The 72089-nt window shown below is 44.4% G+C and overlaps 1 protein-coding gene across 2 annotated transcripts; it reads right to left on the bottom strand.

Annotated features, from left to right (window-relative positions):
• Positions 1–23719: 23719 nt before the first annotated feature.
• Positions 23720–68233, bottom strand: LOC142563911 (uncharacterized). Of its 2 annotated transcripts, none has more exons than XM_075674616.1 (8): positions 67982–68233; positions 57803–57939; positions 57121–57183; positions 51859–51989; positions 44942–45006; positions 37792–37897; positions 27581–27646; positions 23720–23994 (listed from the first exon to the last, which is right to left on the bottom strand). In XM_075674616.1, exons 1-8 carry the CDS (start codon positions 68043–68045, stop codon positions 23949–23951), a joined length of 678 nt encoding a protein of 225 aa, XP_075530731.1. In that variant the 5' UTR covers positions 68046–68233; the 3' UTR covers positions 23720–23948. The 2 variants fall into 2 exon arrangements, with proteins under 2 accessions (XP_075530731.1, XP_075530730.1); XM_075674615.1 differs by having other exon boundaries at positions 67986–68225.
• Between the last annotated feature and the right edge of the window lie 3856 nt (positions 68234–72089).

Here is a 72089-nt window from a genome sequence, read left to right as displayed (position 1 = left end):
TCGCTTGGTTCCTTCACCTATCAAAAGGCAAATTATCAGCAAGCAGATTAGGTGTTACAAAAGAGCTAACTTTGATCGTATTAACAATGAACTATCGCTTTTGTCTATCGACTTTCTGAGAGATTACTTGTCGCGGACAGTAGAAGAAAACTGGTTACTACTTAAAAACGCACTCACTAATCTCATAGATAAATACATCCCGGTCATTTCCATAAAATCCTATAACACTGCTCCTTGGTTTTCGCTGAACCTTCGTCGCCTAAATAACAAGAAAAAAAGATTATTCAGGCAAGCTGACAGAAATCGATTATCTAAATCCTGGCGTCGGTACAAAGCATGTGACGAAGAATACCAAAGTTTACTCAAAGCCACGCGCAGACAATTCTATAAACGGGACCTGTCATCGATGTTAACAACTAACCCTCGGCGCTTTTGGCGTGTCATTAATCCCAAGCATAATTCTGACATCGTCCTGAGTGGGCATGGAAGCACAAGCAGGATGACAGCCTCATACCGTATCTTCCTATTTGTGCAGTTTCTGGCGATGCTCACCGAATCCGGTAGGAATCCTGCAGCCCCCGACGTTGTCTTCAGCAGCATTTCTTCGATGAATACAGTTTCCAGGCGCGTCAACGGGGTGCAATCGCACCCACCTATCCGTCAGCATCTTGGCTTTGACACTTGGAGCGCGCCTGATGCCCTTCCCGGACACTACCAGCACTGCCACCTAGGCAGAGTGACGTCAACCCTGATATCGCCAAGCATAAAAGCCGACAGCTCCCGTGTCGTCACCAGTGGGCATGGAAGTACAAGCAGGATGACAGCCTCATACCGTATCTTCCTATTTGTGCAGGTCGGTCATTTTTCTATGCTGCCTACTAAATGTTTCAGGTCTGAAGACCGCTTTATAATTGTGCTTCCATGCCCAGAAGCAGTGTGTGGTTCTTTTTGCAAATTACTGTTGTTGTTGAGTGGCGACATAGAGCAAAACCCTGGTCCCAATGATAACGTTATGGCTGAATTGCTTAAAACTGTAAAAGAAACAAACACGCGTTGTATTCGCATTGAAACAAACCAAACCAGTATGTCACAGGCGATAGAAGAGCTTAAACTCTCACACCAGTCCATCACACTTAGCATCATCGATATGAATGAACGCCTACAAGCTCTAGAATGTGTGACTACTCGCTTTGAGACGTTGCAACAAGAAATGAGTGACACGTGTCAAAATATAAAACACGTGCAGCGAGAAACCGCCACACTTCGTGGGCGACTTAACGATGCCGAAGACAGGTCACGACGAGAAAATCTTATATTCTTCGGGATACCCGATGGCCCGTCTGAGAATGCGCGTCAATGCGAAGAAACAATTATCTCCATCGCCTCAGACAAACTGGATATACGTTTACCACCTGATAGTATAGAGCGTTCACATCGAATCGGGAAATTTGCCAGCGGCAAGAATAGGCCTCTAGTGGTGAAGTTTACCACATTCAAGACAAAAGAGCTGGTGTTTTCCAAACGGTCGTCTTTCGCGGGAACAGGTATCAGCGTAAGCGAAGACTTTTGCGAAGCCACACGTCACGCCCGGAAGAAACTTTTGGAATTCGGTAGAGGCTTGAACACTAACTTCAAATTAAACTACAAAAGACTATTTTCGGAAGGAAAGTGCTACATGTTCAATGCCGACGAAAATTCCGTCATTGAAGTGAACACTGGCAGTCAAACGAAGAATGCTGTGGCCATCTCCCCAGGAGCAACGCGTTCTGGACGTGTCTATGCGGGAAATAAATAGGCTCACGCGAGGGGTGGAGGCCCATCGGCAACAGCATCCGTAATCTTTACTAATATTCGGAGCGTTTTTCCTAAAAGAGATGGTTTGAACAGTTTAATTAACGATACTGGAGCTGATGTTGTTGTAATAACGGAAACCTGGCTCTCTGACAAAATAGAGACACGCGAGCTCTTTCAATGCAACAAGAAATTTACTGTATATCGGCTAGACCGCACCGATAGAATAGGCGGTGGTGTTTTAATTGCTATTAACTCTAGTTTTGAATCATTCCTTTTGAATGTAACCACTAATTTGGAATTACTCTGGTGCTGCCTATCTATTAATTTCAAAAAAATAATCATAGGGGTGTGTTATCGTCCCCCTAATCCCGATAGTGCTTTTGCAGACAAAATTCATGACACCCTAAGCGAAATATCCGTTCGATTTCCTGGATCACCTATGTTTCTTTTAGGAGACTTTAATTTCCCCACTATCGACTGGTCGCGTTCCTGCCCCTTTTCTAATCCAACATCTGCAGGGGCTACAGGATTTCTTAACGTTTGTGCAGATTTTAACCTTGCACAGCTCGTTATCAAACCAACACGTGTCACATCTACTACAAGTTCGTTGCTCGACTTGATTCTGACCACTCATGCTGATAAGGTTTCACCAGTAACCCACGTGCCTGGCTTAAGCGACCATGACATCTTACACTTTAACATTTCCATCCCGCCTACAAAAGCAAAGAAACACACCAAGTATATTAGGGATTACAAAAAGGCTAACTTTAACGCTATAAACTCTGAGCTATCATCCTTTCTTGACTACTTCCTTCTAACACATGTAGACCTATCAGTTCAAGAAATGTGGTTGTCTTTTAAAACTACAGTAATGCATCTTATCTACAAATATATTCCACTTAGAATAATTCATCAATCTTCTAACGCCCCCTGGTACAATAACCATCTGAAAAGATTATCCAACAAAAAATCCAGACTTTTTCGTTCCGCCAAAAGGTCATTAAACGCTGATCGATGGCTAGCATATACATCCGCTGCGAAAACCTACACAAGCGCTTTAAAGATGTCTAAATTTAACTTCTTTAACTCAACCCTACCGTCTCTGTTAAAAACTAACCCAAAACGTTTTTGGAACGTTATGAAATGTACCAAAGATAGCGCTATAAGTCTCGTAAACGATTCAGGCGATCAAGTTCCGAATCATCTTTGCGCTTCTGTACTAAACAACACGTTTGCCCAATCATTCTGCACAGAAAATTTAAGTAACTATCCCCCTTTTACATCCCCTAACTTTCCGGCGATGGATCCCATTACCCTGGACCCAGCAGGTATCCGAGCCAGAATTTTCACGATAAAGCGGTCATCATCATGTGGTATTGACGGTATTAATTCCAAGTTTCTCCAAAACACTGCAGAATACAGCTCCATCATACTTACCTTTATTTTTACTAGATCACTTAACGACAGTGCCCTACCCATTGATTGGAAAACCGGTAAGGTTACCCCACTTTTTAAATCGGGAAACCCACATCACCCTTTGAATTACAGACCCATCTCATTAACTTCGGTACCCTGCAAAATTTTTGAGCACATCATTTTCACTCACCTTGTAAACTTTCTTGAATCAAACAATTTTTTTAGCCCTTATCAGCACGGTTTCAGAAAATCTTTTTCTTGTGAAACACAACTAATAACATTCACTAAAGACTTGCATGCGTTCTTGGACTCAGGTTTTGCGACGGACTGTATTTTTTTAGACTTTTCTAAAGCCTTCGATAAAGTTAATCACGAATTACTTATCTATAAGCTAAGCCTTCTAAATATTGACCCTTTAATATTCAAATGGATTTGCAGCTTTCTTTCTAATCGTACCCAATATGTAACCATCAATGACAATGACTCACCAGAGGTGCCAGTAGAATCGGGTGTACCCCAAGGCTCTGTGTTGGCGCCTTTACTTTTCCTCATTTATATTAACGACCTGCCTAACCAAATCACTAGCTCTATTTGTTTGTTTGCCGACGATTGCGTAATTTACCGAAAAATAACTAATGATTCTGATATGGTTACATTACAATCAGACCTTGATAACGTTACAACCTGGTGCTCCCGCTGGCACATGAATCTTAACACTTCAAAATGCAAATTCATGAGAATCTCACGCAGCCAAGTATCTTTTTATAACTACCATCTTAACAACATCCCACTTGAATCAGTATCTTGTTATAAATATCTCGGAGTGCACATTACAAATAATCTCTCAAGGAAACGACATATTCACAAACGAAATTTTTCACTCGCACCTTCTTCCCTGAAAAAACAGCTATATGTCACCTACATTCGGCCTAATCTAGAGTATGCATCCTCAATATGGGACCCTCATCAATTAACCTTAATTAACAGCTTAGAAGCTGTGCAGAATCGGTCCGTTCGTTTTATTCTCAACAATTACCAGCGCACAGCAAGCGTAACTAGCATCAGACTTGCCCTCAACATACCTCTCCTTTCCAAACGCAGAAAAATCGCTCGCCTTTGTCTGTTTCATAAAATATACCACTTAATTCCTACACTCAAATCACGCTTTATCGAACCAGCCCATTTTACTTCCGCACGCTTGGACCATCGTCATAAGGTGAACATCCCATTCCACAAAACGTCTACCTATGGTAATTCATTTCTTCCAAAATCATGCCAGGAATGGAATCACCTACCGGATCCACTAGTCTGTATAACTAACACAGATAACTTCCGTAAGGCACTTACTAATATTATCTAGTATGCCTTGATGTGAATGTATAAGGAAGCAATTCCGCTTTCTCCTGAATATTATTGTTGATAAGCTTTCTTTTTTATTATCTACCTAATCTGCAAACATTGTGTATTGTATTATGCTTTATTTTCTATCATTCTGTGCTTATTGTCTCACTCTAACCTGTCCTATATACCATGTATTTATATTTAATCTGTATTACTGAAGTTCCGTTTTTCTTTGTATAATTATATTTTTACCGCATTATGCTTTTTTGTTTTTTGTGTCGCCCTCGAGTTATTTTTACGTTGTACCATGCATTGTCATCTAATTAGTATTCGTGTTTCCTTTCTCCTTTCTTGCATACTTATCTGTATTTATTAGCCCCTCCCCTCTATAATGCTTCATTGTAAGCCCTGAGGGTACTATAAATAAATACTGATCATGACGGCGCAGCGTGAACTGACACTGATTGTTCCGAACTACTGAACGAAACCTTTTCATCGTTATTCACGCGCGAATGTTTGGAACCGTTAGCCACCATGACTCGCACTGATTCGTTTATGCCGGAAATAATAATTACCGATTCTGGAATTTATTCTCTCCTCACTAATCTTAATATTTCGTCTTCCGCTGATAATACTGGCTTAAATAAGACAATTCTAAAAATATTGCCCCAAGCATCTTTCCAGTACTGTCCGCCTTATTTTCACAATCACTATCAACAGGCGTTATCCCTCATGAATGGAAGGTGGCTAAGGTGGTGCCATTTTTCAAGTCTGGGGATCGTTCTTCACCGCTTAACTATGGACCAATTTCTTTAACAAGTAACATTTGTAAATTAATCGAACATATCATACATTCCCAGGTCATTAACTACCTTGAAGAACAGAACCTCATATTTAAGCAACAGCACGGTTTTCGCAGAGGCTAGTCATGTGACACTCAGCTCGCTGGTTTTATTCACGACATACATTCATCAATAGACACCGGAATTCAAGTAGATGCCGTATTCCTAGATTATTCAAAAGCATTCGGCCGTGTCCCTCATCGTCGACTTATTCACAAACTTACACAGCTGTTGTAACATGGATAAAAGACTTTCTTTCTAACAGGATGCAATTTACATCGGTTAACAATCACAACTCATCTCTAGTCCCCGTAACATCTGGTGTACCACAGGGAAGTGTGCTTGGGCCCCTACTTTTTCTAATTTATATTAATGGTACCAGACGGCATCAAATCCAATATCAGACTATTTGCTGATGATTGCGTCATATATCGTAATATTCACTCTATGATCACGACATTCTTCAATCTGACCTAAGCGCAATAAACGTATGGAGTTCAACTTGGCTATTGCCTCTAAATCTTACTAAAACTAAATTCATGTGTTTTACTAATCAGGCGCCCCGAACATCAACATCTTACATCTTAAACAACAGCCTTGTTGAACAAGTTTCCAGCTACAAATATCTTGGCGTACACTTAACCCCTAACTTGACGTGGAATAATCACATTAACCATATCCTCGCTTCTGCAAACCGTTCGCTTGGTTTCCTTAAACATAACCTCAAACAAGCTCCCGTACACTTACGCAAATTGGCATACACAACACTAATACGCCCTAAAATAGAGTACGCGTCAGCCATATGGTATCCCCATCAAGCATACCTAATAGCTGACTTAGAAGCCCTGCAGAACCGTGCTGTACGCTTTATCTTTTCAGATTATTCACGAGAAACAAGTATAACAGCATTAAAAATCGCGCCGAACTTGAAGCCGTGTCACTTCGCCGTAATATATCTCGTTTAACACTATTCCATAAGCTCTACTATCACGTATCCCTTCATAACGAGTTCATGCGTAAACCCTCAGTCACTTTTCCGCGTCGGGATCATTCTTGCAAAGTTAAATGCATAATGTGTCATTCCCTCGCATTTGGTCAGTCATTCATACCTCGCACCTCGAAAGAATGGAATATTCTGCCATCGCACATTGTCACCAAAACAAATGCCTTAAAATTTACAGACGCTCTACGCAGTACTATGAATACCTAATATATCACGTCTGACTGATTTGTAAACATTTTTTTTTCTTTTTTTGTTTGTTAATGCGCCGTTAACCAAGCTTCCACGACAGTGTCACATTTTGTACAAACCATTTAGAGTTCCTGTACTGATAACTATCATTATTTTTTGTGTTTGTACGTTGATGCACTGTAATTAATCTTTTCCCAGTTTTGTTTTTCCATTGTATTTACATTACGCACTGTTCACCTCACCTATGTAGCATTTACCCTATGTAATACCCTCCCTAGAGGGCCTTTAGGGTTATTGTGAAATAAAAATAAAAAATAAATATATTTATACATGCATTCATTTATTACTTGAAAATGTGCCATCTTTGCTACAGTCACGGTTACTTTATTTCAAAGACCCTCTAAGAGCCTGTTCATGAAGCTGTTCCAGACTATCTCGCATTTGTAGGCGCGTCGAATTTCTGCCTACAGTAATTACAGTTTTCTGAACACAACCTTGTAAAGCATCAGCTGAAAAAAAATTACCGACGATTACGTTACTTCCTAATGCGAAGTTTGAGCGCAGCAAATAAGCTGTTTCACCTTTTCGATAGATTGAGGCAAAGAAATCGAGCAACACATGTATGCGCTATCACAGAATTTTTTTTTATTTTTCACACGTATTCCTTTAACAAAGACTCCACTAACAGTTCTTGACAGTCATGAAGGAAGCTTTGTGGTCGGAGAAATAGACTGATATATGTTCGACTTGGTACACCAATGCTTGATTCTCAAAGACGAGATGTATACAAGTGCCTCGCGAGGTTGTCACAGCCGTGGGACGCGTTACGAGCGAGAGGAACGGGATGTTCTCCCGCATAAGTGTTAGGAAATTGCTGTTTGTCTTTAAGTCAAGCCGCCACCGATCTGGCTCTCTGATTGCCACCGCACAGGGCGAACGGCAGCGGCAATTTCGGCTCGGGCGGTGCACATATACAGATCCGCCGCCACCGATCTGGCTCTCTGATTGCCACCGCACAGGGGTTGCATTGGAGGAGGAGCGAAGAAAGGAATTAAGTTCGAGCCGGCGCTTTGACAACCGGAGACTCGCAGGAAGAGGGGGGAGGGGGGCGGCGTGTACACCCAGCGGCAAACGATGGGGGCAGAAGCGCGCGCAGCAAGCGGACAACACGATAAAGGGAGGAGGGAAGAGATAGCAGCGACTGACTGATGCCGCTGACGCCGATAGTGAGTCAACCCCAGCTGCGGAGTTGGTTTCAGGGACAACGAATAACCGGCGCGTCGGCAACTGAAGAGCACCCTATCCGCCACACAAGAACAGGGGGGGGGGACCCTTTCCTCCTCTTTCTGCATGGCGGCGACGGTGTTCTATGCAGTCACGTTATCTGGACTCTCTAGCGGCGTCAGCGGCATCCAGCGGTATCAGTCGGTCGCTGCTAGCGCTGGGGGGATGAATGGGGGGCGGAGCTGGTTACGAGGCCGACGACGACGACGACGACGCGAAACCCAGGAACGAACGCCAAAGAGCTGCGCTCTAAAAACAAAATACTAAGAGCTGACAGGTATAATGTAACACAAAAGAGGATGTCATGTGCCTTCATTCCAGGCGTAAAATGCAGCAGCTCAAGCTTATGCTGCCATGTCTGCTAGAGGATGTAAATTGGTGGTTGAGAAGAGCGAACTCAGCATGTTGTCGTAATTTTGAATATTATTACTAATTTCAACCAACAACATGGCTGCGGTCATACAATGGTATCATAAGCGAAAGCGTTTCAATATATAGAGGATGAAATTTGATGAAGACCTATGAAAAAACAAAGCGCTGTATCGGCTGCGGCACTTTTGTAGTTATCGGAAGAAAGAAATGCCATAATTCTACTCGCCCATAATGCTATCTGGCTTGTTTATGCAATGGCATAAGAGCTACATAACAACGACAAGCAGTAGACTCACATAGTGGGCAAAGCAAGACTTGGCGAAAATTCATGCATTAAAGAAAGTAAAAAAAAATTTGAAGGTGTATTTCCATAAGCTGAAAGTTGAGCCAGAGTGCCTGCATTCTCGAGCTGAAAGGGTCATCGCTGCATTACTTTTTAAGTATAACGTGTAAACTGTCTTCTTGGTATCTATTGCCTCGTTCGCGGGTCATCTTGGTGGAAGTGCGGAGTAATTGCATTTTTCGGCAATTCGGTTTAGATGACGATAATCTATGCGATAACCTCTTTAACAAACACGACGGGCGACGCCCAAGGGCTCTACGATGGTTCGGAAACGCTTTTGGTGAGCATCTTAATATATAATTTCTCACTCTTTATTGAACAAACTTACACTTTGTGCTGCAGCCAAAAGGGCCCGAAGAAGCAGCTTCTCACGTAATGACATGTAGAAGTTGCGCTCAGAGGGCCAGCGTTAGGAATGTCGTGTAGCGACTGCAACACTGTGAGTCGGAAGTGGCTTAGGACGGCTTAAGAGGGGTTTGGGACCTTAACGCTGGAAGCTATGGCGATATGACCTCTGATCGCGCAGTATGAACATCCAGAGAGGAGGATTCACTGGCCGCGGAGCTTAGGCGATCCATCACGGCACGAAGGACATGATCGCGGAGTTGTTTTTTCCCGGCATGGAGTAAGTGGAAGATGGACAGAATGGAGAAGTCTGAGTAAAGGTCTGCGACGGCCAGTGGGTCAACAGGACGGCGGGACAGGCGTTCAGCGCCTTCATGCAGACATCCTCATGTGTACACGATGGAGACGGTGTATTCTTGCAGACGTAATTCTGCTGGCTCCTCCAAAAAGGCCAGCAAGCAAAGGGCGTGATTATTAGTTAAAGACTAAATTTTGATTGCGACCAAAGGCACAGTCAAAATTTCACGGGGCCAATACGAGCTCAAGACATTAACGTTGAATGATGGAGTAATTTCGTTCAGGAGCAGTAAGAAGGCGGCTGGCGTAAGTGGTGACGCAGTGTTGACCCCGTTTACGCTGGACGAGAAGGCCGCCGATGCCATGAACACTCCGGTCTGTGGTTAGCTTAATGGGAGCTGAGGGTTGAAAATGAGACAGAATGGGCGAAGCTGTAAGCCGCTCAATAAACGTAGACAAAGCTTTGGCTTGCAGTGGTCCCCAACGCGAAGGGTTATAACGGTATGTATTTTAACAAAGCAGAATCCAATAAAATTTTGGCCATATTTTCCTAATGATAGAATAGCAAAATATCGCACACCGTGCTTCTTCTCTGGGTAAGGTTGTATTTCCGCCACGTGTATTTGGGGTCGGAGCACAGTAACTTTGCGGCGGCCGAAACGGCACTTAGATGAGTTCTGCTAAATGCCAACACCACGAAAGACGGACAAGATGGTGACGATGTGCTAAAGGTGATTCTTAAAGTCGGCACAGACACGATGCATCGTCAAGCTAAACACACACTGACTCCTTCAAGCTGCGCAAAACAAAGTTCCTCGTGCGCTCGAATGTAGCTGGCGCATTTCATAAACCAAAAGGCGTGAGTTTGATTTGGTAAAGACCGTCTGGTGTTATTAGGGCGGTCTTCTCACAGTACTTCTGATCTACCCCGAGCTGCCGACAGCCCGAACGGAGGTCAGTTGACGAAAAATGCTGTGATCCATGAAGCCCACCAAGCATCACTATGCCAGGCAGCGTGTACACTTTTTTTTTCGTTACACTGTTCAGCTGACTGTAGTCAACGGATAAGCGACAAAAGCTGTCCTTTTTCTTTACCACGAAAACCGGGGATGACCACGGACTACTCGAAGGCTCAATTATGCACTTGTCTATCATCTTGTCGAGGTGTTTTGTCAAGCGCATGATGAATTTGCATGCCAGGGAGAAGATTATTTATCCTTTCGTACTTAACTTTATCAGCATCTGAAGCAGATGTTTCGCAGTTAAAAGATGTGAACTCGGGCACAATAAAAGGATAGTTTTATGGTTCATTTCCACGGACGGCATGTTGAGTTCAGTGCCTTGCTTCTTCTTTTTGTTTGTGAAATCATTCAACATTTATAACTGTGCTAGACACCCGCTCAAAACGACATCCAAAAACGTTGACTTGGCTTTCAGGTTACAAATTTATAAGAATTTGCGTACACCATTTACTTTTGCCAGCTGTTTCTTCTAGGAAGACGTCATTATCGCCTTCCTTGTGACTTTATTTATTTAATGTTCATAAGATATTAAAGACGGTACTAGAGCACCTTCCCCACCGATCGTCGGCTCAGAAGGCCGTGAAGGCCCTTTTATGCTTTCTGAGAACGTCTGGCTTGCACGAGGGGCTTTGACTCCTTGAATGTCTGCGCACGTCCCTATGCCCTCTCTCTCTCCCTTCGTTCTCTTCCCCTTCTTCCTTCCCCCAGCGTAGGGTAGCCAACCACACTTTGCACTGCTTAACATTACTGCCTTCCTCACATCCCCGCCTCTCTCTCTCTTATACGGTATTCTGTCATTTAGTATGAATGTAGCGAATCCCAAGCTCCCTTTCTTTTTCTTGCGGGCATTCCTACATTTCTTTTTCCATCATGGCATGCACCTTGATTTTTATCGCCCTTTCTTTGCGGAATGCAATTTAATGCGCATCACGAATAAGATCACTAAAATAGATGATGTCAGCCCTTGCTATTAAAATGCTAAGACCGTCTTAGCCCCACGGGTAACTCGATGAAATGCTACAGAATCGGCAGATGCCGCTTTCTATTGGGGCACGTATAGGACAAAATAATATGGTTCTTACGGTTTGAGAAGGACAGGAAAAGGTTACTACCGTACGTTCGTTTATTTCTTCCAATTCCAGGCTTCACCAAAGCGTAACAACGACGATATCTAATGCTCCCATTATAATGACATAGCAAATATTCGCCTAATCGCAGACTATGGATTATGTGCTGTGCTATAAAATGCAGGCTCTTTTTCTTATTCAATAGGTATGTACCAGGGCTCCAGTAGAATTGCTCTGTCCTATGAACCTCACATTGTAGAACGAGTCACACCACATCGAATTCTCTGCATTACACAGCACGTATAATACGAATGGCTGCGGCAGCTGGTTTACCTAAATATTAGAAATTCAGCCTGATGAGCCTATAATCAGGAGGACTATATAAGGAGCAGATACTTACAAGCGTGGTAATATATATTGGTGCGAGTCGTCAGTGACCCGAGAGGAGTTTCAAGTTTGAGCTCTTAGCTTGCGATAAAGTTCCCTGCGATAATTGAAACGAAACCTGCTGAAGCTAGGTTGTCAGGGTACCTTTAACAAAATGTGACAATAAAGTTGACTATTATTTGACTTTAGACATCTCTTCTCGATATACGGTATTTTATGAAGAAATTTACTTTTCATTTCCCTCTCGCCTAGGCTACGCAGAGTACTTCTTACATTTGACTAGAGTGTGCGCATCACCTTAATAAAATCGAGGCGAAGCGTGCTCTTTAAACTCGAAGTCGAACGTTTCTGTCATATTTTCTTTTCCGGGACCTGTTATTTCTTTAAGTTTCGTGGTACGCTCAATGAAGCTGTGCCATTTTCTTGACACTGATAGTGCCAAAGTGCCTCGTGTTCTCTCGATCGCCTCCTGGCAGGCACTGGCAGGCACTGCATGAGTGCTCTGGGCGCGGAAGCACGTTTGTGTGAAGCATTCCCTCAGGAGAATATAGATTTAGAGCCAAGAAGACATGGCTGCTGGCTATATAATAGTGGCGTAGGGGCACGGGGTGCGTTCGCCGTGGGCTCTAGTACCATAGCCGACGGTCCACTATAGGAGGTCCGAGCGATCTCCGCGGATAGTTCTAGCAATGCCTCCTTATGCGTCACTTCGGTGGAAGTAGTGCATTGTATGATTGCGATGCGCTTTCTTAGTTATTTGAAAGAAATATTTTCGTTGACTTTTAGTGCTATAAGCTCCTTTTCGCCGCGAGGCTAGACCGAGTATATGATCGGTGCTCACCGTCACAGTTTCCACTGCGAGGTGTTTTGTTAGTCATCTGCGGGATAGTCATTTTCAATCAAACTTTGCAAAGGTTGACCCTCTTGGGTATCCCTGAGACACGTGGCCTTGCATCTAGCAGTTAAGCACGGCCGAGCTTTGGTACGTAAGGTCTGACACGGATTTAAATGAAGGCTGTTTCAATTCCCTCCGCCTGTCTGCCAATCCCAAAAATGAGGATGAGTTGTATTGCAGGTATCTCCTCATCAATACGCCGTAACATATTCGTTTGTAAATATATGCAATTGTGCTCGCTCCCCTATTTGAAGGATTCTCTTTGAATAAAGCTTACGAAATTCTCATCAGAAACAACCTCATATCCTATGCTGAGGAGAAGTTTACTCAATTATCGTGATCGGAATGTGTCCAAGTGCCTGAAGGCTGATGAGGTTATTATGCTAATTATTGTGGCAGACGTTCGTGGCCGAGAAGGAAGTCGCCATTTGGTATTTTGGTCAGTTTATACTCTGGTCTAAGCTTTTCTCTAAGGCACTTTCCTAAGTGAAAGAGCAAGGTTACTCTGGCCGGTTTCTCTTAGTGCTGACCATCTGGTATTTGGATAGGAAATACATTTTCCTCTCTACCGTGTCAGATACAGTAGTAAGAAGAAATATCTACTTTTGGTTAGAAAATCGAAGTTCGCGTCAGTGCAAGCCCTCCTGAGAGGGCGATCAGGTAGAGGAGGAAAGGAGAGCCCACAGCGTCTTGTATTGTTACGCAGCTGCGCTTGTAGCCACGAAGCACCGAACCGAACCAGTGGACGCTACAAGACTGTAGCACAGGTATACATCTCCGTTGTACCGTAATATAGTATATCAATAGCTAGATATAATATAGAAGGTTATGCAAGCCCACAGGAAAAGCTAAAGAAGACCACAAGCTGACAGAACAATATGAATGAAAACGTGAAAGAGTACGATACGTAAAGTCGACCGGCGATTTCCCGTAGGTGGGTCAGTCTCTGAGTACGGTAAACGTGAAGTGGCGCGAAAGTGCTTTGATCCTTGAAATGAAATACGCTAGAGACCTTAGCACACAACGTTGTCTCAAGTACTAAGTTTGCTTTTTATCCTAAAATCCTCCAATACAAAAATAACAACTATAGGATTAGTTAAACGTTAGGTTGGTGTAAAATCTGACGTAATAGGCATGGTAGCTAACCAGGGTAACACCGCGAATAACTTTGAAAAATGTTTTATTTCACCTTAAGTTCTTCGCAATTATATCTAGAACCTAATTCAATTGTTGCAGTAATTTCAAGTGATAAACAGCATACTGCGCAATGCTGGAAAGCATAAAAAAGTGGTTTATTGGGATACCTAGAGGACATTAGAGGCCGGTCAAATCAGAAATACGTAAGGGCCCATATTCACAAAACATTTGCGCTTGAAGGGTTCATAGGAGACACTTTCGCCCACTGCTGATTTCGGATATTGTATTAGCAAACGTGGTGGAACAGCATGGAAGATCACTTACGAACAAAAAGCTTCGTGATTTCGGCCCCTGATTTCTAGTAATATGGCTGATTTGAATATACTGGACTTATATATGCTACGAAGAATTAGTCTTCATCGCAGCTTTAATAGGTTAGAGAAAAATATATGCAACTCCTGAAATTCCATCAAGTGCACGTAAAAAGACGCCCCAGCTTCAGATTGGTGATGTGTTTGATAAGGGTTGATTTTAGGAGCGTTATGAAAAAGTGCTGTTACAAATAAAGGGCACCGTCCACTTCACGGACTGATCAGCGCCTACTGAGGGAAGCTTCTAGGATGAATTCTAAGTTTCAGGAGCCAACAAAGCATTTTTTTACCCTTTAGAAGCACCATTATAGGCCACCTAGTCAAAATGTTGAATAAGGAATGGTATTAAAGCGCATCAGTAGCCAATAGAGTGTGAAATTGTTGCTTGATATGATGATACACAACAAAAATTTTAAATAAATTATTAGATATTACATGCGAAAACCATAATCTAACTATAAGGCACGCCCTAGTGGCGGACTCTGGTACAGTTTTGATGACCTGCCGGGCCTCGATCACGTGCATCTAAATCTACGCACACGAGCGTACTTTTTTTTCAATTCGTCCTGATAGTATTTCGGGCACCAAACTCCGGAATAAAAGCCCGTCCACGTGCTCAGCAGTCCAGTGTCCTAACCCCTGGGCTACCGCGACAGAGCTAGAGGGAATAAGGTAGATAAGCTAAAAAGAATATTTTTTTTCATTGTCCAGCAGATCACCATAAATGGGAAGGTCATCGGGGTCTCCAGGGAACAGCAGTGGTCTAGTTAGAGAAATCACGAACTCGTTTTGCGAGCAGTGTGCCCGGCACGTTGACGCTGAACCTTCGTTGTCCGACCTCGTGGTACGGGCACCGGCTGTAGACCCAGCCCGCTTCTCCGCACTGATAGTACAGCGCGAGTTGGTCGGTGGCACTCCAAACGTCCGTCTTTCTTGGGGCCGTTACGTGGCTTCCCAGATGTGTAGCGTCCCAGATGTGTGGCGGAATAATGGCAGAATTGCGTTGCCGCTGCGAGGGAACGTGAGTGCGGGCGACAGCAGCGTCGGCCATTGGTTCCCGCTTGGGCTGCGGCGATTCTTGCTGCACCTCAGAACCTCCCAATAAAAGTTCACGTACGAAGGCTGCGGGCAGTGCTGCATCTGTGATCGTGGCTGCTGACTTGGTCTTGGTCTTTCTAGTCGTCTCGAGTAGACGTCTGTGCTCAGAGTGGCAAGTTCTGGAGCCTGCTGCTAGCGCTACGATGCGCGGCGACATGGGCACTGTTTTCACGCTTTGGACTTGATCTCCGGCTTAACGTAGGTGTCCCGCACATGAACGAAGAAGCACCCGCACTATATGTCACGTCATGGGGACAGTCACCGGGTAAGATAAATAAGTACGCTTAGCAATATAGGATTTTTTCAACTTTTGTTACTTTTTCGGAAGATTTATGGTAAACACACGTAGCCAAAGTACACGAAGGCAGACGCGATGAAAGAACAGTAAGAGTGCTTTGTGCTGTTCCCAACTTATCTTACTGGACATTATTTCAACTTGGCTCGCCTCGAGGCTGCGCTTCTTGTCTCAATCACATTCATCAGCACAGCTTAACGTGCGCTCCTGGACGATAAAACGCGCCAAATTAACGACGAGAGTCTCACATGACACATGAACGTGCTTCCAAAATAGCAGTCTATGAAATCATTGTCTCTTCAGAGAATATTATGCTGTCTCTAGCGTCGGCTTTGACGCCAAGACGCTAGCGCATTTTCATACTTTCAAGGCAAGATAAATCTGTTGGCGAAGTCGCAGCGTTTTATTTTGACTTTTGTGGCCACGAAAGACTTAAAATGCCAAGGACCTAGAGTGTAACTCGTGTAGGTTCTGTACTTGACGTCATTATTCTAGCATTTCAAGCATATTTCTTTTTCGTTTCTGGTGAAACCGCCCCCTATTGCAGGAGTACATTACTGCCATATGCGCCCGTGCCTCGGCGCCATTACATGCGTCAAACGAAGGTATACCTTCTCAATATAACATTATAGGTCAAATTTACTAACTATCATTCTCACCGTAGTCAAAATGACTCACTAAAGCGTTTTGCGGGAACAATTTTTAAGATTGTGGTGCCTGCGGGTATCAGCTTTCGATGCAATGAAAACAGAATCATTGCATCTCTTCCGCATAATATTTCAATTACTCCTTTGCGACCGCCCGTCTTTTGGCACCCAAATAATCTCACAGCTACACGCTAAGCCCCGTCGTCCCAGCCGATGTCAGCTGGAGCGTCAGAGAAAGTGCTAGCGAGTCATTTATGCCTAGAGATTGAATGAAAATTTATTGTCCTTGTCAAGTGCTTTGTTCATTTGTGCACACACCATATTATTAGCTATTCTCTTTTTTGTTGCCATTACTTCCATCGTTTCTCCAGTCGAGAAGAGCGAAACAGACAGTTCTTCAAGCTAAACTCATTGCCACTCCCTTTTAGTCATGTCCACCTCTCAGCCATTATGTCGGCCTTCTTATTTCAACCTAAATGCTATGCTAAAATGATTTACCCATAAAAGTTATCTCCATAACCCAACAAAATAATAAATTATTCCGTCAATCAATAAATCAAACAATTATTCACAAGACTTGGGGGAAGAAATCAGAAGTCTTTAAAAATGCTGAATGCATAACAAATAGTACTTCAATTAATATTTTTAACGGTCTTTGGCATGCAGTCCCCCGCGTCACAATTAAAAGTTGGGTAGCATTGTTCCATTAGGCAAGAAAGGCTTCCCTAACTACCACTCAACTTGCCAAACTAGAGGCTGTTCGAAAATAGTGGAACATGCGATTTGCACCAATACGATAAATTTCCCTAATTGCCTTACCTCTTTTTTATACGACCAACATGGGTTCAAGAAGTTTTCTAGTGAAACTAAACTTACTCTCACTTTATTGCGATTATTATTCTTGAGGTACTTCTCTGCTTTCGCAGGGCTATCTATCTATCTATCTATCTATCTATCTATCTATCTATCTATCTATCTATCTATCTATCTATCTATCTATCTATCTATCTATCTATCTATCTATCTATCTATCTATCTATCTATCTATCTATCTATCTGTCTGTCTATCACATGTGCCTCCAACGGTTTTCCTTCCAACACGAGCCGTTGAGAGGTCCATGGATGAATGGGCAGAACATTGCGCTGTTGTGCTCGTAGAACCCAGTTCTAAATCCAACACCGCATCATATTTAGTCCATGTGTATGTGGCACTGGGTATGTGCTGCTCATCAATTAAACCATTTCACGCCAACTTGTATTACCAAGTACGTACCGCCTGCTTATCCCGCTCGTCACTGAACCTCCTTGACACCAAGTTGGTTCACTGGGTATGTGCCACTCTTTGACACCGGCTTTGGTCACTTGGTGTGTGCCAACTATATGTGCTGCATTTCAATCTACCTATCTGATGCCAAGTTAAGTAACTGTGGGCCTCTTATTAGGTCTTATTATTCTGCTCTTACTATTATGCTCTCCAATTGCGAAAAATTGGCAGTGGCTTAGCTCGGCCGTGCGAGGATATACGTAGCGAAAAATAAGGCATAGTATGGTTAGCCTTGGTTAATCTTGATAGCTAGTCCAGGTTAGTCTGGTTGTCTAGCTATGTTGCGGCGTTTAGTCAGTCGTTTCGCGCGCTGTTCGTCTGTTTTCTGGACGATTAGTTTCCTCTTTATCTCGTTCCGATGCCGATACTAGGCCTCCTCCTGCTTATCAGAATTGTCGTCGTCTATACTGCCACCTCAGGTGTGGTTGTGGCGCACGCGAGCTCTCCTTTTCCATCCTCCGACATGTTATGAGGCATACGATACAGCTAGCAAAGCGAGAGGAGGCGAGCGCAACGACGAGGAACGCAGTGCGACGTCATAGCAAACGGCGGGGCTGGAAGGCGCGGCGCCGCGCAGCGGCGCAACACCTGTGGCACCATACCTGTGGCTCAGTGCTACTACTGGCGCATGCGCAGTAGTAACTAGAGAGCGAGAGAGAGAGAAATATCCGCGATGAGGCGCGCGTTGTGGTGTCATTTGCCTCCTCGGAGCCCCGCCACGGTGAAATCGCAAGTTCAAGGCCCCAGTAAAGCTTTCGCTTAAAAAAATTTAAAGTTCTCTGCGGCACTTTGTCGGAATTGAGACAAATATCTATGTATGTATATTCTCGCAAGCGCCTTGCAAGGACTTCGTGAGGGTGCCGCTGAATGACCCAGTGTGGCCAGAGAGAAGGAGAGTAGTCCGGATGCATACACGCCTCACACATGACGCGCTCCTATGGTGGCAATACAGTGCGCCGCTACTTTGCTTCAGTGCTATTCACAATTATTTCGATGTTCATCGAAAGATGGCTACCACCCTTTTTTATTGTGCGTTACGATTCGTATGGCGCATCACGGTCTTTTGCTGACTATATATATATAGTTGATCTGTTTATGTTTACATTAGCTTGTCTGGCACCGAGGGGTCGCTGGTTTAGGGTAGTTGGTGTTGGAATGTTATAGACAGCCTCAAAGCACTGATTGCGCTTCGGTAGTAGACATTAATAGCCAGGACGTTCCTTCGAGTATTTCTGTTATCTTTGATTTCTCCTGGGACAAAAGCCTCCAGAGAAACGAAAATCAATTGCCGGTTAAGGCGGTTGAGGTTGTAGGCCGGTGTGTCCGGTACAAAAAGAATTGTGTGTGCCGATGGCCTTCGCTGTAGCATGACGGTAGACTTACTTGACGAAGACCGTCCGCTTATGTTTCTTCTCTTGGTCTTCCGGTGTGCCACTCTTTCAAAGCCTTCGTCATCAGAGGCGTCATCGCTAGAACAGGAGAACAACACAGTGTCCTCGCAGTCAGTTGGACTAGGAGGGCAATTTCTCTTCAGGCCGGTTCCTGCTGAAGCATTCACGTCGCGTCGGCATTCTACCGACTTCACTTCCATTGCAGTGGCAATGGGAGTGGTGTCTGTCAGTGAAACACGGGAAAAAGCCGAAAATACTACAGCGCCAAGAAACAGTGGTCTCTACAAGAATCCCTTCGTCTTACACATTGCTGAAACCAGTTAGGAACGTCCTACTATGCTTGAAAATAGGACAAATGCGACATCTCAGTAATTATGTGCAACGCCTCTACCTTAACCAGGGATGCAAGCATTTTGTCACAGAAGGGATTTCCTATGAGCTCCCTGCCCTACGAAATACAGACCTGCTATAACCTACAGCTATGTCGGAACACTGGCAAACATAGCTGATAGCTGCCATATCACGTGCTTTAGCACTTGAATAGGAATTTTTACTAAGGCTTTGTTTAATGCAAACGAATTTCACTTCGCACAGTTCCCAAAGCGTTCGACAAATTTTCGCTAAATTTGGTCTTTGTGGCTGATGTAGTCCTGCCAGAGCAGCAGCCTTTATTCTTCCCCGCTCGTTAAACACGCTCATAATACTCTAAAATGCCTGCATACGTATTCTATTGCGAAAGCACCATCATCATCATCATTATCATCAGCTGGTTACGCCCACTGCAGGGCAAAGGCCTCTCCCATACTTCTCCAACAACCCCTGTCATGTACTAATTGTGGCCTTGTTGTCCTTGCAAACCTCTTAATCTCATCCGTCCCCTTAACTCTCTGCCGCCCCCTGCTAAGCTTCCTTTCCCTTGGAACCCAGTCCATAACTCTTAATGACCATTGGTTATCTTCCCTCCTCATTACGTGTCCTGCCCATGCCCACTTCTTTTTCTTGATTTCAACTAAGATGTCATTAACTCGTGTTTGTTCCCTCACCCAATCTGCTCTTTTCTTATCCCTTAACGTTACACCTATCATTCTTCTTTCCATAGCTCGTTGCGTCGTCCTCAATTTAAGTAGAACCCTTTTCGTAAGCCTCCAGGTTTCTGCCCCGTACGTGAGCACTGGTAAGACACAGCTGTTATAAACTTTTCGCTTGAGCGATAATGGCAACCTGCTGTTGATGATCTGAGAATGCCTGCCAAACGCACCCCAGCCCATTCTTATTCTTCTGATTATTTCAGTCTTATGATCCGGATCCGCAGTTACTACCTGTCCTAAGTAGATGTATTCCCTTACCACTTCCAGTGCCTCACTACCTATTGTAAACTGGTGTTCTCTTCCGAGACTGTTAAACATTATTTTAGTTTTCTGCAGATTAATTTTTAGACCCACCCTTCGGCTTTGCCTCTCCAGGTCAGTGAGCATGCATTGCAGTTGGTCCCCTGAGTTACTTAGCAAGGCAATATCATCAGCGAATCGCAAGTTACTAAGGTATTCTCCATTAACTCTTATCCCCAATTCTTCCCAATCCAGGTCTCTGAATACCTCCTGTAAACACGCTGTGAATAGCATTGGAGAGATCGAAAGCACCAATTGTCATCTATGTTACTCTTACACATCACCCATTACCTTTTCCTTACAGTCACCAAACATAATGAAACTGCCTCTTTTAGTTCATGGAGAACACCAGGAGAACCTAATATATCACTCGTGATAAGGTAAAAATTTAAACAGAAAGGTGAGAGTTCAATAAATAATCATAACAACACTAAACAAACCAGAAACGTCAACACTACGAGTCACATTGCAAATAAAAGACTGCCTATTCCTTCAAAGTACAAAATATCTGAAGCGCGGAGTTCTCTTGGAACATAGGGAAACCCAGCTAACGACATCAGCATGACACTTTCGAATGCTTGCTTAGTCATTTAATGCCAAATCAATAGATGTCCCAATACACGGAAATATATAAATCAGGGACTTCTGCATCGTTGGCGTAACCACCGAGCTACGGTACCTTTATGGCCGATTGCGTAAAGAGTGAAAACGCGTCAGAAATTATCGGATTGACGTCAACTTTCTCAGGGAGAATGCTTTAAACTAAGCGAATTAATGGCTTTGAACTTAAATTTCGAAAATTTCAGTACGGGTGCGAAATTGGCTTCGGGGAAATTGGCCTCCGGGGCGCGAGACGAGGACGCTTTCTCGACGCCACGACGGCTGCGCTCCCACCACCGCGGTACTCCCCCCCCCCCACCCCCCTCGCCCCGTAAGTACGCCTCGGATTGTCCGTACGTTATTTCGTTTTCATAACAGCTCTTCGCATGATCGTTTGCTTATTGGCCGGTCTACCGCTTGTGAAAAAGGTGATCACACAAGCAGTGGTCAACATTTCCGAATTTGTCGAAATAAATCTATCACACTCACATTTGCTGACGAGTTTCAACAGCGAAGCCTGGAGAATGAACTTATGCAATATAGCAATGAAAACAACATCGCCAGTCCTTACTGTTCAGTCATATCTGTAGAACCTGATCTTGTTCTTACAGTGCAAAATTTGAGTATTGGGAACTCTACTAACTAGGCAAGTTTCTGTTAGCACCACTATGCCAGCTCACAACTCGTCAAATAATGCAGATAATCTGTTGTATTTATTGACTACACTTCTAAGATTTGTGAAAAGGAAAGAAACTAGTTTTAGCTCGGTGATGAGCCCCGTAGGAGAGGATATTTTTTATGTTGATATAACGTTGTTTAGTGTCTCGGAAGCTGCTGCCCTATCTGAAGCCTCGACTTCTTGTTTAATCTGGTAAACACAATAAGTCTGATGGCAGAAGACAACACATTTTTGTTAACGTATATTGGGACGCAAGCTATATTATTCCTTATCATTATCCGTAATGCTTTCCCTTATCTTAATCGAAAAAAAAGTCGCAGAACGGTTCGTGTTAACAGCGCAGTAACCAAGCCTACGTCCACGTTAAATGCTTCCAGCCAACTATCGAACCCCAAGAAATCACACAATTGAGCACACCTCAATTTCCGAGTGAGCAAAATTCGCAGTTTCTTAGTCAGATACACCAAAGAACAGAAGGCTCCCGCACCTAGATCTGTCCTCGAAATCATTTTGACGTGAAGACAGTTTCGCAGTTTCTTCTGCATAGCCTCACTTATTACTTGTCATTTTGCTTGATTTTATTAGGTCCAAAGATAAATACTAAGTTCAAAACCAAGCATCCTTGAGCAGACATCAAAGGCCCTTTGATCCAACATCGCCTGACTCGATTACGTCTCGCCAAGCAACCGGCATAATTCGTTTTGCTGCGTGTCTGCCTCTGCGTAAATTGCCTTAAACACTTTGGCCAGCTTATCAATAAGGCAAGCAAAATCATTGCGACGCGACTTAAATTCCACGCGTCCGCTCATAAGTAACAAATTTTCAATGTGATAGCATTCACAAATAGAAACAAAAACACGCTAGTTGCTTTTCCAATTTGAGAGGACTTATAATCGCCAACCTGTATAAAAATTACACGCTAGTTTACAGTAGACAGCATTTCTGCTGCTCGATTACGTCCACTGATATCAGTACGGTTTAAAACAGTTGCTTAAAAAGTTGTTCCGCCATGATGACGTTGTTGATGCGGAGTCAAACAACAAGGAAGCCAGTACTCGCAGACTGAACGCTGTATCCGAGACTAGATACTGCCAAGTATAAGCTGCAGCGGTAGCCAGTGATGACTGCCGATACCTTGGTGCGCAGCCCAGCTCGTCTGCTGGCTCCAGCAAAGTAGTGAAGCACGGGGATGATGTCGTTCCACATTTCCCAAAGTTAAGCTCAGCTGCAGGTTGTGCTTCTCGGCAACGAGTGAGCGGACGAAGTACTGGCCTGAACTGGATAAGAAAGCAAACTAGTTTACAGTCGACTGCGTTGCTGCTGCTGAGACATTCCGACACAACCGTAAATATTTATTGCATCGGTAACTAGGCAAAGCTTTCAATTGGACTGGAACAACCTGGTTATGATATGACACTTGTTTCATTTTCTGTTCACTTTTCTGCCTCAATTTTTGTGGTCTCTTATCCTTAGTATTCTTTTGCAACGTTCGAATAGAATCCTCCAAAGGTCCAGTATCTTTACTATTGGGATTTTGCTAGATAATACTTCTTTTGAGTACAAAGAATAACAAATACTAAATTATGTGGACCGTCAACTACAGCCATGTCGCCCTGCAGATACAGTTGATTCTTTGGTTATCCTACAGTGTAGTGACAGACAAAATTGTTATGGTCTTACTCCCACTGACAAGCGAAGTGGCTATCCCCGTAGAGTGGCATCATGTATCAGCTAAACATTCCAGTCAGCGCTGCCACGGTAGCTACCTTGGTTGATTTGTTATTTTTTCTTTAAGGAAAGGATTACCACATCTGAAACTGTTTAGCATGCCTCTGCAGTTAAGTAAAATTAGACGGAGTTTTGTTTTGACGAAAAAGTGAACATTAAGTGCATATGTGTCACAATTTTCCAACACCCCACTTTGCCTTTCTCTACTCTCGTCTATGAAGTATTGTTAACGCAGCACTGCCCTTGTTGACAAGCTCAAAAATTTCTAGAATGGATGTAATTATCTTAGTGCTCATCCACGCTCAATTTTATAATCAACGTTATGCCTTTATGCTATTCAACAAAGCGACAACAACAAGTGTATGTCCACATTTCCATTTTCCACCACTATACATATTCCATTCCTCTATACCATACTGGTGGCACTTCCTCTCCTCGAGCATAAGAACGACACGTCTGACTTTTCAACTTTTTATTACGCCGACAACAGGGTTATTTATGCATTTTATTTATGTACAATTAGGTAAACAAGAGTGTCTATGCTTCCTACGCCGGCAAAACGTGGTAAAAGATGTGTCATTGTTTTTTTAATAGGGTGGTCCGGTCATCTGTCACAATATTGTTCTCGCTTTTTTGTTATGTCCATGGATTTTCCTTAGTCTTTAGTAAAATGCAGCCACCAGGGAGACATTTTTATACTTGTCCTTGAGTGCTTGTCATGGTGTGCGTTCCGCATCGACTGAAATGTCCAAGAAATATCATACAACCATGTACATTCAGCAACAACCGTATTCCGTGGTAATTGCATTTCGCTAGATATACCGTCTTGTGCGAAGTCGTTGAATTTGCTAAATTAGTGCCGCAAAAGAATTAGCCACAAAACAAACTTGGAACTTCGCTTCCTTATACACTCACGCGTTTTGCAATTGTACGCAATTACGGGTCTGAGCCCAAAGTTGCTTGTTTAAACAGTGAGGAGGTGACTTGACACATTATAGTTCGTTCATTTGGGTCAGTTACACGCAGTCAGTTCTTTATGCTTGCTCTAAATGAAGCAGCATTCTTTTTATGTCTTTACATGAGTGAACGTTTTTTGAAGCTGATCTTCTGCCTAAAAGAGCCCTAAACAACGTACTCTTTCAAAAGCATTACTTTATTATGTCAAAATACAAACGGAAAATTCCATAGCTAAAACTTCTACCCGTTACAGCAAATGTTAAACAAATCAAAGTGGCACGACATAAAGTTAGCCGAATAGCAAGAGTATGCCTACATGTCAATTTCGCAGTGTACAATTTTCTTCTACATTGGGTTCAAAGGATAACAAAGATAAACATTAAGTCATACTAGGATGATAACCTAGTGCTGGAAAGCTCCAAATTTAGAAATTTTCGGAAAGCGATTGACTAAGAGAACAGATAGTAAAAGTCAGAGTTGCAACACAAGAGCAGGCACGACAATGTGGCGTCACGGTTTTTAAGGTTATTTTTCTGTATTGGGGCCATGGTGTGTAAGGAAAATATTTTTAAAATTTGCTCATTACTGGCGCTGACTCAATTAGAAATACAATGTAGTCAAATATTGCCAAAGAAAAGCTAACTAGGCCGAAGCAGATACCGTCCGATTCGAGGAAATTATTGCGAGCTGCTGCGAGAATTTCAAAGTGTACTGGATTTGGTTTTGGCGTATTTTCACGGTCACCACGGGTCTTCTTATGGTAAGAGTAGTTCATGTGTCTTTGTATTGTAGAAAGGCAATTTACCAATAAGGCTCAAATATATTGTTTCTGTTTGGAGCGTGTTTATAGTAATGCATTTGGGAAGGGACACAAATGTTTGTAAGCTTACTGTGTTATAAAATCGCTAATTCTTGACTCGTCTGTTTTCTCTTGATAACACTAATGCAAAGTGTACGTACATACTATAAGGAAACTAGGCACCAAGCTAACAGAGAGCACGATGGTCTACTTAACCATTTGGCGGCTTGCAACTACCGCAGATTGAATGAACAGAGCTCAAGTGTCAAATATTTTATGTCAAATGTCAAATATCTTATAACAAATGTGCTACGGGCTCCTACGCACTGGTGTGTAAAACCATGCGGTGCGGACATGAGCATTTTTTCGATACTACAAAAATGGTGAGTAACGCAATATATTAAAACATCTGAAGCACGGCTACTGCACCGTAATTCTAGCTGAGCACGCCAGTTTCACGGGTGCACTCGAGAAAAGAAATCCGTACAAGATACTACAGACTTACTGAGTACATCCCGTGATTCATCGAAGCATTGAGTAGACAGTGAATGAGGGAAGCATATACGCCTAATGTTTTGTACTAAACAGGTTATATAGCTGCTGTTATTTTTGACTAGCAAAGTCTCAAAAATGTGATCAGCAATGGTGTCATGGTAGGAGACACTACCACCTGCGTTTTATTGACTGCAGTCTTGCAGGAACAATAGACGGTGGCATAAAGGGACGGCAGGGTGTAATGAATGGCGAGATGTATCCAATAAACCTGATGTTTGCGGATGACAATAAAAAACGGCCCTAAAGAATGTCTTGCGCTTAGTGTTACACTGAAGATGATAAGGAACAAGATGCGGACGTACATGGCGCAAACTACCGACTTGTTTAATGCGGTTAAAGAGCACGTTTATATAAAAGGTTATATATAAAAAGATATCACAAGGTGAGGACATGTGATGGTGCGTTGGGCCGTAAGAACGTCGTTGGCTTGCACACGTTCCTCCTGGAAAACTCGACCTCAGCTTCGATAAGCATGATGGAAGGAGTGCTAACGCTCTTCTCTTTGTATTTTGCTATCGCATGTGCTTCCCATATTTCTCGCTCGGTTTTTGTTTTGATGTACCAATGACTGTGGTGCTTTCTAGTAGCGGGGAGCATCTGCACTGCTTAGAATGCGCAGCCAAGTATCTCTGGCGCAGAAGGGCAGCGGATTGGGCGAGTTGGTGTTGCATGGTAACAATAAAATTCAAACAGCGCTAAACGACAGGACCAGAATGAGGAGGAGCGCCGTGTTTGTCTCCTCCTCATTCTGGTCCTGTCGTTTAGCGCTGTTTGAAATTTTACTGTTACCATCTCTGGCGCGTGTATTTGTGCTCCCGTAACGTGTCGTTTAGACAGCGTCCGGTTTGCCCAATCTACACTTTCCCGCGATGTAGTGCGAATTGGTAAACCACTGCACTAGCGCATTCCACGTACTTTTTCACGTGCTTAGGCTGACAGAAGGTAGCACTTGGCTTTCCTTCTTTGGATCCTGCGTTCACTCTCTTGCACATGCCTTTTAGCTTTTGCGGAGTGGAGAACAGTACTTGAACATCATGGCGTTGGGCTATATTTTTTTTATTTTATGAGACGATCCATGCATGTAACGACACACCGCGCGTTTTTTCCATCTGTCTTTTTCTGATGTTTTTTGCCTTTTTCTGTTCGCTATGATTTCCGGCAGCATGTTTACACAGATCCGAGTTTGCCAGGTAAACGGATGCAATTCAACGATGTTTTTCCGGCCCAACGCATTATCACATGTCGTCACCTTGTGTTATCTTTTTTATATCTCCCCCGCCCCCCCACATCAGCTTATATATGAGTGTTTATTTCACCACTAATAAACAAGTTGGTAGTTTGGGTCATTAAGTTCACGACTTGTTCCTAATGTTCGTCAGCGTAACACTAAGCGAAATACAATCATGAACGTCCACCAACTAGCCCCGTTCATTGCTTCTCTAAAGATGATATAACAAATGACCACTTTCCATAAAAACGAAAGCCTAAACCTGCGCTTGAGAGAAAATTAGTTTATTAATGAACAAAAATAGGGAGCACTAAGTCCCGTTCTGCTAAGCGATCTCTACACAGACTTAAGCTTTTCCTCTCTGTTTCTTTCGCAATTTTTGAAAGAAACATTATTCCCTTCTACAGCATTCCTTCCGTGTGGAACATTTCTAATCTTTTTTTTTCGTCGTTCCCAGTAAACACAACAATAACTGGCCGGCAAAAAATGCGCGAATTTGAACTACATCGACTTCTTAATTGTCATCGCTTGGCATATAGTTGTTTTACTGCTTTCCGTACACTCTATTTCTTGTGGTTCTGTTGAGCCGTAACATCGCGAGTAAATATTAAACTTATTTTGTTGCCAATACAACACGTGCTGCTCCTAGAAATTATATTTGTTGAACACCAGTGAGAAATATATCATGAATTGAAGAATTGTGCCCGCTACTCAGGGCTGTCACAAGGATTTATAAAATGCAACCACTGAAACTTCGTAGAGTAAGAAAATACGAGGTATACTTACGTAAAGCTTTCGTTCATGTGCTTTCGATCGGACCGATGAAAGTGTGCGCCCCTCGTTGAACCAAAGCTGAGATTCAGTGAGTTTCATTAAGCACATGAACTCAGAACAGTCAGGCAAAAACACGAACTAATTCAATAATGCACATGCAACGATAACATTGAGATTACAATGTACAACTGTGTTGTTCCTGACCTGACAGATAATTACATATGTCTTTTTAACTATAGAGATACTTAGTTTATTCAGCGACGTTTTTGTCACATGGTGTGAAGGCGTATAAATACGGTCAAACCTGATTGAAGTGAAACATTACCGGCTCCGTACTGCTTCTGTGACGCGTAAAAGTCGCTGTTGATGTTAACCTATGCCAGCCAATAGTAAAAAAACCCCTACAGCGATACTCTCATGGTAGCCTTCTCGCAAGCAGCCAGAATACTGGACAACTTTCGCTTCCCGAATTTGTTTTACAGAGGAACTATGTAGGTCTACCCTCCCATACATTTCTCAATGTGCGTGCCTCAAAACTCCCGCGCACTCTATAAGGAGCCAAATCAAGCCAGTAAGGCATGATCTGACACCTTGCGTAGCAAGAGGAATGCTAAGAAACCACCCGATACATAGTTTCATGCAATAATTACTGGACGAAACTCTGGCGCTAGTGTCTCCGAGAGCGGCAATCGCGGCGGTTCAGCCGACATGAAAGCTATGGAAAATACATGGATTTGCCTAAACTTCGTCCTTCTGACTTAAAACGCCACTACGGCTTTGTAAATTCGTCATTTTCAACAAAGTACCGTATAATGACGAATTAAATAAACATTATTAAAATCATCTACTGGCAGGATTCGAACAGTGGTCCTCCAGAAATCCGATATAGAAACCAATACGCCAAGGATGCATGCATCAACAAGCGCAACAGAAACGCCCTTATTAATTTCATGCACGTCAGCCAGCCTCTTGAGACGCTTGGCGCGTTTCAATTTGGCCACTTCGACAGATTGAGCCCCTAATAGTAGTGATCGCGCTTGTTCGCAGAGTATACTATAGAAGCGGAAGGAAAAAAGCCCTAAAATAAGCAAACTTTTGCACTCAGAGCTGTGCTTTGTCTCTTTAACAGCTCCGCTGGTAGCCCACATTCAGAGTGGAATGACTGCAGTTTTTTTTTTCACTTGTAGGTTATTACTATGCGGTATTAACGCGATAGCGTTATGGGCCACGTGTAGCGTAAAATCCGGCGTCGGCGTCTTGCGTCGGACATCGTTTACCGGAAAATCATTCCTTACAGCAACTATGCAGGCACTTCGCGCGGCACAGGGATGTTGCTGAAATAATGAATTTTCACAGAATAAGATGCGTCAGAAAAATCGTAAACCACATGCTAAACACATCCTACAGACATGATAGCGTCATTATGCAAATAAAAGTGAGGCGTGCAGACAGGACACAAGAGTAGAGAAGTGGACAACTCTTGTGTCCTGTCTGCACGCCTCACTTTTATTTGCATAATGAATCCTTACCAACTAGCTCAGCATTCTGTCATGATAGCGTCGGATTGTAATTTGAATATACGAGAAAACATAATTCTGTTACGCGGAATCAGAACATACACCTATCTTTCATCGTTTCTACCATTCATACAGTAGCGCGCAGTACTCGGTTCTTTGCACCAACACCATCCAGATGGCGCTCGCCTCCGCGCATTCGCGCCCCACGCAAAAGGCCCCGATTTCTCTAGAATGCTCGCTCGCTCACTCTCGTAGGTAGCGTTCGCTGCTAGCCTTTCCCGGGAAACGTTACATTTTTACGTGCTATGCTGTTGCACGGGCTCTTCGAATCTATTCGTCTGGCATGAGTGTCCTATGTTATCGTCGAAAAGAAAAGCTTACGAAACAAAATACTGTAAGGAAAGATAACGTACGTGAGCGCAGTCACCAGCATCGACATCATCAAGCATGCCACAGAGGCTCGCTTTAGCGGACTGCGCTCCGTGCATCTTAGAACCAGCTGTCGCTACGAACCCCAATAAATCTCCTTTATAAGTGGTGGAGTCATGCGGGGTAACGTTCCACTCTACCATCTTGTAACTCCGTTCTCGGACGCTACCCTCTGCCATGCCGGTCGCCGACCAGCAGACTCTTCCATCGTCACCCGTCCCTTGCGCTGGCACCGTTCGCCAGCGGGAACCTCCCATCTTCAGTGGAACCGACGACAATGACGTTTAAGAGTGGATGTCGTCCTACGAACGGGTAAGCGTTCACAACAAATGGAATGACTCGGACAAGCTGGCTAACCTATCATTCTACCTCGCGGGCGTGGCCAATCTCTGGTTCAGAAATCATGAGAGGGATACCCGAACGTGGTCGGCGCCCATGACGTCGATTACAGAAGTATTTGACCGACCCGCCGTCAGGAAACTCCGAGCAGCGTTTGCGTACACGAGCACAGGACACAGGTGAGACATTCACCAGCTATAGAGAAGACGTTCTCCATTTGTGCAGGAGCGTGAATGCTGCCATGACGGAAGCGGAAAAGATCCAGCGCGTCATGAAGGGAACCGATGATGAGGCGTTCCGGATGCTTCTGGCCAACGACCCGCACACTGTTGGCGACGTTATCAGCTTGTGCCAGATCTATGATGAATTAGGTAAGCAGCGAGCTCGGACAAGACGACAACCCACACCAAATGCGGCGTCACTTTGCAGCCTGACCACCGGCCCAGAACAAGCCTCCCTGATAACCCAAATCAAGTATTTCGTCCGCGAAGAAGTTGCACGACAGCTATCTCTGGTGTCCGTTACTCAGAAGTCTGCCAGCACTTTGCCGTCTCATCTCCGTAACGTGATCCATGAAGAGGTCGCGGAAGCGCTGCCGCCTGTTCACCAGCAAGATGTCGTGACTACACCACTCACTTATGCTACGGTTGCTGCAATGGCCCCTAGCACTGTGCCCGTGCGACGCTTCCAGCAGCCTGTGCACCACCCTCCCCCTCCCGTCCCCTGGACCACCACTGCCGTCGCTAACCCGCGGTGTACGCCGGACAATCGCCCTATATGCTTCGCATGTAGGTAGCCCCGGTCACGTCGCAAGGTTCCGCCGCCGCCGATCGCAGAGGTTCGATGACGATCGACGAGCGCCCTATGTGCCGCCTGATCCAAATGCGCCTTACGGGCCCTGCGACCCATCACCAGCTAGCTCCCAGGCTGGTCGCCGTCGTCGCCTCGGACGCCTCCGGTCACCCTCTCCACGTCGCCGATCGCTTTCCCGTATGTGTCGACGACCGGTCTCTAACAAAGGCGGAAACTATACGACGCAGTTCCCGAGGCAAGAACTGCGCAAGTGTCGACATGCGGAAGTCCTCCTGCTTTACCTGTCAATGTCATTGATGTGTTTATCGAAGATGTCACTACAGCCGCCCTCGTCGATACCGGTGCCGCTATTTCAGTTATGGATGCCAGGTTTTGCCGCTCACTTCGTAAAGTGACGACGTCTCTGTCTGGATTCTCGCTTCGTACGGCGAGTGCTCAACCTATTCACCCTACCGCTGCTTGTACAGCCCATGTTACCATACAGGACGTTCTATACACGATTGAGTTCATAGTTATTTCATCGTGCTCCCACGCCGTTATTCTAGGATGGGATTTTCTATCACGCCACAATGCCATCATCAATTGCGCTCGGGCTGTGATTGAACTTTTCCACTTTGGTGACCTGGTGACCACTTTAATGCTCATCCTGCCGCTAAAATTCTCGTGAAAGAAGACACCTGTATTCCCCCGTGCTCTTCAGCATTCGTACCAGTCTTCTGTAGTACCATATCCAACGGGACGGTCTTCTTCATGCCCTCTCATCACTTTGTTACCAGAAAAGCGCTTCCTTTGCCCTTTGCAGCTCTTGACCTTGCCGCCGGTGTCAGCACGATGCCCATTTCTAATCATCTTTCATCGCCCCTATCACTGTTCCGCCGCGAATGCCTTGATTACGTCGAGTCGGTCGATTCAACACGAGTTGCCTCCGTCCTGGACGAAGTGCCTTCTACTGCCATCCATGAACTGAGTGCCCTCTCCGTTCCCGACTCAACATGGACTGGTGTGTTCAGCCTATTCATCGCTGAACACCTAACACATTCGCAGCGATCTCAACTTCTCGCAATCCTCCAGCACTTCCGCCATTCTTTAGACGTTGCGCAAACATCTCTTGGACGTGCATCGACAGTCGAGCATCACATCGACACTGGCTCTCACTCACCACGGCGCCAAAGACCATATCGCGTGCTCACTACGGAACGTCGCGTCACTGCAGACCAGGTCGATGACATGCTCCGTCGAGGCGTCACTTAACCTTCACACAGGCCATGGGCCTCTCACACGATACTCCTCCCAAAGAAAGACGGTTCCATCCGCTTCTGTGTTGATTTTCGACTGTTGAACAAGATCACGCTGAAGGATGTCCACCCATTATCACGCATCGATGATGGTCCGGACTGTTTGCAGGGAGCCGAGACTGTTTGCAGGGAGCCGAGTTCTTTTCTTCGCTGGATTTGCGGTCAGGCTACTGGCAGGTTCCGATGGCGGAGGCTGATCGCCCGAGAAGTGCCTTTGTTACACCAGACGGCTTGTATGAATTCACCGTCATGACTTTTGAACTTTGCAACGCACCTGCTACGCTCGAAAGAATGATGGATACTGTTCTGCGTGGCCTCAAATGGAAAATCTGTCTTTGCTATCTAAAAGACATTGTGGTGTTCGTCCCTGATTTCGCAACGCACCTGCTCCCCCTCCAGCACGTACTCACTTGCTTGACCAACGCCGGATTGAAACTTAACCGGAAGAAGTGTCGGTTTGCTGTTCGTCAGCTCAGAATTTTAGCTCATGTCGTGTCAAAGAAGGGCATTCACACGGATCCCGAAAAGCTACGTGCTCTTACGGCGTTCCCACAACCTACCACTATGAAAGAGCTATGCAGTTTCATCGGCCTCTGCTCTAACTTCCGGCGATACGTTCAAAACTTTGCTACAGTTATATTGCCTCTCACGCAGCTCCTTGGTGGCGCTAGAGATATCTCATCATTGTCTCCAGAGTGTCACGACGCCTTCACAACCTTGCGCCGTCTTCTCAAGACGCCACTCATTCTTCGCCATTTTGACCATCAAGCGCCAACAGAAATCCATACCGATGCAAGCGGTGTAGGCCTTGACGCTGTGACGCTGTGACGCTTGACGCTTGACGTCAACTTGGCCACACAGAATATGTCGTCGCATACGTGAGTCGCACGTCAGCCAAGGCAGATATCAATTACAGCGTAACAGAAAAGGAATATTTGGGCATTGTGTGGGCGCTTGGCAAGCTTCGCCCATATTTATACGGGCGATCTTTTGACGTAGTGACAGATCACCACGCACCATGTTGGCTGTCGACGTTAAAAGATCCATTGGGCCTCTTTGCCCGCTGAGCATTGTGAATTCAAGAGTATGACATCCGCGTGGTTAACCGTTCCGGGCGAAAGCACTCCGACGCCGATGCGCGATCCCAATCACTGCTTCCCCTGAAGGTCAGTCACGACTCCTCCTGCGAGTGCACATTGTCCTCTCTCGACTTTGACGCTATGGCAGCTGCACAGCGCACTCATCCCTGGACTGCATCTCTGCTCGACCTTCTCTCGGATACGTGGAAAGTTCCAGCGTCACGGACGCTTCAGCGCCAAGTTCCTCATTGTGCGATTAGAGACCGGCTACTGTATCGACGCAACTATGCCTCAGAGGGACGCACCTGGTCACTCGTCATTCCGATAATCTTGCGATCAGAGCTCTGCTCCTCGTTCCACGTCGACCCTCAGTGTGGCTCTGCGGGAGTCTTCAAGACCTACGAAAGACTTCGACACCGCTATTACTGGCGGGGAATGTATAACTTCGTCCGAAACTTCGTCCGCTCTTCTCGTGAGTGCCAACGCCGCAAAGCGCCACCGCGCAACTTACAATGGCCATCCCGACCTTTGGTCGCGCGGACACAGATCTCTAAGGGCCCCTTTCGTTGACTCCTACCGGCAACAGGGGGATAATCAATGCGGTAGACCACTTAACACGTTATGCGGAGACTGCTGCTCTACCAAATGCTACAGCGCAGGAGGTCGCCAATTTCATACTACGCCGACTTCTCCTTCGTCATGGAGGTCCACGTTAACTTTTAAGTGAAAGAAGCAGTGCCTCCTTATCTGAAGTCATCGAATAACGGGTTGCTGAATGCGCTATTGTTCATCGTAAATGCACTGCTTATCAGTCACTGCCTAACGGTACCACAGAACGCTTTAATACAACTCTTGGTGATATGCTTGCTATGTATGTCTCACCTGATCACTCTAATTGGGACCTAGTTCTTCCATTTGTCACCTACGTCTACAACACCGCGACTCAGGCCACTGCCGGGTCCTCACCCTTTTACCTTCTTTACGGCGTTCATCCTTCGCACACAATCGACACCACTCTGCCCTACCGGCTGGACCCATTCGAATGCCTGCCGATCTCGAGAGGCGCTAGACACGCCGAAGAATGTCGTCAGCTGGCCCAACGATTCACCTCGGACGTCCAGAACCGTCAAAATGCCGTTCACGACGCCCAGAACTCGACTCCAAATTTTCCCCCTGGCACCCTCGTCTGATTGTTAGTGCCACACCGCACGCCTGGGCTCGCTTCCAAACTCCTTTCGAAGTACGACAGGCCATAGCGCGTTCTCGAGAGAACGTCCCCCGTTAATTACCTGGTTGAGCCGCGAACGCCGCCGTCCGACATGCGACATCATAACCCCGAAGTCGTTCACGTTCAACGTCTCAAGCCATATCACCATTCTACCGTTCTTCTAGAAACCTAAGTCGCCAGAATGGCTCCTTTATTTCCACGGGGCCATTGTAAGGAACATAACGAACTTGAGCGCAGAGTCCGCAGCATCAAGCGCGCAGCAGAGGCTTGCCCTAAGGAACTGTGCTCGGTGCATCCTAGAACCGGCTGTCACTACAAACCTTAATAAATCTTCTTTGTAATACTCCTATATCTACACTGAATATACTGCAAGAATATGGCAGCAACGGAGGACGACAGCGTGTCTTGTTGTGAGGTGGAATTCCATGAGTGTTCTTTGGCAAAGTGATATAGCATTTTCAGTTAATTTATTGAAATAAATGGGTGAAATATATAAAAACGCATCAATGCCCAACAAAAACCGTGTTTAAACCCAGTGAAAGTAGAAGGTCGGATACAAAGGAAAAAAATTAAGCGGCGCGCAGGCAGAACGCTAACCTGCGCCTCAATAAGGACACCGAAAGAGTATCCGCACATGCGCTTATGGCACTCGCAACCAAAAACTTCCAGCCCAGTAGCCGCCGTTTGCCGTCGTAGTCGCAGCTAGGAGCCTTAGTAATGTTACTTTTCGTATGTCAATCTGTATCTCTATATTTCAAGAGTATTTAAGCACAGAACCACCTTGGATTAACCAATGTGGCATGCCCATTCCGAAAGGTTGGAAACGTTGTTTCAACACACGCACACACATATGTGTGTGTGGGGTGGGGGGTGCTTGTGAACGGGAAAATTCACTTACATATATGAACAAGAAGTAAACATAGAGGCCCGATTATTATTGTTCAAATCATATGAAGCTAACAAACAATGACACCAAAGGCAGCATACGGGAAATTATGTGTAATTGTCAATTAAAATAATGAAATTATAAATAAATGGAAATGAAAGCGGATGAAAACACAACTGTCCGCAAGTTGGATACGAACCCACCTCTTCGAATTACGAGTTCTTATATACCTCTTAATGAATACTGCCAATTGAGCTGCCGCGACGCTGTTTTTTCACACAAAATACCCTGGAAAGTAGAAATGTCACAGGCAGGATCATCGCATCTTGACCGTGAAGCTCCTCACATATGACCCTGCACATGGGTAGACCTAACATAGGTAGATCAGCCTCGCCGAGAAGATGTGCGATGTATTAAAAACGCGGTATTCAAAGGAAGTGAAGCTTGTCAAGCGGTTAGCATCTATAGTGGTGCTGTCACTAACCATTGTTAGATTTCGATCCAGCAGGGGTGCTAAATATGAATAGCTGACTCCCTTCCAAATGTTGCGCATGCTTTCTGCATCCACGATGTTGCTATTGGCGCGTCGGCAAAACGCAAGACATCTTCAATGTACCAGGTGTACGACTCGCCTTCGTATTGGGAGCAGTCGGCCAGCGTCTTGATGGCGACATCGGATAGGCCAGCAGTAGTGCCGAACATTTATCGGTACGTCAGCGGTGAGGGCGACCCCATCAGCAATTTTCTGTTCATAGGTGAAGAGCCATGTTTTCGTGACGTGGGTGAATTAGAACGCGACGTTTACTGATGTTCGAAGGTCGTTCCACTTGTTCTAGTTGTTCACACTGTTGTAGTTGTCGATTCAGTCTTGAATGTCGCCATCACGGAGTCCCGTGAAGACCTCAGTTACTCGCCGCGTGATCCTGCCGACTATTGACGACGCAACATCACATGCTTGAGTAGCAAAAGCTGCAGTGCTAATTGAACCAGAGTGACTGTTGTCCAAACATTTCGGTTGCAGACTGCGCAACTGGCAGCTAGAGCGCCGTTTGAGGCAAAACGGGGAATCTGGTATGGCACAGGCATTGAGAAAAACCGCCGCCAATTTCAAGCACGCAAGCAGACCGAACACTTATTATACAAGGATGCAGATAGCACGCGGCAAGATGAATATCTAGAATGGTTGTCATTGAAATACAGATGAAAACAATGTATATGTATTTTCGCGTTCTTTTTTTATTGTGAACATAATTTTTAACATTTCCCAATTGCTTGTTGCACAATTCTACTTGTTAACTGGACTGCTCCTGGAGGCAGACATAGTTGGCGCAATAATAATATACATGTTCGACTAATTATGTAGTGTTTGCTAATGAACTCATAAACTAGCTACATTACGCCACATGTTGCAATTTACAAATTATAGTCGACGACTCTTACAGTCGTATCCACTTCCGAGCAATTCTGAGGAAGACACCAGTGTATAGATATTCGTAACCAAAATTTTCGACGAAATGCATTAATTACTGTTTTAGTAACTTTCGATCTTCAATTCACAAGAACTTATTTTGTTAAAAAATAAATAGGACAGTGTGTTTTCAGAGCTAGTTCGACTGCACAGACCTCACAACTAGTGCTAGTTTCAGAATTTGTTCGAAGTGCACATGTCTTGTCAAATACCTGTCTTCAATTCATGTATTGCAATATGCGGGCTAAAGCGATTACTTGAAAAGTCAATTATTAGAACTTTGTTGCGCATTGATTTCATGTGTAAGTAATGCATACATCTTCGAGAATTCCAGCTTATCAGGATATTTCTGTTAAATCGCACAGGCGATTTTAAACATTCTGTTATCGGTAAACTGAAACACCTGGTATATACGAGGTGATCATTTGTAAGTTTTCCGGAATACTTAAAAATTGCATGTTGCAACTAAAATGTTCTTGACTTTGAGCTGCACTATTCAATGTTGCTGACATTACTTGCATGGCAAATCGAAGCACATAACAAAGTGATTAGGTAAATCAATAAATAGCATCTTCATTTATCACTTTGCAGCACATATAGCAACTTATACATTTTAGCAGGTGGGTTTGCAAGGCTTGAAACACTTGGAATGAATTTCCAGAATGACACCCTCTTGAAGATATGCACCATAAAACTCGCTGTAAATATGCACGGTTGTTGCACTAAGTTTTTTTAAGGAAACGCCCTTTTACGCATTAAAGCGCAAAAATAACTGGAATGCCCATACATTTCCTGCTTCGCATTGGGAAGTAATAACGCAATACTGCTGTCATCCTCGAGATTCATTTCAAGTGGATACGTCTTTCAGACTCATTGGCTACAATTAGTCAATTGCAGCATGAGCCGTAAAGTGATTATTTATGAAGTTAATTAGTACCTTTTGGTCAATTAGTTGACAATGTATTTTGATTTCCCGTGCTAGTAATATGCATGTCTTTGAGGAACCCAGCTCATGAACAAGAATTATGCCTGCTGCCACAGGTGATTGTTAAAAATTCCAGAAAACTTAAAAAATTATCCCCCGTATTTGACACCTCATACTCTTGAACAAGAGGAGCGGAGTGTCCGCATAATTGCGGCAGGCATAAAACAAGAAATTGTGCGCTTACATGTACGCTGCTGCTCGGGCCGGAAATTCATAGGGGTCCACATTTACAAAGCGCACCACCGCAGCGCTCACGTTCATGCTACAAAATGTTCCTCTCGTCTCCACATCTGCAAATAAAGTGCATAGCGCCAAGTTGCTACTGAGGATCATTGGTTTTGGTATCAAGCTGAGTTAATTAGTGCTGGGTAAGCTTAAAATTCGAGCGTAATAACACTTTCCGAAGAAGCAATCCCAACTGCTCGCGCTCTACGCACCCACATTGTGGCATAGGTGACTTCACGTGCACAGCAGGGAAAATAACGCCACCTAAAATAAGCAACAACACTGACTTTCGCGGGGAAGAACGGGTTGGATAGTTTGTGCGCTGCCATTCATAAGTTTGCCCTAGTCCTGTCAGGCACAAGATCAAGTTTGTGTTACACACATATAGTCGTGGATAGCATGCCACTAAGATGCGGACGTGTATGCATAACTCAGGAAAATTTCTAACGAGTGCGTAGAGGAGCAAACGCAGTCTGAAAAGTTTCAGTGGCTCACATTTAGCAAGACATCGCTGGGACTCCGCTGGCAAACCATCATTCATTATTTTATGCAACCACGCTTTTGCTTGGACGTAATAGTGACACGTGTACTTGTTTATCTTTTCCGTGTGACCGCTTGTCACCACCTAACAAATGTTATCGCACAGCGCAGCACGCGCCTGCATGTATCGGAAGTTCCTGGAATGTAATCGATGGTTCTATCCACTGTCTGTCACCGAACCTTGTGTAATCTGATTGCATATATACGCGACGCGAGTAGTGTAGAACTATGTGATTGAAAGGTGGGTCCCAGCGATTAATCTGGAACATTCGACGACTGATGTAAAAAAGCCGATGCGCTTGACCCGCTGATTAGATTTCGACGACCGTCGATCGTGTTCGTCACTGTTGCTCTGCTTTGAGTGTAACTTGCTTTGTGGGCACAAGTTAGCCCAATAAAACGCTAGTTTCGCAATTCACCGTTTTGCTTTGTTCACCGTCATTACCACGTGACAATAAATATCATCTTCCGAAATGTTAGAGTAGCCTATTTTGTCAAGCACGAAGGTAAAACCTGCGTAAGCCAAGCTTCCTTAGCATCAGTCGATAGCGATTTATAACATTTTGAATAGGGTGATTTGCAGCTAACGAGAAACTATGACACTCATTTCACTTGTGCAGAGCACAAGCTCGTAGTCTCACATTAAGTGTTTACGCAATTGACTGCCAGTTTTTAGCTTCGTATTCTTGTTTTTGGGTACCTGCCTTATGTTGTTCATCACTGTTGCGTTGTCTTATGTAAAAATTCAGCAATAACAGCCAACCTAAATAAATACGCAGATACGCAAGGAGAGGAACAAAAAGAAATCAGTCATTATGTAACTAAGCTCGACAGGTATTGTATAAACTTTAATGCCACATTTGAGTTAACGCTATATATGGTGCACGAAACAGCTGAATCGCTCCTTCGGAAGTTCTTACCCACTACAAGCATAATTACCAACAACTTTTGCCACACAAGGTATACGTAACTTTGGCACTACTCCATGTGTTTTACCACTGTTTCGAAAATATTCTTCATCATACCTGGCATTCACGCAACTTCCTCTCCAGATGACACAGCGTAGTAACACAGCTGGGTAGTTGCAATGTAGTTTATGTAGCTTTCGCGTACTTAGCTATGCAGCTCTAATGTTATAAAAAATGACATTGTGGCAGGAACTCCCCGCTGGAGCATTATCATATAGTACGTGACACTCTTGACAATCATCACCTATGAAGCTTATATTCTTCCTTTGAAACAAAGACTAACCATACTTTAGAAGATAAGTAACTCCAAAGAATATCACGCACAGTATGACGATGTCCCCTGTGAAGTAGTTTTTTACGATCAATCTTGTTTTTTTTTTTTTGGTAACCCAAAGGAATGTTCCTCTAGCGTTTCGTTTCTGGCATTCTTTGCCCGCCGATGCACTCGCCTGCGTTCCAGTACGTCCTCTTCGGAAGCTTTTCTCTGTTGTTGCAAACTCAATTCTCCCGTTGCTTGCGTGTTCCGTGCCATGCTTTGCCCGTGCAAGCTCTCGCCTGCGTTTTAATTGCGCCTCCGCAAAGGCTGCGTTTGCTCTACGCTTACTCGCCGCAATTTGACGTCTCTGTTTCGTCACTGAGCAGTTTTTTAGGGCCTCAACTTTTTATCTTGATTGTTTTCAGAATACTGCGCTAAAGGGCGCGGATGGCAGCCCGCGATCGGGCTCAAGAGGTCTGGTCGCAATTAAAGATCGCGAATGTCCGGATCCGGATCCCGTAAGATCGCCGTCGCAAAAGACCGTGTAGCGACACTCGATCCAAATCAAGCATAATCCGGATCGGCCCCAGTGGCGATCAGACGTGTATGCGTGACACAGGTATAAAACAAGAGGTGTCCTCGTTCCGTTTCTTCTCGGTGCCCTTCGCAATATTTCAGCGAGGTGTCACGTAAGAAACTGTACAAACACCTCGTTGATGTGTGGCTTCCTGTGCCATTGTACCATGAATTATACTGTGCCAGCACAGGAAAAGATGTTTTGAAACGTGTTAAAAGACTCCTCGTCACGCCAGGGGTTAAAATCTATTTTTTAACCTGCACACAGGAACTTAACCCCTTAACACATGGTCAGAAGGTACAGCTTTATTTGTTCCCTGAGGTACTCATTGTTTATTAATTCATGTAGCAACCGACATTCCTATGCTGGCTGCACCACCCTACTTGCACCTCTTATAGACACTAGCCGCAGCGTTCCCTCAAGTAATATTGTATGTATATGTGTGGTTTTGTTTTTGCGCGTATGTGTACCGTCCCACTGCGGCTTTCTGCCAAAATATAGCGTTGGATCTTCTTGCGTCAACAAGTAGGTGGCGCAGTAGACGTACAGAAGTTTGTGTATTCCCTGAAGTTCAAGCTTTGATGGCTCTACGGAGTGTTGCGGGAGGACGCGAAACGGAGAGGACGAACGAAACCGAGCAGAAAAGGACCCCAAAACCCAGCCAAACAACCATAGGCATTAATAACACCTAATTTGAAATACTTTCATTTCTAAAAATTACAGTTTTGGCTGGGATGCGAGGTTTGCCGTGCAAATGGGTGACTCCTCGGGGACTCCAGCTGGGGAGTGGATCAAAGTGCACCACTAGTCTCAGATAGTGGCTGCTAAGCACGTCTGCTCTCAGCGAGTTCAGGTGGTTTTCCTCCCAACGGCTAAATGCCGTCGTGCACGCATTCTAGCCTCCTTCCTCTCGGCTCACAAGAAGCCTTGATGTCTGTATGAGCGCTAGTGCTATATCTCTTCGCCGAGCAAGCGGTCAAACTTTGTTTGTGCATGAGCGTTATCCTCCTCTGTGCAGGATAAGGTGCGAATGTCGTCAGTCTGGGCATGCTACCGCGTCAGTGCCTTTCCCTCTGTTGCGCCAGTGACGGTTGAAAACGTTGTTGAACTGACCTCCATGTGAAAGAAATATAACAGCCGTATGAACGACGGACGTCCGGTTCACGAATGTGGTACTGTGATTGCTACGCAACGAACGACGTAGCGAGGGATAGATTATTTCTGAATATTTATCCGCGGTCGTGTAGTACAGCTCGGCTAGGAACAAACGGCCGAAAACGTGTCCGCGTACGTAGTGCCTAGGCTCAGACCCCACATTTTTCTCTCGTGACACACGTATGCCCACTCCGGTCAGAAAAAATAGGCGCATCTCACTCGTGTCTCCGCCCTTGACTAAACAAAAACACGCCTTCCGCATACCGAGCGGCGGACGCAAGAGTAGAAAGCGCTCGCTCTGGTCTTTTTCGGGGCGAAGGCGTTCTGGGTACGCTACAGAACACACGCCCGCCAACCGCAAACAGCTTTCAGCTTCAGCAGAACCTTTCAGCATTTGTGTCTTTGTCCGCAACGAAGCTTGTAGAGCTGATCACTACGAAGTGACGCATTTAAAAGTGTTTGTTGCCGTTACGGCCATGCTACCTCGACGGTCCTGAGTGCCGCTTCCAATCAGTGATGAGCTGCATAATGTAAAATTCAATATCGAAATTGGCCGGCATGTTCTCCTATGAATACTGACCCTGCCGACTGAACAAACTATGGCGTCCCGTGCTGCCAGTCTTAAAATGCGTTTACACGTCTTGTTACTGCATTACATCGTATCATAATGCAACGATACTGCCCACGTGCCATAATTTGGCAATCTTGTGTTGAAACGATGCCATTACTCTACCACGCATGGGTTGCGTGCCTATATGGCGCCATTGTCACGAAACGCATGACTGAATTGGAGCTCAATTTTGTCTCCCGCTCTGCATTCGAGAGCCATAGCACGGCCGTAGGTGTTTCGATACGCGCAGGAGGGGTCGAGTTTAAGACAGCCCACTCAGCCATAGTATCAATATCCCATAAAATTTAAATTAGTGTTCATCAGGAGTTATAAGGCTTTCAAGTATATTTCAAGACAACGTCTTTGTTTGAGGATATATATATATATATATATAGTCGGAGAGCCTACGTGACAAGCCAGACCTGCTCGCTAAAGTTTCAACAACAGGTCAGGATGCGATTCCTTCCTAAAATTGCCAGAAAGAGCGCCCCATGCCTGGTAGAATACACATAAATAATACTGTATGAAAGTTTAAATTCCGTGCTCTCGCTGTGCAATACTTCTGTGAAGCATTTTTCACTGACTGGGATTCCGTTTCTGTGGATTGAAAACAACCAAGACACTGGCTACAGTGTTACTTTGCCACGGTACCGATGTTGAACATTTCATGCTATAACATGCATTTTTGCAAGGTAAATAAGCTTTTCTTTTTTATTCGGTTGCGTTGCCTACCGAACGTGTGTGTCAGAAACATGCATTTTAGATGGCGACCTTCATGGTTTTTACAGGCACAACGCCATCTTATCAACAAAATTTCGCTCAGTGTTCGTAGAGTAGCCGATGAGCAACAGCCATTTCACCATTAAACCTCCGGGCTATGGGTGCATGTGAAAGAAGAAACTGACAAGGTCATTATTCCTCCGTAAAGAACTTTCTTCTTCGCATTCTGACAGATGGGAGGAAACGGCGGCGAAATTATGCGGATTACCACCACCAAATTATATCGAGAAAAGAAACTGATTGAATGAACGGCCTGTGCGACGCACACCTTCTTCAGTTAAATGTGTGGCTTTGCTAGTTTCACGCTCTCCCTGAGCCTTCGCCCTAAATGGCAGGGATGTATTGTTTAATTACCAAGTCCTTAAGAAACGTGACTCTTCCGCCTCTTTTTCTCGCCATTCAGAACGTCAAGAGTAAACAGTTTCCTCCAATAACTAGGCATCTTTTTGTTCCCAAGTTTTGGCACTCACTGGAAAACAGCAGCGCAGCTGCTTTCTCCTACTTTGCAGTTTCGCCAGACCGCGCTGATATGGCGGTTGATGAGGTGCTTGGAATATTCTTCTCATGCACATTTGGCAGCTCAGCGAATTAAGTAGGCAATGTTTACAAGTATCTTGCACGAATTTGTTCGTCTCCTTGCTCCCAAACAACCTCAGCTGCCCGCTAAGCGTTTCAGAATGATTTGAGAGTGAACATTACCAACAAATATCATTGCTGAAATCATCATCACCATCAGACCACTTTTATATCCACCGTAGAACGAAGGCATCTATTAGTAGTCTCCAATTATTCCTGACTAACTTCAAACATAAAACCATAATATGAAATAATATATTATTGAACAGTGAGTTGTGCTAGTAAGGTGCATGTATGCTTAGAAGGCTTTGGAAAATTTTGCAATTGCTAAAATTTAATCTACCAGTAATTATCACGACACCATCATAAACTTCATGCTGCAGTTATTTTGTAATATCAACGTCATGAATGCTCTTGTAAGCGTTGCTTCAACTGCAGTCCAACAGGCACAAACTATGCCCGAGAGTGACTGGCAGACGTACTCGAAGCTGTAGTAACCAACACAAGCTGCCAAACGTAGTTATTCTTGGTGCTAAAAATTGGTAGCAGAAGACAAAAAATGAAGGCCGTACACTCGCCCTCATGGCAGGAAATTTCAAAGATGGAACTCTGGAATACGAGTCATACCAAAAATTGTTATCGCCTCAAACGGCAGCCCACTCTAGTGAAGAAGACTTGTAAATTTTAGCAGAGTGGATAAAATAGTTAACCTGCTTCAAATATTGGCCTGCTTTACCGCCTTGCCATACAAACGCACAAGTCTCATTGACACAATCACTTGCTATGCACAAACATGTTTATGCAGTGCACATCAGTTATCGAGAACAAATCCACAACAGTGACAGTTATCCGTGTGCGCCAAGATCAAGAACCGAATAATATTTCTTAGTGTCCTAAAATAGCGCATCACTGGCAGTTCTTGTTCTGGCACCTCCATCATAGTACACACGTTGCGCAGAACATGCACAAAGTATGTTATCGCGCCGCACCTGCAACGTACACCTCGCAATAGTCGGCTCGCGGCGTCTTGACACGACAGCACAGCCATATGCCGAACGAATCCTGTTAATAACCAAATTATACTTGCTGATACATCGCTTCTGTGCAAATGCATTTAATGTTCGTTCACACGTACCGCGACGTGTACGAAGACGGCACACAGAGAGACGAAAGCACTCTTCCGTATCACGCTGCATTCAAACATCGTAATAACGGAATCCCCCCAAAAGAACTTTAGCTGAAAGCATTAGTTGGCCAAAGCAGGAATTTCTTTAGTAGCGCTGGAATGCTCACGTAGGTGGTTTTTCTTTTCGTATTTATACAAGATTTGACCTGCCGCTGAGCACGTTGCTCAATATAAATTGACGACGGCTCCGCATGTTCGCCGACAGGCAAAAGCAAACTCATCAAGGCTGCAAATGACATTTTAAAGCTATCGAAATTTTAACTTAAAGATGCAAATTTTTAATACAAATTTTCCCTACAGCACCATAGCCCTACCCCGGCAACCACGTCGATAAACGGTGACCCACCATGTAAAAGTTATGTGAGCACACAACGCGACAGTTTCTGATGGCGGATGGGAACCTGTTTGACGCAAGGTCCAGGGCCCACACTACTCTTCTAAGATAGAGTGAAACTTCTTACCGAATAGTTCGACAGGAACTTGATCATTTTCGTGATGTTTGCCGCTCTCTTTTAACATAGTGGAACTGAAAGAAAAAAAATACAAGTAAACTAAAAATATTTCTAAAATTATTAGTATAACTTAAACATTCACTGCTACTTTCATTGCAAAACGACATTCCTATAAAGCAGTAAGGCAATGTCAGATGCATGCGCTGATTGTAGACCTCTAAAGCGCATTTGCCTTTCATTTGAACGGGAAATGTTGTACAAGCGGCGGTCATTACTTCTAAATAGGAATTTCAGGACTTCGTCCTTGCCATGACTCTGTTACAAAGAGTAATGTAAAAATGCCAGCCCAATTTACAACTCAATGCACTCTTAACCTTGAACCAGGCACTTCGCGGTAGCTACGTTAAAATGTCACCTCCTTTGAGTGGAGTTCATGAATAATTACGTATGCGATGGTGGGAACGAACAAAGCTGCGCCTGAAAAAAATGACCCATACTCGACACATTGTGTCAAATACGCATGCATACTTCTGTATCGTTACGTGCGAACGCCAAGTAGCGCGTTAAGGCAATCCGTGCGGGCGTCATATCGCAAAGCAACAATACGTATCATACCGTTAGCGTGCGACGCAACGCTAACGCTATGATAGGCTGCAGTGTGGGGCCCAAACTAGTCACTTATAATAGCAAAACGCAGCGAAACACTAAACTTTATCGCAAACATCGACGTAGTCGTATAAAAGTCTGTTAAAATGGTTTCAAGGCCAGCCTCTTCTTTTAGAGGTTGTCTTCGACCATGAAGCGTACACGCATCGTGCCCAAAACAAAGACCGCACTTCAGTTTTTTTTTTTTTTTCTGCAAGAAACGCGACACGCCTGAACTTTCCATTTGCGCTCTTGTAAAAACGCGGCTAATATTATGGAGGTCGTAAAACGCAATCATAACACTACGAAGCACTCACACCCCTAACATGTTTCGACGGTATCAACTAAACCCTCCACTTTGAAATTTGTATACACGTGACCCTTCACTTGGCCTTTACTGTCACCATACAAAAATATAGTGTCTTGTTTGGTTCTCCAAAGGCATGGGGCCAATATTGTATAACACATATAAATACCGAAAAATATCCAGGGCTCAATAATAATCTTTCAAGGTCCTTATTCAAGTACAAACGTTAAAATTTCCTAATACATTGAACTTGAGATTCCTCCCAATTGTATTAAATATAAATAATGTGTATAGCAGAGTTCTATATGGACAGCGGGAAACGTATCCCATAAAGGCCGCGTGACACTTTCAGAAAAGGGCTTAAGAATTTCGTGAAATGTATTTTTTTATCTACAAGCATTTAACCAGCCACACAGATTTGCAATAGTTGTCCACTTGTATTTCGGAAGTTGGATATCTGTGACATTTGAACTGATGTCAGAACTGCGTGCTCAGTTTTGCACCGCTTTTAAACGCTCAGTATATACACTCTAGACCGTTTAAATGCGTAATTGATTGCATAGGCCATAATTAGGACTCCTACTTTGAACTTTGCCTACTGATAAACCATAACGTCCGGCTTCTTTTCTCTGAACATAGTGTTTGTGTAACGTGGAGTTCACTCAGCACATTTAAGAACATGCCGTGAAATGGGCATATAATGCTTTCGTGGACTTCATAAAGTCATAATTTACAAAAGCTGTATTCGATCCACATGTATTTAGGTTCACACACGAGTTTTCTATAGCACTGGCCCCAGATTCGTGAAATTTGATATTGGTGGCATGTGCAGGTACGCCATGACAAGGACTAAATTTGCACACTTCATAAAATACATTCCTAGCCCTCTGGAGTACTTGCATAGGCCATTTATCTGAAGAGCCGGAACAGAGCCACATACCTTCAAATCTGCCTATAGAAAGTACATGGTGTTTAACTTACTTTCGGAAAATATCAATCTGTGGTACCGCAGAGTTCCTTCGGGACACTAGGAAGCACTTCGTTTATTAGTCTTTAACGCCTTCGAATACTTTCTAAAGCAACCTGTAGCAAGGGCTGTATTTGATGTAGATGCATTGGGTTTGTAGACAAATTTGCTCAAGTGTTCGTCCTCTTGTTGTTAATTTCATCTTTCTTGCTTGAGTGGCTTGCCAGAAGATTGGTCTAAATATTGCGCAACTTGTAAAACAGAGCCATAATGCGGTGGGGCACTTGATTTAGTAATTTATTTAAAAGCCACAACTCACCCAAACACCCCAACTTGTCCTAGACATTGCCCATAACCCGCTGCTTAATTTCGCCAAATATGAACAAGGCACCTTTTTTCAGTTTAGTGAAGGTACCTGGGCACGAAACTACGACCTCGTATGACACATTGAAACTGCAAAAGATATCGCGGACTCACTAATCATTTGCGATGTATTTAACTGAGGCAAACTCTAGAAAGTTATGCGACACATTACGCATTACATTCCTGCTGTTATCGCCGAGTCTGAATTTGGTGTCTTTTACAGGTATTCCTGGGATTGTGTGCAACTTTGCCGATAATGGTGGTAGGCTGTGTAACGCTTTCATAGGTATCTTTCTGTAGAGGGTACAATTAACCTACACAAACTCAACATTTATCGTTTGTTCGTTAAACATCACGTAATTAAAGCTTGCACAACATATGAATACTGTGCGTCTGATAGTTCGTAGAGAAGACCGGGGAAAAGCAGCTGTATGGCTCACACCATGCATGAAAATTGAGAGACGACGACTATTCAGTATGATTATTTTTCAGCGCAGGAAACTAACGAACACACTTCAGTAAACACGTCCCACGTGGTGGGTCTAATTTCTTTTCATTATCAATCAATTTTGTGCCTATTTGAGTCTCACAGAAAGCAGCGAAAGTGCTTGATAGAACGCCTGCAGACAATCCAGAAACGAGAGATTAGAAATGTCCATTTAATGCCTACCTGGCACAAACAGTTCAACATTTGCCTACGTATTCTTCTCATAACATTTACCACAATTCTTCAGTATATAAACTTGAGGAGTGATTTAGTTATTACAAAAAAGCGTAAAAACTCGCATATATCGTTTCTTTTGGCACTGCGAGCCGAAATATCAGCTTCTCTCTAAAGCAGCGCAGCACCAGGACCCATAATAAGCAAACGCAGTATCTGGACTGTTTTGTCTTTCACTGATCCTGTGGCTCAGCAGTTGCTCTCGCGACAGTTCATTGTTCTATCACCAAGCAGATTTTGTGACATATTATCGAAACTTCCTTATTGAGAAAGCGAGGGCAATCGCTTTTCCCTACGCCGACAATAGTTTTGATTTCGACGGTGCCTGGGTCTCCCAGCACTTATCTCTATACGCGTGGCGTAATGTCCTTTGTTAACAAGTGCTTGTTCAATCCCGTCATTGCTTGAGTCAAGGTGCTGTTTTAATTAAAGATTTATGCTATTCTTCAAGTACCAATATTACATCACCTTATCTCAGAAAGACGTTAGCATACGTCGTGGTTGCTTAGTCGCTATGGTGTTGGGCGGCTAATCACGAAGTCGCGTGATCGAATCCCGTCTATGGCGGCCGCAGTTCGATGCGGGCAAAATGTGAATACACCTATGTACTTAGAATTAGGTGTACGTTAAAGAACCCCAGGTGGTCGAAATTTCCGGAGTCGCCCACTTTCGTGTGCCTCATAATCAGATCGTGGTTTTGGCACGTATAGCCTCATACCTTAATTTTTTAAAGACGCTAGCAATGTGGTTCGTATGTTATTAAATTTGTGCTGCTGGCTTTTCTAGTTTTTTATTTATACATGTGTTAATTGATACCTCGATGCATGTGATACGTTGTCCATGTAGTCATATTTAAAGGTTTGACTTTCTTTTGCCCAAAGTAGTTTATTTTTTCAGCAGTTCATCTTCGTGTTTGTCTTCTTCAGTATGTTGTAAGAGATGTCTTGTCCAAGTGTTGCGTTGCCTTTGGTGCTGTGCAGTCAGGCTCGCCTGCCTCCTCCTGAGGTATCTTGTGTAGACGCTGCGTCTGCTTTTTTTTTTCATCGACATTTTTGTTGCTTCGGGTTGACTGAGCCTCCACTTCGTTAAGTAAGAAAATAATATACTGGGATAACTTCGGCTATCTCAAATGTCGTGGTTTCGTTTGCACAGTTAGCTGCCGCTTTAAATTATAAGGTTTTTTGTATAAGTAATGAGCATACTATCTTCCAGACTCTCCTGGTGGGAAGCTGGCCATTTATAATCTCACACAGTTGCACCCGATTATTGTTCATGCAATGGACTCAGTACTCCTAAATCTCTAGGGAAATGGCTTCTAGCCTGAATTTTATGGCTCTGTTGTACATGTTTGTAGAGCACATTTTGCGTATTTCGCACCTCCTCTTAATTCAAAAAGATGCCTGCCTATTGTGGCTTGCTCTATCTTTGCTATCAAACTCTTGGTATATTTTAAATTCTAAGTATTTCTGGGATCGAAGCGCCAAGTGACACAGACAGAAACTAGAAGCAGACAGGACGAGCTCTCGTCCTGTCTGCTTCTAGGGCGCTATAACATAAAGCTATTGCAAACTTTTCCATTCCAATTCTGTAATCAGCCCTCCACGATTGGTCAAAAACTTTTTGGGCCACCCGCACTTCACCTGTATGTCACGGGACGTCACGAAAAACGCGATAGCTCCCCATCTGATATGACGTGTACACATTGATTATACATGATTTGACCCCAAAAAGAAAAATAGTTATTTCTGATTTGACGCCTTTTCGACATTAGCCCCCGGCTATTGGCCAAAAGTATTCGGGCCGCACCCACTTCACCTGCCTGTCACGCGAGGTCAGAAAACCGCGAAAACTCACCCCGTCAAAGGGACATGCACGCATTAAAGATGCAATAATATGCCGAACAAAACCGAAATTTCTTCTGAATAGCCGCAGGCTGCCCCGTTCCGAAAGGAATAAAAGATGGCTGCCTCCGATCGCTCAGGCGCTGGCTACTCGCACCTGCCGGAGAGCATGGGTTTATTTGAGTATAATAAATCTTCTTGGACGTGCAACGTTTTCGAGCCTTTTCGGCATGTTTACGACCTCATTCTGATAACTCTTTGCTGAGGATCCGTTTTAACGTCATTCTGAAGCTTCCGTTGCATGCCACCGCGATTTTGGACCAGCCACCACAAGCTAAGTAAGGGAAAGCGGACCAACCGCAGACGCCGGCACTACCTTCTCCATTCGGTTATCGACTTTCAGTGTAGTGGATTGGCCCTATCGAAAACCTTTCCACTTGAGCCTGCTCCTCGCCTCTTGTCAGCCAATGAGATAAGGCAAGCCGCTCAGTGCAGCCAATGTTATTCGTTTTTCAAGCAAACAAAAGCGACCTCCCATGAACGAGGAGAGCGTTTGATTGGTCTGATCAGACAAACGCCTGGTACTTGCGTGACCGCCTGGTACTTGAGTGACCGTCTGGTACTTACATCAGCGGTTACGTAAATTTGACGTCAGGAGTTTGGAATAAAAACAGATTGGAAAAGTTTTACGTTATAGGGCCCCTAGTCTGTGTCTTTGTTACCTCGCGCTACAATCCCGGAATATGTCACCGTACCAACTCGACCAAGTTTCTATGCTTTTGCAAGCATTTCCATGCCAATAGTCGAAGTCAAGGTCACAGCAAGGTCACGCTCAGTATCGGCAGTTTCGTCTCCGAAAAAAGGCGGCCCGATCCCGGATACAGTACAGTCTAAAATGAAAGAAAGTAACTGCTGCTCTAGAAACCGCCACTTCGCGCACTCATAGGGTCGCTCGCCTTTGAAAAGCGACTGTGTTTGGGTTCGGAGAGCTTAGGCGCACGTTATGTGCCGAGAAAAATGGCCATACTCTAGAAGACTCGTGTGCTCTCATGCCACGAGTGCCGGAATCCCACGGCTTGAGAGAGCAGGAACTCGCAATGATCCCAATGCGATATTTCAACGTGGACATCTCGAAGCCGACTAATCAGGAGTTCCTCGTTTTACGTATAGGAAGCGTTTGGCGTCACCCTGTACACCGCGAACAGAGTGACCACTACGCGACGTGTCCGATTCATCGTCCGTGTGTTCGCCAGAGCAGTCGATCTAGCCCCTCGTAAGTACTTCTCGTACTTGAGTATGCATAGGCATCTACTATGTATAATGGGTAGCATCCAGACGACTGAAGAAACGTCCAAAACATAAACTAAAACTTAAGAACAGCACTTTGGAAATGAAAACTTTGCCCACACATTTTCGCCTTCCATACACTTCAAGAATGATTTGACTTACATAAACAATCAAGAATGATTCTTGCCTTAATTTTTCAGTGCCTCGTTTTCCCTGCTTGTTCCGGTCCTGCATATATTGTGCTGGTCTTTGTTCGGCGGGTCGACTGATGGCCGTGTGGCTTCACAAAAGCCAAGGCTCCTTGGGGACAGTTCTACTTGTATGGTAACGCTGTTTCCCATTGTGGTATGTTGTGTGGTGTCAGTAGTCAGCTGAAAGCTGCGATGCTGCGGCTCCATTATATAGCCTTCCTCCTCTGATAATGGGGTCACTTTTCGGTGACCCCATTGTTTTCGGCTACTAATATTTAATTCTGCAGACATATTCGGAGATATTTTTAACCTAGTCACCTTTCCCGCTTTTAAAAATTTGTGTAAATATTTTTCGAAACGTGCCGCAAGGATAACCATATTCTATAAGTAGCCCTCGTTTACTCCTTCCCGAAAGGCACAATAGACTACCCAGAGATAAAGTGTGAATGCTGATCTGCTTCCAAAGATACACTGATAGTGACGTGTAAAGTAAGTAGGTTGCCTTGTTTGGGCGGTCCAAGATATTTTATTACTCTGAATTTATACGTTCTGTGTATATATTGCCAACTTTATAATATATTTTAGAAACTAAAGAAATACCAACCTTGTAAAATAATAGAATATAGTGTTATTTGGCGGCCTCTTAGCCATAGCATGCGCTTTGACCTTTTCGAGAGTTTTCTCACCGTCCACTGCATGAGTCATATTTTCGAATGGCACAGAAAAACTGTCATTCTGAAACGACAGAAACAGCAACAGTGCACCACAGGTTATCCTAATAATGCATTCGCGTTTTCTGCCTCTTTCTATAATTTCACAGGGCACCTGCACGTTTTTCTACTACCTGCACAAAGTTGACGACTGGTTCGCCAAATGGATAGACATGAATCCAGTTTATATTTTTGTTTATATAATAGCCAATCATGATCCAACTTTATCCATGATAATTTACGTATCTTCGCCTCCATGTGCGACATCTGCTAAATAAGAAATAGGTTTCCAGTAGTTCTACTTTAACGACAAGACCCAGCGCCTAAGCCGGATGCTCTGCTAATTAGGCCGCAGGCACATACACACAAGTCAATAAGGCACCCGCAATTTAATTTTCGGCGTAGAAGTTAGCGTTTTGGTTGAATTCGTTCATGCCAGGCGTCTCATAGCATCATTTCTTTAACAAAAGCAACAGTTCACCCCCCCCTCCAGTCTCTCATTCTTCTACGTAGCAGCTAATGATTTAACAGTTAAATTGATATTTCCAGTTCTTCGTTTTTGAGGATCGATTCAGTTTACCCCTTCCACTATAATCAAGAGCGTCCCGGGTTGCTACTGAGACGGTTTAAACTTTCTTTGTCAAGTACGAAGTATGGCAACTTCCCCCGAAGGCACAAGCATTCACAACAGCTGGAAGATTTAGCATTAAGCTTGGGCTTCCTAGAATTGCGTTCGTCTTAAACTCAGATGCGACACGTTCGCATGACGCAGCCCGCAAGGCAACTCCTACTGTGCCAAGGAAACAGCGCCCAGGCAGCTGACAGGCGGCTCGCAATGCTACCGTGGTGAAGAGCGTCGCCACTGGCACTGCCGGCATTGCACATCGGCGATGGACGCGATGAGACCGACGGATACCGTCGGTCGTAGTGAGAGGCTAGTTTCATTTTATATAAGCTAACCTTTTCGTTAACTTTTCAGGTCAGAGCATGTACACAGCATGGGCGCTATGACCTAAAGCTACTCCATACTTTTCTATTCCATTTCTGCAATCACCACTCCTCAATAGGTCGAAAAATTGGGCGACCACCACTTAGCCTGTCCGTCACGGGACGTCACGAAAACCATCAGAACTCCCCATCTGAAATCACTTGTACGTACTGATTATGCTTGATTGAACCGAAGAAAAGAAAAATTGATACTTTTGATTCCACAGCTTTTTGCCATCAGCCCGTCGCTAGTGGCCGAAAGTTTTCAGGCTGCTCCTACTTCGCCTTTCTGTAAACCCACGGCACAAAACCAAGAAAACTCACCACGTTAAGGGAGACGTAGTAGTTCTGCGGAAAGCCGCAAGGTGGAGAGAAGCAATGAATAAAGGGAAATTCAGACATCCACCCGATCGTAGCAATCGTAGCTTTTCTTTCGAGAAACCCGTATGGGTTTCCTTTGTAGCAATTGCTACGATCGGGTGGATGTGTGAATTTCCCTTTATTCACGTTAAGGGAGGTTTTCGCATTACCGATTCATAAACATTTCTAAAAAACTCATCTCTTTCTTTTTCATAGCGGGAGACTGCCCCATTCTGAAAGAAATAAAAGATGTCTGGCCACCCATCGCTCTGGCACTGGCTACTCGGTTCTGCCAGTGAAGCTGATTTTGTTTGCGTATAATTAAAACATTTACGTGACAGTATAACATTGTCGAGGTCTTTCGAAACGTATACGACATCACTTTCCGAACTCTCTTTGGCTGGGTATCTCATTTAGCGGCATTTTTAACCGCAGTTTTCTACCAGCCATCGCAAGCTAAGCCAGCGGAAGTGGGCCTATCGCAGACGCCAGCACCACCCTCCTCAGCCTGTTATCTACTTTTACTGCGCTGGCTCGGCTGGCTCGGGCCCAACGAAACCTTCTCCACTTCGGTGTGCTCTTCTCCTCTTGTCAGTCAACTACATAAGAAATACCTGTCAAGATCTACAATGCTATTCCCTTTAAAAATCAAACAACACAGACTTACTGTAAATGAGAAGGCTGTATGATTGGGAGGTTCAGACAGCACTATGGGTCATCGCCCGATGCTTGTGTCGGCGGTTACGTAAATTTCACGTCGCGAGACTAGAATAAAAACAGACAGGAATAGTAGGAGGGTATAAAGCTCCAATCTCAGCAGGTGAGCTAGTGTGCTGACGGAATGCTTACACACGACGCCCATCTGAGCCGCAAAAGGTAGAACGCTGCCCTTGCTTCGAGGCGAACGATCTTGGCGCTGACGATGCGTCCGCTTCGTTGTTTCTTTTTTTTTTGAAGCCAAATGCACTCCGCGTATCTATGCAGAGCCTCTTACCCTCCACGTGCTAGACACGCATGCGCCGTGGAGTAGGACCGTACGACAACGGCAGCGGCGGTACCAATGGCGGTGGTGGCGCCGACGGCGCGAATTCGTCTCGAGCGCTCGTGTAATTGTTATCACAATAATAAATCCATTGTCGCACAATCGTCGTTGCCATTCCTGTTACGCTTGTGCCATTGTTATCAACTTAAATTCATTGTCTTGATGTTATTGTTAAGCACATGCTCGCACACACACAAAAGAGCTCGCCTGACAGGGAAATTTTGCGCCACCTGGCCCCACATCGAGAACAAAGAAACGAGGCTAGTTAGCCAAGATGCATGGCGCATGACGTTTATTCCCACAAAGCATAGGTTTTGCATATATATTTTATTAGCGCTCGGAAGCTAACATAATGATTATAGGGGAAGCTAAAGAACCACGAATATTTTTATCTACATGATAGGTGTGATATAAAGACTAAACATTTACTTTTTTTTTAACTGCACAACTGCCGCCTTTTGCTCATGGTGATCTTACGTCTGACGTCATCCCACTTCATTCGCTTTCTTTTTTTCCCTCTTACAACCATCTCCTCTAACAATGCTCTGTGGTGGAGAAAAGCATTTATTTGACAAAAAAAAAGGTGCAAGGAAGCCAGCCAGCCAGCACGTACTACACTGCTATGTTGTAATACCTGTCTGCAAATGCACACTCATGCGCAGAATCTCGACAAAATATTTAGTTGAGATCTCTTGCCTGTCACAAGAGATCGTCGCTGTCCTGTGACTGAAACAACGTATGTCTTTCGTGTTTATTCCAATATATCTGCACTATGCTCTCTGCCCTAGAATGTACAGGGAACTGAGTTACAGTCAATTGGCAGAGATTTGTACTCAATGGAGGCAATGAAATCGCAGTTCCCGCTTAGTCTCGTACTTGTCTTACTAATGGCCGCAGTAGCATGCCTTTCTGTGTGCCAATGTGCTTCAAGTGCATTCGGAAATACAACCCTATTCACATTATTCATTTGCAGTCCTCGCCGCTGCCCGCACTACAATGGGCGGAGAGTGGATGAGTGAGATACAGATCGGGAACTGCCTAGGAAACGGCACAATGAAAGTTCATTGAACAGATGGTCATTCAGAGGTGACCAGAAGGGTACATGAAGGGAATGCAGAAGCTTGAGATAACATGAAAACAGGAAGCGAGTAAAACGGCCAGTCCGCGAAGTTGCCCCTTTGAACAGAGCTCAACAGAAGCACATTAAGAACGCCTACAAGTAAAAAAATCAGTCAGCGTGAACCTTAGCGTCACTGCAAGCCTGCAGGAACTCGCAATAATGTAAATAAAATGAATGCATTAGTGTCTCATGGTTTACAAATATAAAACACTTGAAATTACGCAATTAAAAAGACCCTACCAGAGGCTCAAGCCTTCCTAGTCTCAAAGAAGACCTATCGGAAACAAAAAAGCGACACTATTCTTACGGGCGGCAGTCATTCATCCTAACGAGCTCATGAAATAAACTTTATCTAACGTATAACACAAACTAAAACGGCACAAGTCACAAAAAAGTACTGCACATTACTGTGCATGCGCTTGGTATGCTAACAAACATGTTCAAGTGACAATCAGCCATCGTCGACTCATCACGCGGAGCTTGCTACGTATTGGTAGTGCTGCAGCCTGCTAGCGACCGGCACACAAACGACGTGCAGCACTACTAGGAAACATTTGGTCAATGGGACAGGCCAGAGCGACAAAACTCAAGGAGGATATGAACTGTCGGTGCCACGTGGTTGATGATAATGTCGGAGAACATACCTGATCAATAATGTGCCGTCAATCCTGCATGAAACTTTACGTCATCGGTCAACCTCTACGGCAACCGAAGTCAAGCGCTCAGCTTCCTCTCTGCTTTTGAGGGCAATATGCGATGACATCCACTGGCATAAAATGACTCCTCCGGCGCATCTAGTAATATCCCAGCTAATGACTACGACGCTGCTAGCAGGATGGCTGCTATTATCTGCTTTCAAAAAGCGAATAAGAGTCTTGCGTGAACCGTGCAGAGTGAGAACACCCGCGTCATGAAGTATCTCAACAGCATATTGTAATAGTCATATCAAGTACAACTATTCTTGCGGTTGCTGCGAAGGCAGAGTAATGTGTTGGTGCAACTCTGTGGGCGTTTTTTTTTTTAGGCTAGAAAAATGCGGCAGCAAACAGCGTTCTCCACTATTGGCTGATGCGTTGATGAGCCCCTTATGAAACGCTATACTCTTATTTTAATGCCTGATTCAATCTTGTGATAAAACGCTTGCACAGAAAGCTGGCTTTTTTGTATTATACAAGACGCATGCGGATTCTCGTGACATGTAACTGCTCCATTATTTCGACAATCTGTGCACTAAACAAAGTGGCACATAAATATTCAATTCCTGAATCTTTGAACAAGATCTTGCATGCCGCCACTCTAAGAGCGGCTGTTTCGATAAGGGCTACGTGCATTCTGGTCCTTAAAGCACTATGCTCAGGCTAGTAAGTATGGATTCCGAATGTTAAGTAGAGCAAATAAAGAGGGAGAGAATATTTGTCGGCACTATTTGGTTTTCACCTCCGTCCATTTTTACGCTATGCCCAAATTTCGCTCCTCAGCCTGTGTGGAAGGGTGAGTACTAGCCGTGTCAGTCAAAGTCGCCGCCTCTCACGGTAAAGGCAGCCACGCACTTCAGTAGAAATCTATACTCTTTGGAGAACAATATAACCAAAACCACAATTCTGACGCTTTAGTTGGCATTGACATGGCCGAACGACGTGAACTTACCTTCTTGGCACTTTTTACCTCAAATTTCACCATTACGTTATTATCGTTGAACTCCTTCTGGACCTAGCGCAAAGATAAAATGTAGTTACAGCAAGTGAATGATTCTTATGAAAGAGCGCTGTCGTATTTATTTTATGAAATCCCACTGACGAATCGACTTGTAAGCAGTCGCAATTTTTCGATGACGTAAAATGTTACACAGTACTGTGGCTTCCCAATTTCGCCACCCTAAGGAACAAATTACTATGTCTCAGTTTCAATAATTGTGGAACTGCATGAATGTAGATGTTTGCGAAGCAGTACAAAATGCGATCACAATAAAACTGTCACTTCAGTAGTGCTTTTCCTTCGGGTTGGTTCCTCTAAATCCTGCACAGCGCTGGATCAAGTACCTAGTAATACACTTGTTCGGCTCCCTTTCTAACGGTTCTACTTTTGCATATATGCTCCCGAATACCATGTCTTTAGAAAAAATATGTGTACCTTGGATGATCAGCAGATGGCTGAAATTACCCGGAATGGGGACAGTTCCATTCTTTGCACTGTTTCTTTGTCATTATGCCTAGAAACAGGCTCACAGTTGTACACTCGGAGTAGCTTGATAATTTTTTGCGCTAGATTAGTTCGTACCGCATCTTTATTTTATTAGAGCCATAATATCTTATTACGACGGGACACTTACCTCTGCGAAAATCTTCTTAAATCCTTTAAATGGCTTATTTCCGTTTCCATCAGTGAAACTGATAGTTTTGTCGTCGAAGAAGATGCGTGCTCTAACGGTAACGCCAACGCCTATGGGATCACGTTGAGAAGTCAAAGCTGAAAAATTGAGCAACACTACATCATTAAATGTGATGGCTTCTGCTGGCTTCAAGTGCACTGCTGAATTACCGACCCCCGCATTTCATAACACAGACATTAGCGACCTAAAAAGTGCCCAGTTCTCCTGTTATCCTGTGAGGAAGATTTTAGCGCGGCTTTTGGTGGGAACTGAACTCTACGACCGATATTCAAAATACCTGTGGATGCTATTCGTTATTCGTGTGACCAGTGACTCACCGCTTTTCTTGCCGTTATTTTTTCCTGCTTTCCGTGCTAGCAGTGTGGAGCACTAAACCAGTCGCTACCGTGTTTACCACAACTGCATCTGCCAAACACAATTTCTTATCCTGAAGATCTACGGTCCACATGAACAATATCTCCAAATATTCACAGCAACACACGCTTCCTTAACAATCTGGGCCTTGTAATGTAATTTTTCGTAAAATGATTTTTCTGCCACTCCCAATGCCAGACACATCATTAGCGAAGGCTGCCAGGCGATGGCAAAGAGCACTTACGAATGAAAAGTTTTCTGGATTCGGTCCCTGATCTTTGCCTCCAGCGATCAACTTCTGTTAAACGGGTCTTAAAGCGCGACTACTTCCTCTTCATTGCACTTCGAGTTGCGTTTGTATATTATATTTACCTTGAGAGGCAGAAATGCAGAAAAAAAGTTCGGCGACTTAACTTCTATATTCGCCACAATGCCGAAACCAAAGATGCCAGATTTAACTTCAGTAAACAGAACCCGTACATACATCGTATTCACATTGGGGGCGACCAGATGGAATAAAATTCATTGACAACGCTTAGCCACAGCATTGAAATATTGCTTCGCTACACACACTCCTATTAACTGATATCGTTTAGCAACGTCGTTGCTATCCTTTATTTTGTTCGCTGCTGCCAACAATTTTCTTCGAATTTGTATAATCTGCGTAAAGAGTCAGAGTAGAAAAAAATATTTTAGGATATATTATTGCATTACCTTTCGATATGTACCAGAAGAAATCGCTCTTCACTTTACGCTTAGCATGCCAACAATGACGCAAAAAGAAAAACGAGTGATGACGTGTTTTGAAGTTCCCGAACCAGCTTGCGGTGGCGTCATTGGTTTTGACAGTGTCTCCTCCGTGCCACCTAATCTTAACTGGTAATTATGAAATGCATCGCATTGCGGAGGAGTCAACTTAGCAAGTTTTACGAAGTTATGCTGCAAGGCAAGAGCCCTACTGCAAAACCACCCTTCGAAAGTCGTGAAGCTATACTGGCATACTTCGGCTACAGTTACGGCAGGAAATTAAAGAAAAATTGAATTTTTTCTGTGTTTTCTCATTTCCTAACTAAATTCGATGAAACTAACAAAATTAATTTTGAAAGTGTACTTTCTCAGTTTTAGTTGATTTAGTGCTTTTCTATATCGTTCTCTCAGGCATTATTTCCCTACTCTAAACGTGCCCCTTAGCGATACTCGTAGCTGGAATACTAGAAAGAATATTTCTACGAAGACTGAGTAATGTGTAAAAATAGCTGTATCGAAACAGTTTGTTCGGAGATGTGCAGTCAGTGGAAGCGACTACGGAGTGATGGATGATACGTGGTAATTTTTGTGATGCCTGCTAATTAAGAAATTTTCATTGTTTAACTTTCAAGCTTTTAGTTTCCGGGGGTTCATCGTAATTCCCAAATTGAAGCGAGCTCTCAGTGCATGCCATATCAACTTTAGGATCTGGAAAATTGAGATGGCCCACGGAACTGGGGCACGACGAGTTCAGGCTAACAGAGCGCGTGACACGAGAACTGGGAGGCTGCAGCAAGCGCAATGCCGCGCCCCTCGATGTGACGTTCTGCTTACGTCACCCAGCAGTGGGCAGCCAGTGCGCTGTCACTTATTCTTGTCGCTGTCGAGGTGCTATGGCTGTCCCCTGCGGGGTTAAATTAGGAAAATTACTTTTAAACGACCTCAGGGAATAACTATACAACGCATTCCACCACCAAATGGATCCATCAGACTAAGGCTGCAAAGAGCAAAGAGGGCGCTTCCTCAATAACAAACTAGAGGAAGCCTGAGCGCTCCGCGGAAAGGTTGAAATTTATTATAAGCTTTTAAATGTAATTTGCTCACGATCTCCTCAGCTTTCTATCGACCTTACACTATACGTAGTTGGGACACTTGACGTCAGTTGGGTGAGCTGTCGGATTAGCTCGCCAGGTAACGTCATCGATAATTTTCCCAACGTTATGGTGAATAAATGTTGTTCGTGAAAACTTAAATGTTCGTTAATTTCTTTCTACAAAAAAAGGAGGACGCTTAAGATTCGCCTTGAAGAGTAGAACTTTAAAGATCCCTGACTGCTTCTCATGCTTCCCCGCAACTGCAGCTTATGCAACCGTAATGGATACCAGGAAACGCTGGCGGCAAACGCTATGCACGAAGGCAAGCGAGGGTGCTTTCTAACAGAAACGCGGCCTCTTGCGTGGGCCGCCGATGTGTGGAGCCGAGCGCCATCTGTGTGGTGTTGTTGCAAGAAACCGAGCACAGCGCGCCGCTCTATGAATGCTAGAAACGCTGGAAAAGAGGTTTATGTTTGAGTTTCCGCATAACATAATTATGTTTTCTGCTATGTCCAAATTACAATCCGACGCTATGATTTCCGCGGCTTGTGCTTAGGTCGGACTTTACGGTATTTTTGACGCGTCTGACTTTGGGGAATTCAATTAGTTCTATAACGTCTCAGCGCCACGCGGAGTGCCTGCCTGGTGGTGGATTGGCATGATTTTTCGCGAAACGAACTCCGACACAAGACGCCGACATCGGGCTTTTTGCGACACGGGGCCCTTAACGCTATCGCCTTAAATGTAACACAGCGAATACACAACGGCAATTCATCACTACATTCAGGCACTTCCCGCACACGTCAAATGTTGTCTGTATGTGTTATAAGATGCTCCATGCTAACGCGAGCTACGGGGTGAGTGTTCGTCCCACGGTTTCTTTTCACGAGCACAGTGAATCGCCCTTTTGCTCTGTGGGCTGCAAACTTAGCGATTGGCGACATGTCAAGTTGCGATACCGTGTCCCTCTGCAAGGCAACTGTTGAGCGGAGTGGCTGCAGCGAATCGGATTGTCAATTTCCGATCGGCGCCAGGATTTACGCACTTGCGGCCGTTGCTTCACTCCGGAGGATTATGCAACAATAGAAAGTTTTAGCTCGGCCGGTATTCCGGTAAGCGCAGGCGAACTGGGCGTTTTGTTACGTGGGTGGATGCAGAACATGAGCGGCCTGCACGGTGCAGCTATCTGGTGAGACAGAGCTCAAAGAGAGAACCTGAGAGCTACTATAGCAACAACGAAGTTTATTTTACTTTGCTGTTCGTATAAATTTCCGGCAACAGCGTAATCGTGAGCACATTCTCGTTTTAAATGTATAACACATTTCCACTACGCTGCATCAATATTAGTTCTGTGTTTGGCTGATTAAGCTCTGCGCCACCAAGTCGCTGCAGCGTGCAGACCGCTCAGGACTCCCACATTTACGGTAAAGCCGCTTATCACAGCGGTAGTAGCGTGGAGGGGCTTTAGTTTACGTACATCCGTCAAAACGCCCAGTTCTCCTGCGTTACCGGAATATCGGACACGCTCGGCACGGTGACAGGAAGCTAGCAACACATGCTCCTTGGACAGCTCTCGCTGAGGATTGACGGCCAGGCGGCTAGCGGAGAGGTTGGATAGGCTTCGAGTACTGGCTCCAAGGCACCGGATGTAGACGACATGGCATCACATCGGGACACAGAGCCAGTGAAGGCGGAGCTTAGGACCGATCTATCGCAAACAAGTTGAGGATAAAAAGCGTGCCAAGAGAGGAGGGTAACTTGTAATCCTCCATAGCCCTCCTAATATGACACGCTTCGCCTAAATCGTGGAGTGAATGAATGAAACCACGTTTATTACAGATTGGCGAATGTATTACAGCCACTGTACCCTACGCGTCTACAAAATTTGCACAACCCATTTCAGGGAACTTTCAAGAGGCGGTATCGATTTGCAGTGGTCACGGAATATAATGTGGCCGGAAAGTATTCAATAGAATACGCAGGAGACAAAGTTAGTCGAGAATGCGATGTGACGCCACTATGCATATGGTCACTAAACATGCCAGAAACCCTTATGTGAGCATGAAAGTGAGAACTACACCAATATAGCATAATCTGGAGATGGGGAAACAAAAGTATACATACTTCTTAGGTTTACGTTGACACGTGCGTGCGTGCGTAAAACTTTATCGGCAATAAGGATCAAAAGGTCATTAAGCGGCCAAGAGCCCATAGGCTCTGATGGCCTCCTCAGCCCTCTGGACGACCCGATATTGTTGGTCCGGTTCGAACTGAGCAGAGCAGCCTCCCCATCCTTGGTATTTAAAACTGCCAGCCTTCGTGGTGGGGGGTTGGTCGGGCAGGCCCATATTATATGATTAATGTCCTCTTGTCTGTCGTGGCACCAGGAACAGATTTCAGAGTACCCCCGAGGATAAACTCTGGAACGTAGCTTTAAGTTGGCGAAGGTGCCCGTTTGCAATCTCCGCCACGTGACTTCTGGTCCCTTACTTAGCGATTATTCGCCTGCAGGGTATAGCTTCCTGCTAAGTCGATAGTGGGTGGTGATTATCTAGAAAGAAGCCATCCGGTCCCTCACCGATGCCATGTCATCGTGGCCAAAAGCGCGGTGGGTAAAATCTCGCACGATGGAGTGGCCACTTCGTTCCCGGGCAATGAGCAATGCGCCGGTGCCGAGGTAAGCATGACGGGGCGCCAATATGAGCTTCGTTTCAGGATATTATAAGCCTTGGGGGACATATGCCCGTTAAATAAATTACGAACAACCGACTTAGAGTCGCTCATTATAATCTTGCAGTTGGAAGAGGCGATGGCCAGGGAGATGGCTGCCTACTCCGCACAGTCAATGCCCGTGGATTTTAGTCGTACCTGCGGACGTGATAGCACCTCTGTAGCCTGCCACGTCCATGGCAGGGGCACAGCGGGCTTTATACGGTGATGCGTCCACATAGACTATATCTGCGTTATTGCGATATTGCCTGGCGAGTGCTTGGGCTCCGGCTAGCCTGCGCTCCTAATCGTGAGTGGGGCGCATATTTCTCGGCAAAGGGAGTACACGGATGTCTTTCCAGTGTAGAGGGTCTATGCTGACTTTGGGGGACATCAATGTCTCTTATTGTAATTCACCTTTTTGCAGGATGGTTCTACCTGGAACTGGTCGTGAGAGACGCTCATATTGTTTTATGAGGTGAGCCTCGACGAGCTCATCGGGGGTGCTGTGCACCCCCAACGCAATGAGTTTCTCAGTTGGTGTATGTTCAGGAAGGCCAAGGGCAGCCTTGTATGCTATCCGTATAATACAATCTACCTTGTTCTTTTCCACACGTCGTAGGTTAAGATAAGGTGCTGTGTATAATAAACGGCTTACAATAAAGGCCTGTACCTGCCTAGTGAGCTCAGCCTCCTTTAGCCCTGAATGGTTATTCAAAATTCTGCACAGTAAACGAAGTGTTTGCTGTACCTCTGTGTCCAGTTTGTTTATCATCTCAGTATTTAATCCGTTGTCCTGAATTAAGTAGCCGAGAATCCTGATGGTTTTGACTAGTGGGATTGGTTGTGCCCCCGCCAATATTCTGATCTAGGGGGGTGCACTGCGCCTTCTCTGCACCTGGCTGGAACCGGGTAGCAGGAGAAGCTCGGACTTTTGCGAAGAACGTGTAAGTCCGCACATTTGTGCGTAAACCTGCGTTTGTATGACTGCTTCTTGCAAGGTTTCTTCTACTTGGGCGTCATTCCCTCTGTTAACCCAGAAGGTAATGCCATCCGCGTAAGGACTGTAGTGGAGATTGGGGATACGGTCAAGTATCTCAGGAAGCATGGACATGGCGACATTGAACAGGAAAGGGGACAAAAAATATCTCTTCAGGTGTGCCGCTACTTCCTTATCTAATGGCGTTGGACCTAAGGTCGCCAAGATGGAGCTCTGCAGTTCTATTGGTGAGAAAGCTAGAGATGTACCTGCAGGCCTTGTCTCCCGCACATAAGTATTGAAGCCGAATGAGAATTTGGGAATGTTTGACTCAGTCAAATGCTTTTGTGAAGTCGAGCCCAACAATTGCCTTGATTCTGCCTCCGGCGTTAGTGTTCAAAATTTGATGCTGGACTTTCAGATGATATCCTGGGTGGATATTTCCTGTAAGAAGCCAATCATGTTGGCAGGGAAGAGATTGTTATCTTCGATGTATTTATACATTCGGTTAAGGATAACGTGTTCCATTACCTTCCCTGCACATGACGTAGGAGAGATGGTTCTCAGGTTATCCAAATCAAATTTTTTGCCTGGCTTGGGAATAAACATAATTTTGGTGTGCTTCCACGTTTCATGTACTTGACCGTTGTCCCATATAGTGCTCATGTAAGTAGTAAAGGCAATGACGGTCCTGTCGTCCGAATTTTGGAGCGTCTTGTTTGTTACCCTGTCTGGGTCGGGATCTGATCTGGTACGGAGCTGCTGTAAGACTGCGTGGACCTAAGCCTCCAGTATAGCAGCATCTAAGTTGGGGTTGCCGTTTCCATTGTAATCCAAATAAGAGGTGGATGGTGTGTAACAAACGTAACTCGCCTCTAATTCTTTAAAAAGGTCAGAGTTGGTGCCTGGGTATTGCTTGGCTATTTTATCGAGAATTTCGCTTTGTGCAGATTAACTTTTGGCGGGGTCTATGAGGTGTCTCAGTAGGTGCCAGGTGTTCGCCATGGCGGGTTTTCCCTGCATGCCGTTACATAGCTGTTCCCACTGCTTCCTCGAAGGCTTCTGTTCATGGGCCTCTATTTCCCTGTCGAGCAGGGCTACTTTATTTCGAAATTTACGATATAATGTTTCCGTTTTCCAGCGTTTTAAAATGCTGTTGCGGGCTTCACACAGGTGAGGAAGCCGGCTATCTATCTTGTGCAGGCCGTCCTCCTCTGGTATAACGGAGGTGACAGTGCCTACATCCTGTAGTAGCGCTTGTGTCCAATCTCTGATGTCTGTGATCGTGTGGCGCTGTTTGCTCCCGTAGGCTCTGAAACCGGTCCCACTCGACTTGAGCGTTCTGTCTGCCCTTTCGGCGTTGTGAGCCTGTATGGACTAAAGCACTTAGGATGCAATTATCGCTACCCAGGGTCTCCCCGGTATTCGTCCATCGCAGATTTTGGACATTGCGGACGAAGGTGAGGTCGGGTGATTTGTCTACCGTGACACTGGATCCTATCCTAGTGGGGATAAGAGGGTCATTTAACAATGTGAATTTGCTATTTTCGGCGTAGGCTAGTACTTTGTTGCCCTTTAGTGCACTCGAACGGTAGCCCCACGTTGCGTGGGGAGCGTTAATGTCCCCCACGACAATGAGGTCTTGCCGTCCAGCAAGTCGAGCGACGCGCGTAAAGAGGGGGCCGAAGTTATGCCTGCGCTCTACAGGGCGGCTATATAAATTAAGAATGAAGAGGCTAGAGCCTGTTCTAGTACGGTGGAGTAGTTTGAGGGGGGACATGATCTATGTCTACGTCGGTAAAGGTGCGTTCTAATGCTGAAAAGTCGCGTCGAACAAAAATGGCGCTGTTCTGTGGTGTAAGCGTGGTATTAAAGGCTTTGTATCCAGGTCACTTAACCTGGAATCCCGTTTCCTGGAGAGCTATCACATCCGGAGGGTCCTGTGTTTTTACATACTGCAGGAGGTTGCCACGTTTTTGATGGATTCCCTTACAGTTTCATAGCCAGATTTTATTTTCTGGTAGGGGTTCCACTCCAGTTGGAGCGGTTAGCGCTGTGATTGGTCTTTCATATGACGTAGCCAGCTTGGGTCTGGGTCCGTCGGGCACGGTAAGGGTTGCGGATTATACGCGAGTTAGATGGGTATCAAAGCTGTCTACTTTTTTCTCGACGTCGTCGAGCCTAGAGTTTACGTTCTGTAGCTGTGTCTCGACTAGGGAGGCGAAATAAGTAAGTAGGAGCTCGAGCCGTTTAAGGTCAGAACCTGCGTCACCAAAGAGTTATACACGTCGCATTCTTGCACCTTTCGTTTGGCAGGATTGCTAGTTAAACGTTGGGGGTCAGTTGTAGCACAGTGGCTGCACTTGGGTAGTTCTGTTTTAATTCGGCGATAGTTTTTGCTTAATTGCTAATGGTTAGTTTTAACTGGGAGATTTCGGCGTGGAGGGCTTGCATGTCCGAGTTATTATTGTTGGGTAAACAAATTATTTTGGGTTCATTTTTGAACACATCAGATATAGCAGATGATTCAGTCTAGCCCTCTAACGTCCCACTTCAAAATGTGCGTCTCCATAACACAGATTGAAATTGCTGCACTGACTAAACAAAATATATTTCGAGAAATACTGCAGGCTCTGAGCATCGGGATAGACGAATAAGCGCAATAGACGAAGATTTTTCGTGGCTCTCAAAAACCGAGAAAAGCCTAGCAGGAGCTGTGATCGAGAACTGGAGAGACGCTGTTTCTGATAAATGATTTTATATCGTGTACACGTTGCGTCAGCGATCATATTTGTATTTTTGTAGCTTTTTTGTGTTTTACGCATTCTAATCCCGAGGGTGGGGGGGGGCGTTCTGCATATTTTTTTTTGTGCAGCAGCCCGTATAATGGCAACAATTTAGTGACAATGAAGCGCTGATAGTCGCGCCCTCTCGTTTTTTTCTTTGCGTGTCCTTTCGTAATTGTTAATCGTACTCAGCCCATTTTAAGATAAAAAACACTAACTACTTCAATATTAATCTATAGTTTACATTTTAACTCTCTCAGCACGGAACAATCGCCGCGACCTTGAGCGGTAGCGTGAAGGCAGCTAAACAGGGGAGGTGTCCCTAGTCGCAATATACAAGTGGCCCATTGTTGTAGCGCTGATTTGGTAGGACATGTGATAGTTCGGGAACAGTCTATTCATCGTGGTGTACCTCTACCATAGATTTTTTCTGCGTCGAGCGTTTCTGTAATTGCTATCGCCAACAAACGCATTCGGCTAAAGCTGCAGACAAACTAAATGCTGATGACGATATGTAGTGTTTAATGGCGCAAGGGCCAAGTGTGGCCAAAGAGCGCCATCAAAATAAATGACAAATATTCCAGATTGCTGTAGTAAGTTTCCATTGGAAGCCTTTCCCACCCAAATAGATAACACACCAAATGTGCTCCAGATTAGAGCTTTAGAGCTTCGCGTCTAGTTGCTGGCATCATTAACCAAGAGTTTCGCAGGCGAGCTTGGGTGCAAGTTATGCAGCGCATGCAATTCCCCAGGATTTTTCCGGCTGTCTGCCTCTGGATTTTTTCCTGCTGTGAAAATAGCTTGCATTTTTCTGAAGGAGATCAATTTCGAACAGTAAGCAAGATGTGTGAGAGTAGTCACCTAACAAAGTTAGCGATTCTTTACCCCATTCCGGTTCACTTCACAAATGAGTGATCATTTTTACGTTGCATTCTTGCATTGCAGAGCTCCATCTCTAATACTGTAAGTATTGTTGTCAGACGCGTCAAATTCTGCTCCGTATGTAAAATAACACTGTAGCGGCAGTGACAGTAAACGACGCCTAAATGACGTATTCTACTAAAGCATCTATTTGGTTGATGAATGTCTATAACGTACAGAAAAATACAACATGCTCGCATAATTGTATAAGCCATCCCATGCACAGTATCTGGGCGAACAGCGATATCATTTCATGCTAATTCATAGTTCAGTGAGCTAATTGAGCAATTATTCCCGCTAATTGAATTTGTTCAGATATACTTCGGACAATTACCTGCCCCTGTTAGCACAAAGAAATTAATGTTGCAAGTGTTGGCTTTACGATAAAAAAACTATTGACAAATGTAATCCTGTTAATATACTGGGAGATTAACATCAGTATTCAATATAGTTTCCTCTTCCTATCTTTCTGCCAATATATCTTAACTACTATGCCCTGGTTTTTTCTATGACTGGGATAAAGACTCACTCACTGTTAGGGGAAGAGCTTCTAATACTGTATGCCACAAGGCAAAAACACAAGGGCAAGCCATAGCTCGTGCTCATTTTCACCATTTGCAGCGACAAAATACGATGTGCTCACCTTATGTAGTCTGTATATCATTCTGCAGGCAACCTTGGAAACATGTGCAGAGCTTGTTTTCTTTGTTATGTTGGAACACTACGATCTTCACAAAATACGTAGTGCTTACTTTCTGTCCTTGTTTAATTACCATAGGGCACACAAAACGTATTGAAAAGACCAAGCTATTATTGCCCTCGCGTTCTCGGACATCTAGAAGGCAGATGGCAATCCCGTCATTAAGGGCGCTCGGACAGAACTTTTCCAGACCGTTCCATCAACTTACAAAATACTAGTTCGAAGATAATAAACACTGACGAAGCTACTGACTTCTGTATGCAAAGTTCTAGGAATGCAAATTCACCGCCCTATCTTTAATAACGCTGAAGCTGACCTTTCCCAGACGGCCAGCTCCTAAAATGAAGCGTTAACTCGGGAGCTCCGGAGGAAGCCAGAAGTCATTTTTTCTCGGCAACCAAAGCACAAACTTTGAGGACAACTTTTGCATTAAAAAAAGAAATAAAGCTAAAATTCACTTCCCGTGCTAAGCGTCTTTTTTTGGCCTTTAATTTTTTCCAACAATTATTCCTGTATGCAATCGGTTAAATTTCCTTGTGATACAATACATAATTCTGTTAACTTCGCCTATGAAAAGCGAAAACCTTGGCGTAATAAACAGCGGCGTAATATATAGCACTGATTTTCTAGTATAAAGGTTGCAAGGTACTCGTAAACACTGTAACAATTTCACGTAAGCTCTATGTTCCTATGTATTTTTTTTTTCCTTTGAGGCGCTTTCACAGATTTAGTTAACGGAACTGCGATATTATGTTTTTAGCGTAGAGTTAATGACTTGCAAAATCAGTATATAGGCTTTTTGAAATGTACAATATGTCCGGAATCTTTATTTTCAAAAATCTAATAAACCAACTAAATTTTTTGTCCAATTAAAATTTTACTGCATCTCTCAAATGGAACAAATTTCATTCTAATTGGTCTATCCGGTGTGTTATGAAAAGATTTATTCGTTTTACGTGTATTTGCTTACCGGAAGTGGCACTCCCAAGAGTAAAGATAGTTCTGTAAAGTAAGTTTAGCTCTGTAGCTGCTATCTAAGTAAAGCTCAAGTCTCAAGGTGTAACTTAAGCTACCGGATTAAAGAAGAGAAAATCAGACACCCACCCATTTATAGAATTTCTTACCTTACAAAGGAAACATATACGGGTTCCTCAAAAAAAAAGCATCTCAGTGAAAGAAAAATTTGTCCTTGCCCAGGACTCGAACCCGGGACCACCGCCTATCCGGGGCAGCCGCTCCACCATCTGAGCTGACCAGGCGGCTAGCAGATGGCAGGGCGAAGTCGAATTTGTCAACAACTCAAAGCAAAGGCAAGAGTTTGAGGTAATAGTTCTGTGGAAACCTGCAAGTTGAACACGAACCGAAGCAAAAAGCCTAAACACGCTTGCAAACTGAACCCGAAAGGATGTTGGTTAGACACCTTGGATGGTGCTTAGGGCTGCCACCCTTACAAGCTGAATTGATTTCTGTGTTTTTGTACCAGCAAGAGCATCGCGAACAAAAATAACAGTGGAGCAGTGGTTTTCGAGGCAACCCCACCATACAAACGCACACTTGCGTCCATGGTTGCATGGTTTGAAAGTCGACATAACTTTTTATGATTTTTGTAGTAGACGAAAGCATGCTGCATATTTATCGTGAACAAGAAAATAACGCAACGTTTCTAAATTAGAATTGAGATGCTCCTCACAGATGCTGAGTAGCTGCAAGGAAACATCATGTGCTCTGAAGCTCCAGCGCTTTGACATGCGGCCGGGCTTAGGAGATTAATTTGCCGAGCAAGACAGAAAAACAATGCGTTCCTTCGATAAGCTGGTCACCGCGATCGTCTCAGAATGAGCTGCAGACATCTAAAGAAAGCATCTTTTGCTATTTTGAAATTCTGCAGTCGCCCAAGTATTATCGAGCCGATGCGCCCCAGGTCTCGTCGCACTCCAAAATCCAAGCAACCTGCGTTACCCCTCACCCCCACCCCATGAGCTGTCGCTGGTCACGCAGGCTAGAACTGGACACCGTGGCTTCCGAGCTATTTTGGGCAGGGTATGGTATAGTTTGACAATCGATGTGCGTCCAAGAAATAGTCGTCCATACGCAAAGAAGTATCACAGATTCTTCCTACGATACTAAACGATCATCTCAAACTTTGTACCAGCAAAGCTTCGCTACTCTATTGGTGCTACTACACGCGGAGAATAGTGCGGTACCTATTATTATTTATTTCAGTGGTCGTATCTATATTATATCAAAGGTCATTGATAATATCTGTTCTTCAGCCTTGCGTAAATTATATTTTTTGCGACATAAACTTAGAAATTCCCCACCTAACGTAAAACTGCTTGCTTATTATTCATTAATTAGACCTAAACTTGAATATGCATGTGTTGTATGGGACCCGTTTACTAAACAAAATATTAAATGTCTCGAAATGGTGCAGAAAAAAGCCGTACGATTCATATATTATAAATTCTCTCGCTATGATTCCCCCTCACAAATAATGCTTGATAATGGCATCGAAGTCCTTGAGCAGCGAAGGCAACACTTAAGAATTCGATTTCTTAGCATGCTTATTAATGGAGACTTATCAATTAATCCTGCATCGTATCTGTTCAGTACAACGTCTAGGCTTACTCGACACCATCATCCGAATTCACTAACACCTTATTTTGCACGGACCTATGTATTCAAGTATTCTTTTTCCCCGAACTATAACAGACTGGAATAACTCGTTGTTGCCTGTTTCAATTGATTGACTCATTGTATTACTTTTGTGTCTTACCACCTTACTTGATTGAATAATGCATTGTAATATTGTGTGTTTAACCACCCTGCTTGGACCTGTTTTAGGTCTGCAGTATGAAATAAATAAATAATAATAAATAAAATGGGATAATAATGGTGATAATGATGTGCGGAAATATTCGTTCCAATATGCAATGAGAAGGGGAACACTCTAACAAGAAGAAATACAGTGCGACAAAAATGCACTCAAGAGTGAGTTCCTGCGACCAGTTCAGAGGCTGATGCTGTTTAGGGAAAGCAGAGATGCTGCAGAATCACCCAAAAGTGCCCATGAACTTTCTGAGCGTATGACTTTCACCGCAGTGAAAGCTGTGTAAAGGTCTGCCGTCGTTGAGCGACAACGGTGAGACATTTCTAAAGCTGACTCTTCCCCGTACATTGAAATCAAGGCAAAATACCCCAAGTTCGGCGGGTTGGTTTCCGTTCTCAATGAATGTTTAGAACGCAACAAATGAACGACAACGTCTTCTTTATGTTCGTACCGTTCTGCATGGCGAACATTCATTATGAATGAGATTAAAAATGCTGTGGTAGAACTTTGATCACAGTACGATTTGTTCTTGCATACTGAAATGAGGTCTTTGTGCACAGTGTAAATATGTGAAAGTATAGAAATTTTGCATTGGTTACCGGTAGCTCCGAGGTCCAAATGATGATGTAATGAACCTGCATCCTATTTAAGGCAAATTAGGTTAGTACAGCTTCCACCAGCGGCAACGTTTTTTTCGTCCGCTTTTGTGTTGTTGTTTTTTTTTCGTTCATTTCTTCGGCCCAGTGTCAAATTTCGCACATATACATAAGTTTCCGAAAATGTAGACGTGGAAACCACCGCTGCCGAAGCACAATTGGTAAGAACAACGTATGCGTAATGTGAAGAATCTGGGTTCGGATTCCACCAGTGGAAAGTTTTGTTTCCGTCCACATTCATTACAATTTCCCTTATCATTCCTACGCCTAAATAAAACTAAAAGTAGGTTCCCAACTTGGCTTCATTATCTGTCGGCCTCGTATGGGAGAAACCAATATTTATTTTTATTACCTTCCTATAACTACATGCACCCAGCCACTCTGGGTGTCCGCTACCCTTGCCAAAGAGCCTCTTGCAAGCTCAAATTTGCTCATTCTTAAATCGGATACC

This window comes from Dermacentor variabilis, chromosome 11 (assembly GCF_050947875.1).
Source record: "Dermacentor variabilis isolate Ectoservices chromosome 11, ASM5094787v1, whole genome shotgun sequence".
Classification (NCBI taxonomy): domain Eukaryota; kingdom Metazoa; phylum Arthropoda; class Arachnida; order Ixodida; family Ixodidae; genus Dermacentor; species Dermacentor variabilis.
Note: the sequence above shows the minus strand (reverse complement) of the source record. Positions and strands in the feature narration are given on the sequence as shown.

Excerpts from the sequence above, each read along its gene's own strand:
- LOC142563911 (XM_075674615.1), bottom strand. The coding sequence starts at position 68,067 with ATGGTGAAAATGAGCACGAGCTATGGCTTGCCCTTGTGTTTTTGCCTT. Across the intron at positions 45,007-51,858 it reads ATATTCTATTATTTTACAAG|TTCCACTATGTTAAAAGAGA; the intron begins GTTGGTATTTCT and ends TTTTTCTTTCAG. Across the intron at positions 37,898-44,941 it reads AGTTCCTGTCGAACTATTCG|ATGTGGAGACGAGAGGAACA; the intron begins GTAAGAAGTTTC and ends CTTTATTTGCAG.